The 68,459-nt window shown below is 33.4% G+C and overlaps 8 protein-coding genes across 12 annotated transcripts; 4 read left to right on the top strand and 4 right to left on the bottom strand.

Moving 5' to 3' along the window:
• Positions 1 to 9,565: 9,565 nt before the first annotated feature.
• Positions 9,566 to 11,776, bottom strand: LOC135144554 (BEN domain-containing protein 5-like). The gene is made up of 10 exons (XM_064076575.1): positions 11,735 to 11,776; positions 11,630 to 11,675; positions 11,500 to 11,569; positions 11,270 to 11,451; positions 10,714 to 10,829; positions 10,448 to 10,652; positions 10,292 to 10,392; positions 10,025 to 10,235; positions 9,804 to 9,956; positions 9,566 to 9,745 (listed from the first exon to the last, which is right to left on the bottom strand). Exons 1-10 carry the CDS (start codon positions 11,774 to 11,776, stop codon positions 9,627 to 9,629), a joined length of 1,245 nt encoding a protein of 414 aa, XP_063932645.1. The 3' UTR covers positions 9,566 to 9,626.
• Positions 11,777 to 16,423: 4,647 nt separating this feature from the next.
• LOC135144676 (probable ATP-dependent RNA helicase DDX43) lies at positions 16,424 to 26,602 on the top strand. Its single transcript, XM_064076732.1, has 5 exons — positions 16,424 to 17,239; positions 19,138 to 19,637; positions 25,450 to 25,846; positions 25,904 to 26,145; positions 26,227 to 26,602. The coding sequence occupies exons 1-5, from the start codon at positions 16,688 to 16,690 to the stop codon at positions 26,498 to 26,500; spliced, it is 1,965 nt and encodes a 654-aa protein (XP_063932802.1). The 5' UTR covers positions 16,424 to 16,687; the 3' UTR covers positions 26,501 to 26,602.
• On the top strand, positions 26,596 to 27,455 carry LOC135144552 (uncharacterized). The gene is made up of 4 exons (XM_064076574.1): positions 26,596 to 26,806; positions 26,854 to 27,049; positions 27,095 to 27,257; positions 27,303 to 27,455. Exons 1-4 carry the CDS (start codon positions 26,596 to 26,598, stop codon positions 27,453 to 27,455), a joined length of 723 nt encoding a protein of 240 aa, XP_063932644.1.
• Positions 27,456 to 33,787: 6,332 nt separating this feature from the next.
• LOC135144624 (transcription factor Adf-1-like) lies at positions 33,788 to 35,466 on the bottom strand. Its single transcript, XM_064076663.1, has 2 exons — positions 34,988 to 35,466; positions 33,788 to 34,929 (listed from the first exon to the last, which is right to left on the bottom strand). Exons 1-2 carry the CDS (start codon positions 35,118 to 35,120, stop codon positions 34,013 to 34,015), a joined length of 1,050 nt encoding a protein of 349 aa, XP_063932733.1. The 5' UTR covers positions 35,121 to 35,466; the 3' UTR covers positions 33,788 to 34,012.
• A 4,557-nt stretch (positions 35,467 to 40,023) lies between these two features.
• LOC135144822 (CCA tRNA nucleotidyltransferase 1, mitochondrial-like) lies at positions 40,024 to 41,584 on the top strand. Its single transcript, XM_064076912.1, has one exon. The coding sequence runs from the start codon at positions 40,184 to 40,186 to the stop codon at positions 41,570 to 41,572; it is 1,389 nt and encodes a 462-aa protein (XP_063932982.1). The 5' UTR covers positions 40,024 to 40,183; the 3' UTR covers positions 41,573 to 41,584.
• LOC135144821 (transcriptional regulator ATRX homolog) lies at positions 41,574 to 60,433 on the bottom strand. Of its 5 annotated transcripts, none has more exons than XM_064076909.1 (22): positions 60,226 to 60,433; positions 59,077 to 60,156; positions 58,752 to 59,022; positions 58,525 to 58,698; positions 58,398 to 58,472; positions 58,133 to 58,333; positions 57,950 to 58,083; positions 57,848 to 57,886; positions 53,168 to 53,308; positions 52,679 to 53,108; positions 52,310 to 52,631; positions 51,692 to 52,254; positions 51,462 to 51,621; positions 43,518 to 43,689; positions 43,248 to 43,466; positions 42,893 to 43,064; positions 42,720 to 42,841; positions 42,444 to 42,655; positions 42,357 to 42,395; positions 42,110 to 42,261; positions 41,936 to 42,060; positions 41,574 to 41,883 (listed from the first exon to the last, which is right to left on the bottom strand). In XM_064076909.1, exons 2-22 carry the CDS (start codon positions 60,087 to 60,089, stop codon positions 41,778 to 41,780), a joined length of 4,842 nt encoding a protein of 1,613 aa, XP_063932979.1. In that variant the 5' UTR covers positions 60,090 to 60,156; positions 60,226 to 60,433; the 3' UTR covers positions 41,574 to 41,777. The 5 variants fall into 5 exon arrangements, with proteins under 5 accessions (XP_063932979.1, XP_063932978.1, XP_063932977.1 ...); XM_064076908.1 differs by having other exon boundaries at positions 58,133 to 58,339; positions 59,077 to 60,104; positions 60,156 to 60,432; XM_064076907.1 differs by having other exon boundaries at positions 58,133 to 58,339; positions 60,226 to 60,432.
• An 842-nt stretch (positions 60,434 to 61,275) lies between these two features.
• On the bottom strand, positions 61,276 to 67,560 carry LOC135144735 (mediator of RNA polymerase II transcription subunit 16-like). The gene is made up of 3 exons (XM_064076797.1): positions 66,599 to 67,560; positions 61,499 to 61,707; positions 61,276 to 61,447 (listed from the first exon to the last, which is right to left on the bottom strand). Exons 1-3 carry the CDS (start codon positions 66,776 to 66,778, stop codon positions 61,411 to 61,413), a joined length of 426 nt encoding a protein of 141 aa, XP_063932867.1. The 5' UTR covers positions 66,779 to 67,560; the 3' UTR covers positions 61,276 to 61,410.
• LOC135144781 (transcriptional regulator ATRX homolog) lies at positions 62,335 to 66,598 on the top strand. Its single transcript, XM_064076858.1, has 6 exons — positions 62,335 to 62,354; positions 64,293 to 64,722; positions 64,770 to 65,091; positions 65,147 to 65,709; positions 65,780 to 65,938; positions 66,463 to 66,598. Exons 1-5 carry the CDS (start codon positions 62,335 to 62,337, stop codon positions 65,915 to 65,917), a joined length of 1,473 nt encoding a protein of 490 aa, XP_063932928.1. The 3' UTR covers positions 65,918 to 65,938; positions 66,463 to 66,598.
• Positions 67,561 to 68,459: the final 899 nt, after the last annotated feature.

The raw sequence follows: 68,459 nt of genomic DNA, 5'->3' as shown, positions 1-68,459 counted from the left end.
GGTGAATTACCACAGTATCCACAGACTCTAGCTCAACTTAGACATGAAGTCCAGGTTGCCTGGGAATCCCTGCCTCAGGAGGATATCAATGATTTACTTAGAAGTATGCCACGGCGAGTTGCAGAATGTGTAAATGCAAGGGGTGGACCGACACATTATTAATTTTTTACAGTTGTTCGTCGAATTTTAAACTGCAAATGTTATGGTGCACTTCTTTTGTTAAGACAATGACACCCACAAACTTTAGTTAAAATAAAAACACTACTTCTTGGTGTTGCGATTTTTTCGGCGAGTAGTATATATCATTTCTTCGATTTTTTTTGCAAAAATAACAAACAAAAAGAATGCTCTCCTTAAACTCAAGACAAGAGAGGGTGGGTGGGTGGGCGTTTGCAGTACCTGCTAAGATAAAACTGATTTTGGCAAATGACATAACCCTCTATTTTCTTAGGGGTTATGTCAATTGCCAAAATTAGTTTTATCTCAGAAGGTATTAGCCCCACTCACCCACCCTCTCTTTTCTTATGGGGTATGTGACTTGCGAAAATCAGTTTTATCGTAGCAGGTACTATTACGTTAAAGGTTTTCGGTAAAAAATAATATGTACACAATAATTAAAACCGAAAAACGTTCGATTTATTTATTCTTTTCTGTGTTTTATAAATTTTAGACGACGAATCTGTAATAACAAGACTGTGCAAAAGTTTAATACTTCCCTATATTTTATATTGTATTAATAATAATTAATATAAGTTGCATCTGAGACAAAATAAAAAAAAATACGATTGATTTTACGAATTTTATTTTTTTATGATAACTCCTGTGGTGTTCTGAATTTAAAATTTAAATATCACACTGAGCCAAAAAAAAACAACGCTACGAAACCGCATTTAAAAAATTCAAAAAATAAGAAAAATTCTTTCCATAACGTTGGCAACCATTCATTTATTATGCATAGGTAGATTTTTAAAGGTCCTTTAGCCGTTTCTTGCGCAGCAGTGCTGATTGAAACATGCATTTTGGTTATGTAGAATATTATTTTGTAATTTCATTAAAGAGCAATTATTTAAATAAAAATGAATCGTATTTGTGGCGGCACAATGACACGTCGGTAAGCGGTGAAAGATAAGCGGCCTCGTGGTCTAGTGGTCAGGATACCGGCCCGGCTAGCGGGGGGCGTGTGGTTCGATTCTCACCGAGGCAGCAACATTTTTCTTCGCTTACCTACAGTATTTGATGCCACAGTCCCCCTTCAACGAAAGTAAACAGTGCACTGTTTCTTTCACTGTTTGTAAATTCACAGTTCGTGTTGAAATTTTTAATTGTTCAAGATTCTAGTACAATGTAACGCCACTGATGCAGATGGTCATATAAAATACGTGGCGGAAATTCACTTATTCAGGCTCAACTTACTGAATTAACGATGTATTGAAACATTCTGTTTGTTTTTACAAAGTTATTACATTCTCCACTTCTCATTCGAGATTTAAAATAGTCTTGGGACTTAAAATCAGTCAAATTAATATCATCATAGATTCGAAGTGAGAGGTGTATTCTATGTTCATTTTGTTCTACCTATATTAATGTGTAATTTTCTTACGTTCGAATTATTTTCTTACATCCTGAATTTGAACATTTATTCTCGAATTATTATTTTGATTTTGACCGTATTTAATGTGCCATGATGTGATTGCATATAGGTACGTTTTGTTTTATGTGATGTGGAATTTACTGGGTCCATGATGTAAACTTGATGTAGGTACTAATTTTTATTTAATCATCGACTTGAATTAAGGCAAAATTGTTAATAGAGTGTGGCATTTTCTCGGTTTTCAGTTTTTCTCTTCGATTTTACGATTTTTCAATTTCTGACTTTTATAAACTCTTTATTTGTCGATATTTCAATTAATTGATTTTTTAGGTTTTTTGGCTTTTCAATTTTTCTGTTTTTTCAGGTTTCGATTTTTCACCTTCACTTTTTTGATTTTTCTATTTCTCAATTTTTCAATTTTTTAATTTCTCAGTTTTTGGACATTTCAGTTATGGGATTTTTCAGTTTACTTATTATTCAATTTTTCGATCTTACGATTTTGCAGGTTTTTGATTTTTCAATTTTTCGATTTTTTTAAGGTTTCGATATTTCGACTTCACTTTTTGATTTTTCGATTTCTCAATTTTTCAATTCTTTAGGTTCTCAGTTTTTGGAGATTCCAATTTTGGGATTTTTCAGTTTTTTGATAGTTCAGTTTTGGGATTTTTCAATATTTCTGTTCTTCGATTTTTCCATTTTTGACTTCTGGATTTTTCGTTGTGTCGACGTTCTACTTTTTAGATTTTTAAATTTTAGATTTCTCAATTTTTTGGTATTTTAATTTTTCAATATTTAAAATTTTAGATTTTTCGATTTCTCGATTTTTCATTTGAGTTCTTCGATATTTCCGTTTTTCATGTTTTCGAATTTTTCAAATTTTCGATTTTTCAATTAATCGATGTTTTGATTTTCACATTTCTTGACTTTCGGTGGTTTCGATATTCCTGTTCTTCAATTAATTTTTCGATTTTTCATTTTTTAGTTTTTTTAAGGTTTCGACTTCACTTTTTGGATTTTTCGATTGCTCAATTTTTCGACTTTTCAGGTTCTCAGTTTTTGGATATTTCAGTTTTCGGACTTTTCAGGTTTTCCATTTTTCAGTTTTTCGTTCATTTTTCAGTTTTTCGATACCTCAGTTTTGGGATTTTTCAATATTTCGATTCATCGACCTTTCGATTTTTGACTCCTGGATTTTTCGATGTGTCGATTACTTTACTTTTTCGATTTTTTCAATTATTCGATTTTTAAATTTTAGATTTTTTAATTTTTAAAATTTTAAATTTTTCGATTTCTCGATTTATCAGTTCAGTTCTTCGATATTTGAATTTTTCAAGTTTTCGAATTTTTCAAATGTTTCGATTTCTTAATCTTTCGATTTTTCGACTTCCCGGTTTTAGATTTTGTTTTTCAATTGTCATTTTGTCAAGCTTTCGATTTTTTATTTTTTCAAATTTGACTTTCATAAACTCTCAATTTTTGATTTTTCAATTTCTTCACCTTCGATTTTCCTGTTCTTCAATTCTTTCATTTTCTGATTTTTCAGATTTTTGATTTTTCAATTTTTCGGTTTTTTAGTTTCTATTTTTCGACTTCACTTTTTTGATTTTTCGATTTTTCAGTTATTAGATATTTAAGTTTTAGGATTTTTCAATATTTCAATTCTTCGGCTTTTCTGTTTTTGACTTATGGATTTTTCGATGTATCTACCTTTTTACTTTTTCAATTTTTCAATTTTTGGATTTTTAAATTTTAGATTTTTCAATCTTTTGATATTTTAATTTTTCAATATTTCTTAATCTTTCGATTTTTCGACTTCCTGCTTTTAGATGTTCTGTTTTTCAATTTTTCGATTTGTTAATTTTTCATTCCGATTATCGAAATTTGATTGTTCAGGTTTTCGATTTATCAGTTTTTCAATTTTTTATTTTGACCTATTTCGGTTTCTCATTTTTTTCCAGTTTTCCATTTTTTCGTTTTTTGATTTTTCCGCTTTTCCAATTTTTCAACTTTTAACTTTTTGTGTGTCGATTTCTCGTTCTTTTGATCTTTCAATCTCTCAATTTTTCAATTTTTCCAATTTTTAAGTTTTTTGATTTCTCGATTTATCGAGATTTGGATTGTTCGATATTTTGATTGTCAATTTCTCAATTTATAAATTGTTCAATTTTTAACTTTTCGATTTTTCGATTTTGGCCTATTTTGGTTTTTGAATTGTTCGACTTTTCGACTCCACGATTTCTTGGTCTTTTGATTTTTCGATTTCTCGGTTTTTCGATTTTCCTGTTTTTCCATGTTTCGATTTTTCAGTTATTCCGTTTTTAAACTTTCGATTTTTGAATTTTACATTTTTTCGATTTTCTGATGTCTCATTTTTCGATTTTCAGTTCTTCGATATTTCGATTTTTCAATGTTTAGGTTTTACGCTTTATTAAGATTTCGATTTTTCGATTATTAGATTTCTTAATTTTTCGAATTTTTTGAGTATTTTAATTTTTCATTTTTTACTTCCCGAGCGTAAGCAAAGGAAGTATTGTAATCGAGTCCGTCGGCCGGCTCTCTACTTGTACGTTTTCTCGATCTTTCATGACCCCTAGAAGACGAAGAAATAGGTCTCCCATTTCCGTCTGTCTGTCCGTCTGTCCGTCTGTCCGTCTGTCCGTCCGTCTGTCCGTCCGTCTGTCCGTCCGTCTGTCCGTCTGCCGTCCCGGATTTTTATTAGACAGATAATCTCCGAAAGTACTCGACCGATTGTTGTGAAATTTTGTACTTATATTAAGAATATCATGTAGATGGTAAAACGCTAACCAAAATTTGTCTAATCATCCCCACCACTAATGCGATGACGTCACTTCAAAATTGTACATAGTAAATGGGTTTTCAATTGTATAAAATAACATAGTCCTACACATGTAGTTTACAACTCTGAATCGACTTTTCACCCGAAACGTCCAGATTTTTGGAAAAAAAATCAAAATTATAAAACAATATTTTGAAATTTAATTTTTAATCTGCTAACCAGAATGCTTTGAAATGTTGCAGATGTTTTAAGGCTATAAAGAGCATCATAAATCTTTAGTCAAAAAATATTTGCTTATCCCCTCCAAAAACTTGATGACGTCAGCTCAAAAGTTTGTGGAATAAATCATATCTAAAATGTACAAAATATGATGAGTCTGTACTTGTGATCTATCACTCCAATCATATTTTTTGGATTTGCATATACAGGGTGACTCAAAAAAATTAATGAATGCGTAAATATATTTTATTGATTTAATCAGGAACTACAAAACCGAATGCTCTGAAATCTTGCAGATGTTTTAAGGCTATAAAGAGCATCATAAATCTTGAGTCAAAAAATATTTGCTTATCCCCTCCAAAAACTTGATGACGTCAGCTCAAAAGTTTGTGGAATAAATCATATCTAAAATGTACAAAATATGATGAGTCTGTACTTGTGATCTATCACTCCATTCATATTTTTTGGATTTGCATATACAGGGTGACTCAAAAAAATTAATGAATGCGTAAATATATTTTATTGATTTAATCAGGAACTACAAAACCGAATGCTCTGAAATCTTGCAGATGTTTTAAGGTCATAAAGAGCATAATAAATGTTTAGTCAAAATATATTTGCTTATCCCCTCCAAAAACTTGATGACGTCAGCTCGAAAGTTTGCCGAATAAATCATATCTAAAATGTACAAAATATGATGAGCCTGTACTTGTCATTTATCACTCCATTCATATTTTTTGGATTTGCATATACAGAGTGACTCAAAAAAATTAATGAATGCGTAAATATATTTTATTGATTTAATCAGGAACTACAAAACGGAATACTCTGACATCTTGCAGATGCTTTAAGGTTATAAAGAGCATAATAAATGTTTAGTCAAAATATATTTGCTTATCCCCTCCAAAAACTTGATGACGTCAGCTCGAAAGTTTGCCGAATAAATCATATATAAAATGTACAAAATATGATCAGTCTGTACTTGTGATCTATCACTCCATTCATATTTTTTGGATTTGCATATACATGGTGATTCAAGAAAATAAATGAAAGCGTAAATTTATTTTACTGATTTACTCAGGAACTACAAAACCGAATGCTTCGAAATCTTGAAGATATTTTAAAATTATCATAACCATGGTAAATTTTTGATCAAAAATTATTTGGTCGTCCCCCCTAAAACATTTATGATGTCACCACAAAATTTTGCTGAATAAATCCTATCTAAAATGTACAAAATATGGTGAGTCTCTTCTTGTGATTTATCATTCCATTCAAATTTTTTCGATTTGCATATACAGGGTGACTCAAAAAAATTAATGAATGCGTAAATATATTTTATTGATTTAATCAGGAACTACAAAACCGAATGCTCTGAAATCTTGCAGATGTTTTAAGGCTATAAAGAGCATCATAAATCTTGAGTCAAAAAATATTTGCTTATCCCCTCCAAAAACTTGATGACGTCAGCTCAAAAGTTTGTGGAATAAATCATATCTAAAATGTACAAAATATGATGAGTCTGTACTTGTGATTTATCATTCCATTCATATTTTTGGATTTGCATATGCAGGGTGATTCAAAAAAATTAATGAAGGCGTGAATTTATTTTATCGATTTAATCAGGAATTACAAAACCGAATGCTTTGAAATCTTGGGAATATTTTAAAGTTATTATAAGCATGGTAAACTTTTGTTCAAAATGTATTTGTTCATCCCTCCTAAAAAAATGATGACGTCACCCTTAAATTTTGCTGAATAAATCCTATCTAAAATGCAAAAAATATGATGAGTTTGTACTTGTGATTTATCATTCCATTCATATTTTTTAGATTTTCTTAAGAGGTGGTTCAAAAAAATTAATGAAGTCAATTTATTTTATTGATTAAATTAAAGGCAACACTTATTATTAGTATTACACCCCAACCAACCCAATTTGGTAGACACAAAATTTGTTAAAGGAAAAACTCGGTTGAAACATAAGGGTAGCACGCTTATTTACATCGACTTTAACATTACAGACCTGCATTTGTTTTATGCGGTCACTTGGTTCCGCGAATGCGAAATAGACATGTTTATAATCAACCAATTGTGAATTTCACCGTCAAGAATTAAAATAAAACGCAATGTTTTATATAATAAGCGGAAGTCGAAGCAATAAAACCGATGGTCGTTTTGTTTACAGTTTTTCTGTTTGACTCTCACGTATGCTGTTACGCTTGTCATCTTAAATTAAGAATGTTTATACATAAACGATTTTCAGTTGCCCCTCATATTACTAGACAGCGGATTTCTGTCGGGCTAATGTCACGATTATAGGGGGGGACGTGCTGGATTCCATAAATATAATTAACGATTTATTAATCAAACGGCTAAGTAAATGAGAACGGGAATTAACAGCAGAGTGCAACGAAACAACGTTATCCTAATCTCAAATAAACGAAGTGCAGTCCGCAACGGCAATGAATTCGCATCCCGTGCGAGCCGTACCGAGTTTGGCCTTGCCTAGCCCGACAGAAATTCGCTCTCTAGATATTACACACCGGCGCCGTATACGTGAGTAAATTGTTTCGTTATTTTTGTTGATTATAAGAAATCAATATTCAAAACGACCCAATTCATTTTCCCGAAAATTTGGGAACACAATAATTTTATTCTTAGTATTACAATACATCTATCCCAACTGATATACGTGTCCTTGCAAAAATGTTGATGACGTCATCACAATTTTTTTTTAAATTCCCACTACAAAAATGTAATGAGAAAAAAAAACATAATAGGCATGCAGTCGTCAAGTTTCCGACAGCGAGGGAAGTACTGTCTAAACTCTTTAGACCAATTTTTTTTCTCACTGTTAATATCATATAATGTATCGAAAACAACCACAAAAATTGTCACAAAAAACATTTAAAAATTCATACAAAATAGAACACAGTGTTTCCAAAACATTTTCCCGAAACAAATCCATTGGGTTATCACGATTTCAACAATATTCTTAGTTTAAGACGTTTCGCTAGTATAAAACACAAATAAAGAATTAATTCTTAGTTAAACAAAATATGTAAAATCATCTAAATATGTACAAAAAATATTCACTTAGTCGTTATAAAACCGACCAAACAACTATTTCCCGCAGAAATTATAGTCCAAACCAATCATATGGCTTCTGAACGCTTAGAGTCGACATTGACCTGAGCGCGCTCTGGTCTGTAGATCAAACAAGTTCTCAGGCGACGAGTTGTAGTGAAATAAGTTTTTTTATTGGTATCGACTATTTAAATTTGGCGCTTGCCTTTGGCGGTTGAGGACTCCAATGTCAATAAGGGTGGTTTTGCAAAATCAGGCTGTATGTCGCATCTATATTAATCTATGCTAGGAGCATAGGACAGGTAGACGAAAGATAAAACGTATTTAATACATTTGTACAGATTTACATAAATTATGAATAAGTTTAGGTTGATCACGTGATTTTGTGGAAACGGTTGTTCCTACACTCTAATCCATTCCTTTTCAAATAATGAGTATGTAATTGTAATGCATTCAAAAAATGTAATGAGTAATTGTAACGAATTACGTTTTTGGGTAATTCAGTCATTTTTAGAATGACTTTTTGCAATTACTTTTAACCAAAATACTCAAAAATATTTTTCTCTACGATCGTTTACCTGTCCTGCCGAAATCATACCAAAGAGAAGATTAACCCAGTAAGGAGTTAAAATCTAAAACGAGTTTAGGACAGTATTTGTTAAGAAACCAGGTAAGCATAATATAAAGTATGACAAAAGATAATTGCAAACGCCGTCAATTACTTTATGAGGGGTCTTTAGTTCTTTGGACCGTTACCTGCAATAAAACCATTACGAACCCTTCACATCGAACGTCCATATATAAATCATGGTAGAGTTAATTTTTATTGGGATTTTTCTAGGAAATATGTATTTGCAAAGATTTAAGAAGTTTCATGTGTCCTTAAATTTTAAGATTAAATTCCTTGGAAGCGGTCCGTTTAACAATCTACCTGTTCACGTATTGAAACAAATACGATCCTGAAAAGGTAAGGGTGGCGAGTAATCCTGATTGACAGTTTTATACTGTGCACTTTCCAAAGTAGTCGGAAATTTTACAGCTGCAATTCCCATAATTGGGGTCATTTGCAAATATCTTTCGTCGTATAACACATACAAACTTCTGCCCAAGTTTTTGCCAAAAGTATACGTCCGATTGTAATAAGCTTCACACCGTTCAAATGAGAGTAAAAAACCCTACCCAGATTACGTTTCCGTTTTTTAAATTTTGTTGTCAAAAAAAAACTACAACGCGTTAAAATTGTGATGAGTGGGATTATCTGGTTTTCGCTATTTATGGATCAATTTTAAATTTTCAGAAAGGTACAATAGTAGAAATTGTATTAAAAAATCCATTGCGCTTTGCAGAAATAAAATATGTTAATAAATAATTGGCTAAACAAGGGCAGAATATTTCAAATTTGTGGTCAAACAAACTTTAGCCATTTTTCTAGTCCACTCAAATCCACAACAGGTAACCGATAGAACCCGTCCTTTTAAACCCCTCATAATTCGCCAATAAAATTTTATGAGAGTGTCCACCCTTTAAGGTTTTCGAAATTTAATCTGTAAGTCACAAAGCCAAGTAAGAGGCAATTTAAAGACAGATTTTTAAGTTTACATTATCTTATAGCCCCCTTCTAAGTATTTAGGAATATCCGTTTTGAAATCTCTCACCTATACAAATTTTTGCTTAACAGTTGTTGCAGTTGGCATCGAAATTATGCATAAAAAAATCAGCTTTTCAATTTTTGGTAAAATATGAACGTCATATGACAGTTCAGAAAACTTATACATATACTTGTTAAAACGACTCTATTACATTTTTTGTAACTATCGCTCAAAAGTAAAGTTTACGCATGCACAAATTTAACGCATAGAAAAAACTTGTCATATCAACAAAAAATCTTTAATTTAAAACACAGTTCCAACAATCAACTTTAATTACAGAAGTCTAATCTGATAATAACGGATCCTCATCTTTAATTTCCTTAACTGAACCGTTGGTGATTGGTTCTGTTTTAATTCTAATAGTCCCTAATGATGGTTCATCAGTATCTTCTGCCATGCTTTCTAAAGTCACAATTTTTGAAAATCTGACAATGTTTAATAATAATCATATAGTTGTTACCTTTGGCTTCATTAGGTTTTTTGGTTTTATTTTTTCGAGGGCCCCTTCTCAAGTCTTGTATTTTCTCATTTAAAATTTTCTTCATACTTTTTACTACAAACTCCTCCTGTACTTTACCAACCCCTTTCTCCTGCAATCTGTACCTTAGGATATCTGAAAGTTTAAGAATTCTTTTTAGAGCACTGTAATAAATAAACATATTAAAATATTCATATTCCTACCTTTCATTGCAAGTAATTTTTTTGCATCCAATGCTGGTCTTCCAGCTTCTCGCGTTCTGTTGGCTGATCCTCCAAATAACGAAGATCTTTTTAAAACATCTTCACCAAAAAGTGCAACAGCTAGTTCTTTAATAAATATTGTATCTTTTTTCTTTCTGTATATATTGTCAAACATTATTTGTGGTAACCATATTCCCTTCCCTACATGTACCTAAAACATAAGAATTAACAATTCAATGATATTGTTTAAATAAAATATTAACAAACATTGCCCCCTCTTCTTTCAGCGATTGCCGCCTTACGATCTGTGTGTTCACCGTGCGTTTTACCATTCATAGCGTTAATATTTGTTAAAACTTCATCCAAAGCTAAAATTTATAACTTAACAAATATTTAAATTAATTATAGAAATATTTGATTTACCTTGAAATTTTCCTATTACTTTAAGTTGCAGTTCGGTATTAAGTCGACATAGTTCTTTATTTTCAATTTCTAGTTCTTTGATTTTCTTTTCTTTTTCCTCAACTATTCTTTTCATTAAAGTAAACGTGTGATATGCACTATCTAAACTCATAATGTTTTCGTCGGCATTTCTGTTATGACGTTCTGTTTCTTTTAATTTTAAGTTCTACGTAAAAATCGAAAACTTCTTACTTTTAGATATTATTTCAAACGTAATTATTTGATACCTGATTATGACTATCGCTGTGATCGTTTGTGTTGCACTTGTTTTCAACAACTAAACATCTACTGACAAGTCGCAACCGTTTCGACATAGCTAGTTTTGTTGCCTCTTCAGGGGATGCTAAAATGTGACAGGTCTGAGAAAGCATAATTAAATAATTAAATTAAAATTTAAAAATGTACAATCCATAATGTCGCATCGCCCGTCGAAGTGAAATTCCAATCACAAAAGGACACAGATCATAGAAAAAATATTGAATGTATTAATTACCGCATCGTTACCATGATACATTTGGATAATATTTATTCTTTTGATGCAAAAGAAGAAACCGTAATTTTACAAGAAACGGAGTTTTTTTAAACTACAATATTACTTGGAAATTTAAAATATTTTGTGTAAATCGGAAACAAGCTTTTAAAATATGAAACAAATTAATTTAAGTTATAAAATAGAAAACAATATTCAAGAGAGTAAAGTTTCTTTGATGATATTTGTTAAAACCTGATCCGCGAATGTTCTGACATTTTATTATAACACATTCATCAAACCATTTTACTTACCAGCAACACTTAACACATGTGCTTTATAATAACAACCATCCTTATGTTTCACTTCATATGTTTTAGAACTCTCATAAATTCCATCATCATCATAATCATCATCAGATTTTTGTATTTCATCTAAATGAACAATATCTGTAGATCCGTCCTCTACAAATTTAACGCAAGCAAACATTTTTACGCTAAAATAAAAAAATAAATAAATAAAACAATACACATTGTGTAGGTACACATTATAGATAAACCCTTGCATCAAATGAGCGAGGTTGTAGGTTAGAAGGCATTGTAACGCCTTCACAACTAACGACAAATTTTTAAAATATCATTATCAATGAATTAATATGAGAACAAATAATATACCTTTATTCACAAAAGAGCAACAAACGACGAAAAACCCGTGCAAAAGCTAGCACTTTACTAATCACAGCGATTACGAAATGGGAAATGGCGACGGGACAAGGTTACTTTATGGTTTATTCCATTCATGGAAATTTCCATATCAACCATTAGAGCAGAGGTTACCGCATATCAGTGGCGTAGATAATGGTGCTCTTTAAGAACAATTACATTTCACCGAGATAAATAACATTTAGATATAAATTTAGAAAAAAGATTCGATTAAAATTAAAAATTAGGAAACTGTATGTACAGGTGTTCTAGAAGTTAAATGGAATTTCTCGCTTTAAGCTGCATATAGTGAAATTGTCAAACAGAGTTTAGCAGAACTGATTATGTTTTTTTTAACATTTTTTTTATTTTTTTATTTTGTGATTTAACTCATATGGTTTAAGCCTTTAAAAACATTTTCTGAATAACAGCATTTCTGTTTATCTGTTTTACTCACGTAAGTTTATCTTAGAATTTTACTGGAAATTTCTCTTCTCGTTTCTTTTCTCATTTCGCGACATTCTTGCAATACCAGAAACATAGTTTCTCTAAATGGAAATTTTTTTATTTTCCACTATTTATTGGTCGATTACAAACAGTAGTAGTGTGTATTAAAATAAGAAAAATCTCAATTGTTCGGCGTCAGCTTATTACTACATGAGTCTAAAAGAAGGAAGTATTGTAATCGAGTCCGTTGACCCCTAGAGTACGAAGAAATAGGTCTCCCGTTTCCATCTGTCTGTCCGTCTATCTGCCGTCCAGATTTTTTTATTGTTTTTTTTTTTCAATATTGTAAAGTACTTAAGCAAATTGTTGCAATTTTTTTTGCAACAGTTAAAAATATACTCGACCCATTAGTAAAAAGAGGTGTTATTTCTGGAAATTCCGGTATCGAGGTACAACACTTATTTGAGAGAATTTTGCATAGATTGAAGAAATTTTATTTTTTCAGAGCATTAAAACATTATAGTGCAGTAAGTAAACAGAGAGGTCGTAACTTAAAATTTTTTTATCAGACAAATTTGTATAAAATACACCACTGAAAAAATACAAATGTAATCTATTACACATCTTTATCGAAGTAAATTATACTCATTTTGTATCACTTTTTGTGTTCATTTACCATGCCAAATTTCAAATTTCTACCTTTTCAAATAGATGAAGTATTTTCGCGAGCGTATGTTAAGGAAGTATAGTATTAATCGAGTCCATCGGACGAATAGCTACTTTTATATTTTCTCGACGTTCCATTACCCCAAGAGTACGAAAAATGTAGTCTCCCGCTCCGTCTGTTTGTCTGTCTGTCTGGAGTCTGTATGTATTTTTATTGGACACGTAATCTCCGAAACTGGTGAACCGATTGTTGTCAAATTTTGTATGTATGTTAAAAATATCATGTATTGTATATGGTTAAACGCTAACTATAATTTTGCTAATCATCCCCACCAACAATTTGATGACGTCATTTCAAAGAATTCTAAGTTTATTTGATTTAACTGTTATAAATACAACAAAATATTCCTATAAGTGTAGTGTACGAATCCGCTTTGAGTTTTCCCTAACCGTCTAAATTTTTTCAAAAACAACACACGGTAGAATAACAGTTTATCATTAGCGTAAAGGATCCCGGTCGTGGTCTAGTGTTTATGAGCCAGAAATGCGGACCAAACGTCGCGCGTTCGATTCCAAACTTGGCCTTTCGTTTTTTTTTTTCCTTCTATGTTTGTGACGTCATAACAGATTTTTTATTGATGAAATTATCCCACTTTCTCTAAACGGTGAGAATAAGCCTCCCGTTATTTAAAAATGTAAAACCTTTTCGGTGGAGTCAACTGTCTTTTTTAAAAATGTAAAGCCTTGTCTGGGGCCCCAAATGTCTTTTTTTAAGAATGTGAAACTTTCTCGGGGGTCCCAACTACCTTTTTTAAAAATGTAAAAGGTTCTCGAGGGTCTCAACTGTCTTTTTTAAACATGTAAAATCTTCTCGGGGGTCCCAACTCTCTTTTTTAATGTGAAACCTTCTCGGCGGTCCCAAATGTCTTTTTTAAGAATATGAAACCTTCTCGGGTGTCCCCATTTAAAAATGTGAAAGCTTCTCCCGAGTCCCAAATGTCTTTTTTAAAAACGCAAAACCTTCTCGGGGGTCCCAAATGTATTTTTTAAGAATGTGAAACCTTCTCAGGGATCCCAATTGTTTTTTTTAATAATGTAAAACCTTCTCGGGAGTCCCAAATGTCGTTTTTAAAAATGTAATACCTTTTCAGGGGCGCCAACTGTCTTTTTTAAAAATGTAAGACCTTCTCGGGGGTCCCAAACGTCTTTTTTAAAATTGTAAAACCTTCTCGGGGGCGCCCAATGTCTTTTTTAAGAATATGAAACCTTTTGGGGGGTCCCAAATGTTTTTTTTTAAGAATGTGAAACCTTCTCGGGGCTCCTAACGGTCTTTTTTAAAACTGTAAAACCTTCTCAGTGGCGCCAAATGTCTTTTTTAAGAATATGAAACCTTCTCGGGGGTCCCAACTGTCTTTTTTAAAATTGTAAAACCTTCTCGGGGGCGTCTAATGTCTTTTTTAAGAATATGAAACCATCTCGGGGATTATTGTGTTTTTTAAAAATGTAAAACCTTCTCGGGGGTCCCAAATGTTTTTTTTAAGAATGTCAAACCGCCTCGGAGGTCCCAACTGTGTTTTTTAAAAACGTAAAAGCTTTTCGGGGGTCCCAAATGTCTTTTTTAAAAATGTAAAACCTTCTCGGGGGTCCCAAATGTTTTTTTTAATCCCAACTGTGTTTTTTTTGCGAAGGTAAAACTTTCTTTTTTCTCTATTACACTGTGACTAATACCTTCTCTATTGTTTTTACGTTTTTAGGTTATCACAAAAAAGTAAAATTCCGCAAAATCAAATTTTATAATTTTTCAAAGAAGCAATATTTGTTGAACGGTTTCTTCAGAAGCGAAGGAAGTTCTGTCGAAATAACTTTTTTTTGAAGAACTGGACAAACCAAGTTGCTTATATGTACTGTATTTAACAAGCTAGAAAATACATTATATTCAATTCAAAAAAATTGACGTCATTTCCTAAAAAAGTAAATGTGATTAATGCTGGTCGTGTACATCTATGTTATAGGTTTATTTGTGTGTTAACCGTTCTAAATTTCAGACTTCCACTTTTTCAAATAAATGAGATATTGACAAATGTCGAAATTCAAGGTTCGTTTGTATAAAAAAAAATATACGTCTGCTGGAGATGGAATAATCACTACATGAAATTTTAACTGCATTTGGGTTATAAAACGTTAACCAAAACTTGTACTCTTATCCCTTTCAAAATTAGATGACGTCATGTCAATTTCATTGAAGAGAGATAATCAGATAATAGTTATTTATATTATGATATGATATAAGTGTTAAAAGTGAAATTTTAATTTGTGGCTGTGGAAATTTTGGGAACCAACCACACAAACAAAATAAAATCACTTTTCCGACGATCGTTTATTAATGTGAAAATTACGAACAAATTTGGTGTTCAAAATTATTGATCAATAATGAGACTCATTATTCAACGATTAAAATGTCAGTGTATTGTTCGTTGCATACCAATCTAATAAAGTTTGTTATTTCAATTTCAAAGTTTTTTAAAATTAGCGCGATATTTAAAAGTTGAATCAACAGGGTTTTTTTTAATCAAAAATGTATTGTGAAACAAATTTAAATAAAATAAACTCGACAGAAATGTCAAAGGTATTGTTGGTTGCATAACAAATGTTAAAAACATGATTCAAATTGCTGTTTTCGAAAATTACAATCGTCGAAAAAATATTGTAATCATCGCCATAGATATTGGCGATTAACCATCTCGCCTATTTTTGCTCGATCGTTAATCGCTGTCATTACCCAACTAGTTGATTAAATAACTATTATGTGTCTCATATACCATATGTATTTTAATAAAATGATTGTAGGATTCTTTTTTACGTTCGAGTGTAAGCTAAGGAAATATAGTAACCCAGTCCATTGGACGAATTGCTACTTTCATATTTTCTCGGCGTTTCATGACCCCGAGAGTATGAAAAAAGTGATCTCTCGTTTCCGTCTATCTGTCTGTCTGGCGTCTGTATCAATTTTTATTAGAGACGTAATCCGAAATCACCGGATCGATTTAGTTAAACATCCCCACCAACAATTTGATGATGTCATTTCAAAGAATTCTATTTTAAAATGATTTACATGTTCTACAACAATATAGTTGTATAGTTGTGGTTTACGAACCCGCTTTGAGTTTTTTCCCTAAACATCAAAATTTTCGCAAAAGAAAACACACTACACCCGACCAATTTTTTGAAACGGTTTTCGATTGTTTAAAAAATAACACATGGTAAGTATTCTAATAAATTTAAATAATATTTTGAGGGTAACCTAAGAAAGTATGTATTATATTCCACACACATTTGAAAAAAAAAAAAAATTGTGTAACAATATTTTGTAATTTAATTTTAAAACTGCAAAGCGAAATACTTTGAAATCTTCCAGACGTTTTAAAGTTATCGTAAGTGTGGTAAATTTTTAATAAAAATATATCTGTTTATCGTTTTATGAGTGAATCATAATTTTAAATCTCCAACAATAACGTCATCCCTGTGCACAGACTACCCCCTCCCTGTGTTTCATCCACAGGGTTTTTTCCCCCACCTCCTAACGAGCCGTTCTGGCAACGCCGTACGCATTTATTATGCGCATGCGCATAATTGCCTCTGTTCTGCAGGTTTGCAAATTTTGGCAACCGTGTTATTATTAACCTGTTCGTGTTCCAAGTTACTAGACTCGACAAAAGTCACCGGTTTGATTGACTTTTTGTTTTGCGGGTTCTTTAAACAAAATACATCAAAACCTCTATTTTAATCCGTGCATTCTACTTATCACGTTTGATTTTCTGTTGCGTACCGCCATACCGGGTATATTTCCCAAAAATTAGCGATAATTCGTTAAAGCAGTGTCGTGTAGCGTTTCTTTTGTAAGAAAAAAACCGCATCAGAATGTCTGACGATTGGAACGATAACGCTAGATTTGTTATTCCACAAGTCCAAACACAAGTTTTCACCAACAGCAACGACTATGGACGTTCGAATTGGCGCGACAGACCCCAACGTAAGTACCAAGACAAGAGTAATCCAAGAGAAGACAGAAGAAATGGTTACAGAGGTGGCGGTAATCGGTTTGATGGTAACCGTTTTGATGGTAACCGGGCCCCCAGAAGGCCCAACGACGACGCCACCATCATTAAAGTACCCTCAAAATTTGTCGGTCGAATCATTGGCAGGGGAGGATCAAAAATTAGCGATCTTCAGTTTGAGTCAGGGGCCAGAATTAACGTAACTAAAGACGTGGAAGGCGACGAGACGCTTATCAGACTCATTGGAGACGATGAAGCCGTTTCTAAGGCCGAAAGTTTAATACGAGAGTTGACCATTGAAAGAGATAACTTCGAAAATCGAAGTGTACCTCTTGAGCAAAAGCCCCCTTTAGAAGAACCTACGTTTGTGGAACCCCCAAAACAAATTAATTGGAGAGCTGTCTTCGAGGAGTCCGTAAGTTCTTACATTTCTTAGTTGCATAGAATGATAAAAAATTTTGAAAGTTAGGTTTTTAATGTGTTTTTATATGGAGGTAGTTATTTAAAAAGTTGGGTCAATAAATTAGCAAGGAGGGAAAAAAAATACATGAAGTAATTTTAATTGAGTGAACAAAATCGTAATCAGAGTTATTTATTTATAGTTATATATATAGTAGTATTTGCACTAGTCTAAAATATGGTATTTTTAAAAATTATCAACAAAAGTGATCAAGATTTTTACAAACGCACTAAAATTAGTAGATGCATTTTCTTAATTCTGTTTAATGTAACTTGCTGGCGTTAACTTTTTTTTGGCAAATTCAGATTTCTTATCCATTAAAAATCTTTTTTCATAAATGCATGTAACGTCACATGATTATTTTTTTAATATGATGGTACAACTTTTAGGTGAAATTTAAATTTATCCTTTAAAGTCACGTCATCACATCTCATACCTATTTTATATTAGATTGTGTTAAAATGATTTAGGCAATATGTTGAACAACAACATTATTGAAAAAAGTTTTCGGTAAATAAATATTTTTAAATTTAAAAAGGTTATGGTATAACAAATTTTCCACGGATGGTATTTTGAACAAAATGGTTTTTGCGAGTCCTTTCCTTATCTAAGTAACGCCCACTCGATACTTGTTTACAATTTTCAACTTCCAAAATCTTCACCAGCTGTTCAAGTGGTGATAACATTATCATTCGGTATTCGTTTTTGAACCCTTCTGGAAATTACCAGGTAAACCAACCAACCCAAAACCGATTTATGGAAACCCAACGGTCCCACATCGGGGATTAGGCCGCAATAAACTGAAAGAATTCTTAGAAAGTTAATTTTAATTTCACTAAAATTTTATTGCCTGTGCATTTAAGACGGTAATTACCGTCTTAAGTAGGCCCTAACTAATCCTGTACTATTGGCAGGTAGAATCCCCGTACAGTACTTTTAAAATTTTAGCGCGACTTTAATATTTGAAACTCATATTTTGTTTTCTATATTACTTTTTCCTTGAGGAGCTAGCTGTTTTTGACTCACCCTGCATATGTTCATAATGATTAATAAAGATCAGTTTGGAGTCAAACAGTATTCCTAAATCAAAACCAAAAATTTTTAAACAAAAAGTCTTCATGACATTTCATTCAGTTTCTTTAGTTATTTCTATTTGATTACCTATTTTGTAAACAGGACACATCGATATTTTCTACAACGAGAGAAATATCCCTGATTTTGACAATATATTAAAAATTTTGCTGTTTTGTCCAACCTCTCATCAGGTTATAAAATTGTAATTAGTACAAAAATAACGTTCTGAATATACTGAAAAGTAAAGTAGGGTCCGCTAAATAGCGAACATTAACTTTCTGTGTATTGGAAGCCACCAATAAACCGCTTAGGATTATGGTAATGATGATAATTTACAGCCCTGACCTCCTGTCCGAGTGCTTGCCTGAAAGAAACAAAGCTTCTGTGAATCAGACGAGATTAGAAATTTTAGCTTAAAGCGTCCGATGTCTGATTCGCAAAACCTTTGATGCTTTGGGACAAGCAATCCAAAAGCAGGCAAGCGTTATAAATCATCACCATTATAATCCTGGCAGTTTATTGGGGGCTTCTAATAAGCATTCTTGGAAACAGAGAGTCAACATCTGGCGGATTCTACTTTAAATTGATTCTATGATAGTTTTAGAATAGTTTTATGTTGGGTGGCACTTGAATTACGTACAGTATAAAGCTGAAAATTTCGCACTAGTTCAATTAAGGTGCTATAAATTCAGAAAGATCTCTAATATAAGTCAAATTGTCAAGACACTCACGTATATTATTAATGACTGTTTTATTTGAATGATTACATATATTTACAGGATGCGCATGAAGCGGCTCAGTGGGCGTCTTTACCCCCAATTAAAAAGGAGTTCTACAATGAACACCCCGAAGTGACAGCTATGTCAGATGAACAAGTGGCAACATTCCGCGAGGAAAATAACAACATCGTTGTCGAAAGGACTTTCAAATCGGCCACAAGCAAGCCAGTGCCAAAACCGGTGGTAACGTTCGATCAAGCGTTTTATCAGTACCCCGAGATATTGAAAGAAATAGAAAAGGCAGGGTTTACTACACCTTCGCCAATTCAGAGTCAAGCTTGGCCGGTTTTATTGAGTGGTGAAGATCTTATTGGCATTGCACAGACTGGCACTGGCAAAACATTGGCATTTCTGTTACCAGCTTTGGTACATATCGATGGACAGTGTATTACGAAGGTTGAGCGTAGAGGACCTGCTGTATTGGTGATGGCACCAACGAGGGAGTTGGCGTTACAGATTGACAAGGAAGTGAAGAAATACGAATATAAGGGAATTACAGCGTAAGTTTTTTCTCTATTATTTTTTTGTCAGTTAATAACTCGGTAAAAGTAGACTTTAACTGTAAGCAGCTTGCCTTCTTCCAGATGATTGTTCTGTTTATCTAAAGAATACAAAATTTTCATCAATTCATCTAGTACAAATTTAATTTTTTCTTACAGAGTCTTTTAATTCTAATCGTATTTTTTTTTTTTGTTATATTATTTGCCATAAGATTATTTTTCCATTTAAAAGACGAAAAACGAGAAAACGGGTGGGTGGGTGGAGCTAAGTTTAATTTTTTCTTACGGAGTCTTTTATAAGCAAGCAACAGTTCCTCTCGCCCACCCCCTCTTCATTCCAATGAATACTCTTAATATTACCAAAATCAATCTTAGCTTAGCAAATACTAGCCCCGCCCACCCGCCCTCTCTTTTCAGAAAAAAAAGCACTGATCGGCTTTTTTTTTTAACTATTTGCTATAATATTTATTGTTTATTTCGAAGACAAAAAAAAGAGAAAACTGGTGGGAGGCGGGGCTAAGTTTAACTTTTTCGTAGAGTCTTTTATTAGCAATCAATAGCTCCGCTCATCCACCCCCTCTTCATTCCAGTGATTACTCTTATTATTGTTCAGCCATTTACCAAAATCAGTCTTATCTTAACAAATACTAGCCCCGCCCATGTTCTTTTGTAGAATGGCAGTGGGAACTAATAAAATGTAGGCTGGAAAAAAAGCTCTAATCGTAATTTTTGTTATTATACTATTTGCCATCAGATTTATTTTTTTATTTTAGAAGACGAAAATGAGAAAACGGGTGTGTAGGTGGAGCTAAGTTTAACTTTTTCTTACGTACTCTCGTATAAGCAAGAAATAGCCCCGCCCATCCACCCCCTCTTCATTCCAGTGATTACTCTTAATATTGTTCAGCCATTTAGCAAAATCCATCTTATCTTAACAAGTACTAGCCCCGCCCATCCACCCTCTCTTTTCTTAGAGTGTAGGAGTATATAATTTGCCACAGTGAGTCTTATCTTAGCAAGTACTAGCTCCGCCCACCCCCGCTGTTCTCATTCTAACAATTTTATTCCTGTTGAGTAGAAGGTCCACCATTCATTCTGACGAGATAAAATGAATCACTGAAATGGAGGCGGAGTAGGTGGGCGGTGTTAATTGTATGTTCTTTTGTAGAGTGGCAATGGGAACTAATAGAACGTAGGCTGTTAAAAAAAGCGCTGATCGTGTTTTTTTTTTTTTTTGCTGTATTACTTGCCATAAGATTTATTTTTTCTTTTAGAAGACGAAAAATGAGAAAACGAGTGGGTGCGTAGGGCTAAGTTTAACTTTTTCTGACGGAATCTTATAAGCAACCAATAGCTCCGCCTACCACCCCCTCTTCATTCTAGTGATTCCTCTTAATATTGTTCAGCCATTTTCATCAATGTTATCTTAACAAATACAAGCCCCGCCCACCCGCCCTGTCTTTTCTTAGAGTGTAGGTAATTTGCCACAGTCAGTCTTATCTTAGCAACTACTTGCTCCGCCCACACCCGCTGCTCTCATTCTAACGATTTCATTTCTGCTCAGTATAAATAAAATTCATCTCTGAAATGTAGGCGGGGTTAATTATATGTTCTTTTGTAGAGTGGCAGTGGGAACTAATAGAATGTAGGCCGCAAAAAAAAGAAAAAAAACTCTGATCGTAATTTTTGTTATTACACTATTTGCCATAAGATTTATTTTTTATTTTAGAAGATGAAAAATGAGAAAACGGGTGTGTAGGTGGGGCTAAGTTTAACTTTTTCTGACGTAGTCTCGTATAAGCCAGAAATAGCCCCGCCCATCTACCCCCTCTTCATTCCAGTGATTACCCTTATTATTGTTGAGCCAATTACCAAAATCAATCTTATCTTAACAAATATTAGCCCCGCCCACCCACCCTCTCTTTTCTTAGAGTGCATATAATTTGCCACAGTCAGTCTTATCTTAGCAAGTACTAGCTCCGCCCACCCCCGCTGTTCTCATTCGAACGATTTTATTCCTGTTCAGTATAAGGTCCACCTTTCATTTTAGCGAGATAAAATGAATCACTGAAATGGAGGCGTAGTAGGTGGGCGGTGTTAATTGTATGTTCTTTTGTAGAGTGGCAATGGGAACTAATAGAACGTAGGTTGTTAAAAAAAGCGCTGATCGTATTTTTTTTTTTTTGCTATATTACTTGCCATAAGATTTATTTTTTCTTTTAGAAGACGAAAAATGAGAAAACGGGTGGGTGGGTGGGGCTAAGTTTAACTTTTTCTGACGGAATCTTATAAGCAAACAATACCTCCGCCTACCGCCCCCTTTTCATTCCAGTGATTACTCTTAATATTGTTCAGCCATTTAGCAAAATTAATCTTATCTTAACAAATACTAGCCCCGCCCACCCACCCTCTCTTTTCTTAGAGTGTATATAATTTGCCACGGTCAGTCTTATCTTAGCAAGTACTAGCTCCGCCCACCCCCGCTATTCTGATTCTAACAATCTTATTCCTGTTGAGTATAAGGTCCACCTTTCATTTTGGCGAGATAAACTAAATCTCTGAAATGTAGGCGGGGTTAATTATATGTTCTTTTGTAGAGTGGCAGTGGGAACTAATAGAATGTAAGCTGCAAAAAAAAAAAGAAAAAAAAGCTAATCGTAATTTTTGTTATTGTACTATTTGCTATCAGATTTATTTTTTATTTTAGAAGACTAAAAATAAGAAAACGGGTGGGTAGGTGGGGCTAAGTTTGACTTTTTCTTACGGAGTCTTTTATAAGCAAGCAATACCTCCGCCCATCCACCCCCTCTTCATTCCAGTGATTACTCTTATTATTGTTGAGCCAATTACCAAAATCAATCTTATCTTAACGAATACTAGCCCCGCCCACCCACCCTCTCTTTTCTTAGAGTGTATATAATTTGCCACGGTCAGTCTTATCTTAGCAAGTACTAGCTCCGCCCACCCCCGCTATTCTGATTCTAACGATCTTATTCCCGTTGAGTATAAGGTCCACCTTTCATTTTGGCGAGATAAACTAAATCTCTGAAATGTAGGCGGGGTTAATTTGTAGAGTGGCAGTGGGAACTAATAGAATGTAAGCTGCAAAAAAAAAAAGAAAAAAGCTCTAATCGTAATTTTTGTTATTGTACTATTTGCTATCAGATTTATTTGTTATTTTAGAAGACTAAAAATAAGAAAACGGGTGGGTAGGTGGGGCTAAGTTTGACTTTTTCTTACGGAGTCTTTTATAAGCAAGCAATACCTCCGCCCATCCACCTCCTCTTCATTCCAGTGATTACTCTTATTACACTGGTCAACAAAATTCAATTTTTTCTCTCTAACTTTGACATAATTGTAATGTTTTCGTTTAATTTGTCTCTGTGTTTGTAACAAAGGGCATAAACCTTACAACTTAGCTCAATTAAAAATAAAAATGCATATTTGATGTTAAAAACAAAAAAGCAGGTAAAACAATTTAATTTTTGTATATTTAACGGCAAAAAGTGATGTATTAACAAAAGAACAACCATAATTATGAAAAAAACAACGATTGTAGTTTAAAAAACGAAAAAAACAAAAGAAACAGCTAAGACCGACGTTTTTTCGGTTGCCTCCTATAGATTTCATTGGAGATCTCTCGCTTGATGGTCCCGCAGTATTCTGCGAGCATTTAGGTGTTCCATCGATCTTGGTAACGTTTTTGTATCCACAAAATGCCCAGATGGAAGCGTTCTCTATGTCCGTCACTCACGTCGTCATAATTTTTGGGGAAAAAATCAAGATGCGAATACATAAAATGCACTTTTAAGAATATGTTAATTTTAAATTTTTTATATGATGATAACATGTTTTCTACTTACTAAACGTAGTTTTCTTATTGTTTCCCAAGAAGTTTGTAGCAATTTGATCACAAAAAAATACACCTTATAGAAAGTTTCCTATTACTTAATAGTACGATTTTTGTATTTTTCAAAGGATAATATTGAAGATTACTTTTAAATGAGAGCTAAGTTTGGGTTTAGCCGTTTATAGTATGATTTAAAATTGTTAATTAAATAATAATTGGCTGCTATAATAAAAGTTAGAGCTTAGCTGTTGACCAGTGTTATTGTTCAGCCAATTACCAAAATCAATCTTATTTTAACAAATACTAGCCCCGCCCACCCACCCTCTCTTTTCTTAGAGTGCATATAATTTGCCACAGTCAGTCTTATCTTAGCAAGTACTAGCTCCGCCCACCCTCGCTGTTCTGATTCTAACGATTTTATTCCTGTTGAGTATAAGGTCCGCCTTTCATTTTGGCGAGATAAAATTACCAAAATCAATCTTACCTTAACAAATACTAGCCCCGCCCACCCACCCTCTCTTTTCTTACAATGTGTGTAATTTGCAAGAGTCAGTCCTATCTTGGCAAGTTCTAGCTTCTCCCACTCCCTCTGTTCTCATTCTAACGATTTCATTTCTGTTCAGTATAAGGTCCACCTTTCAATCTGAGAATCTTTGAAATGTGGGCGGGGTTAATTATATGTTCTTTTTGTAGAGTGGCAATGAGAACTAATAGAACGTAGCCTGCTAAAAAAAAGAAAAAAAAGCGCTAATCGTATTTTTTTTTTTTTTGTTATATTATTTGCCATAAGAATTATTTTTTCTTTTAGAAGACGAAAAATGAGAAAACGGGTGGGTGGGTGCGGCTAAGTTTAACTTTTTCTTACGGCGCCTTTTATAAGCAAGCAATAGCTCCTCCCATCCACCCCCTCTTCATTCCAGAGATTACTCTTAATATTGTTCAGCCATTTAGCAAAATCAATCTTATTTTAACAAATACTACTCCCGCCCACCCACCCTCTCTTTTCTTAGAGTGTATGTAATTTGCCACAGTCTTGTCTTATTTTAACAAATACTAGCTCCGCCCACCCCCGGTGTTCTCATTCTAACGATTTTATTCCTGTTCGGTATAAGGTCTACCTTTCATTCTGGTTAGATAAATCACTGAAATGGAGGCGGGGTAGGTGGGCGGGGTTAATTATATGTTCTTTTGTATAGTGACAATGGGAACTAATTGAACGTAGGCTGTTTATTTTTTTTTATAAGCTAAATAACAAAATTAGAAATATACAGGGTTAGTATAAAGTCCCGGAACGGTCGAATAACTTTGTTATTATGACAGACAGGGCTGCCTACTTTTTTTATGGAACATTTTACAGTATTAGGTATTTTTTTGTGATTTTTTTTTTTTTCTATTTTTTATATCAGTAGAAATAAACATGTTGAGAATTTCTGAAATTAGTTTTTATTCTGCATCAGAAAATGTCAAAAAAAAGGGAAAAATGTTGTAATCAAGTCGCCTTGTTTAACTATAAATCCACACAAAATTTCCAAAAAAAAAAAGCTTTTCAAATAACGAAGTTATTCAATCGTTCCGGGACTTTATACTAACCCTGTTTAACAACAAACAAGGTCACCGTGAACAAGAGTGAATCAAAGACAAATTGTCAAAAATCAATGTCTGTCTTTGATCATATTTTTTATTACTCTGTGGGTAATTATTTGTCTTCTTTCATAATTATAATTATTTTCTACGTTATGTTAATAACAGTTATGCTATAGTTTGAATGAATTCATGCTTAAAACTGTCAGATTTTATGCAATTTTTAGAACAATGCAACTTAAATAATCTTAAAAACCTACATCGTCCCATATCACTTAAGTAGGTATTTGCAATAACACCTCCACAACTAACTACTTCTAGATTTTCTAATTGTTAATATAATTCTGTTTTGTTACAAATGTTTTGTTTTTCTTTTAACAGGGTTTGCGTGTATGGCGGTGGAAATCGCAGAGAACAAATCAAAGTAGTCACCGACGGTGTCGACATCGTAATTGCTACCCCCGGTCGATTAAACGACCTCGTTGAAGCAGGTCACTTAAACGTCAAGTATGTGACATACGTGGTTTTGGATGAGGCAGACCGCATGCTGGATATGGGTTTTGAACCACAGATACGCAAAGTGATGTACAGTATACGTCCCACCAGACAGACTGTGATGACGAGTGCCACTTGGCCAATGGGTGTGCGCCGCTTGGCACAGTCTTACATGGTGGATCCTATTCAGGTCTATGTCGGCACGCTAGATTTAGCTGCTACTCACACAGTCACGCAGATCATTGAAATAATGCCCGACGATGACGAGGCAAAATTCTCTGCGGTAAATAAAGAACGCTAAAATGTTTTAGTATATTTTTTTATTGTTTTGTTTTTGTAGTTCATGGAATTCGCTCACAATTTGGATCCGACAGAGAAGGTTATAGTATTCTGTGGCAAAAAATCTCGTGCGGATGAATTATCGTCAGAATTGGTACTGCAAGGAATTCAGTGCCAAACAATTCATGGTGATCGCGAACAGAGTGATCGAGAGCAGGCTCTAATTGATATAGCAGATGGGACAGTACAAATACTTATAGCTACAGATGTCGCTTCTCGTGGGTTGGATATAGACGATATTACGTATGTACTTAAATGATCTGTTATAAAACCTAGCTATAATATAGTAGTAGTGAGCATCAGTTCATAATTTATTCATTTCAGATACGTCATTAACTACGACTTCCCGCGAAACATTGAAGAGTACGTGCATCGAGTCGGTCGAACCGGTAGGGCAGGAAAATCTGGAAAGTCCATAAGTTACGTAACCAGAGGCGATTGGGCCCAAGCTAAAGATCTGATCGCTATTTTGGAGGAAGCACAACAGTATGTTCCCGAAGAAGTATACAAGATGGCCGAACGCTACACCGTGTGGAAAGAGAAGAAGGATTCTTCGCGGCCAGCTGTCCGTGGAAGAGGTGGGGGAAGGAGATGGTAGATCATTCCATTTAACAAAGAATCTCAGTATTCCAGTATTTTTGATGACATTAGCTGATTAGATTTTTTTTTATTTGACACATTAAAGTTTTCATTATGTCAATCGTTGAGCTTTCATTTTTTGTGTTTTTTTCTCAATATGGTGCAGTGAAGGGATTCTATACAAACTTATTAAAACCCGAACGAGCAAATAGACACTGCCACGACTCATCGGCGCCGATTCCTTCTGTGTTGCCGTCCGAAGAAAGCAAATTTAGCTTGTGTCTGATATTAATTTCAGGGCTACTATTTTTTCTTCTATTTTTGGGTATCTCATTCAGGGTACAAATTCGTAAGTTAGTGATTACGTTCTAGGAGCGATAAAAGGCTTAATTGGATTGTTCTGCTGGGACAAAATTGGGATGTATGGGTTGAATTTGTTGATTGAGCTGCCGCGGCCATTGTCTCGGTATCAGGAAAAAAGCTTAGAACATCGACCTGTGGTGTATGACATCGGCGGCTGGCCCATTCATCCTGATTCTCTACAAAGGACTGTTAGAGTCTTACCAAAGTAAAAATTTTCATTTATTCACAAGAATACAAACGCTTGCTTCAGGAGAACTGAATTCTGCTTGAACTTAGTATTTTTCTTGGCGTATCCTTTGGCAGCATGTGTTTACGTATGCGCATTTTGTTGTTGCATACGAAATTTGAGCAAATCCAAAGAAAATGCTTGTTTTAAACACGTCGACGTTGTTCGACTAACGCAAGGAAAAAATGTATGAATCACTTTCATTGAGCTTATTATAATTTTCCGCTTTTAGCAACAAGTTAAAACAAACGGAGCTGCAAATGTGGGTGTTTATAAAGAAGACTATAAAGAAGAGCAAGACACAAAGTATGTTATAGAGACAATGAAGAAAAGTAAAGAATCGATTCACGAATACCGCAACAGCATGTGTGAATGTGATGAATAAAATTTTGTATACTTTCAGTACTGTGGGTCTGTTTGTTACCTTTAAAACGGTGGTTTCATGCTGACAAAGTTTTGAGTTTAGTTCAAGGGTAAGGAATTAAAAAAAAATGCATACATCCATCATCACTCATATTACTCAATTATGCTAAACATTTAACGACTAACTACATTTTCGGAATCCTTGAAGAGTGTTTCTGGATAATATACACCAATGTTGTTAAAATAACCATAATTATTGTGTCTCGTGAAATATTCTCCAAAATTTTAATCAAAATCCATATTTTCGATGGAAATTTTTGACATTTCATGTTTACTTGCATACAAACAGCTCCGTAATTTGGATTACTGACACTGTCAGCCAAATTAAGTCTTGCGACACCATGAAATTTCATGTTTTCTCGACGTTTCATAACCCTTATTAGAGTATGAAAAAGTAGGTCCTTCGCTTTCGTCTGTTGTCTGTTTAAAACACGGTGTTTAAAATTACTGGGCTGTTGCTAGTGAAATTCATGTGTTTTAGAAATCCCGTGTGCAAACCAAAACTTCTTTGGTTTTAATAACGTCATTGGTGTTTTATTTTTGAAAAAATCTCGGGCCTGATGTATTTTGTTGTTGAAAGCGTTTGAAAGAATCCTCATGTCTTTTTTTAAAAATGTGAAGGAATCTTAGGGCTCTTTGTATTCTAAAAGAATTTAAAAAAATCTCGTGACCTGTGGTGTTTTGTTTTTGGTTTGTATTTTACTTTTAGAATGTTAAACAATCTTCGAACTTCCTTTTGTGTTTTGTTTTTGAATGAGTCTGAAATAATGTTGTTGACGACTCCTATTCTTCTTTTTCTATTAAATTAAAGACGATGTTGTAACAAAAAAAAAAAAAACATTCCCAGAATGATAAAGATGACCACGAGAAACAATATCGACGACCGCTAACTCTGAAATAATGAATGAAATCCCATTATTAAAAAACAATTTATCACAAAATTAAGAAAATTGGTTGAAAGTTATTTCGACAGAACTTCCCTAGCCCCTAAAGTACAGTCGAACAAAGACAACTTCGAAAAATTATTGTCAACTTTCACTTTGAGATTTTTTTTTTTTTTCATCTTTATAGTCAGTTTTTCCATATATTTTTTTGATAACGTCATTAACATTTTAGCAAGGGCACATATTTATATCAATTTAGTATTAATAGACTCCTTAGAGTTTTGACACCCTTAGAATTTTCACAATCTTTGAAATTTAGAAAAGACTTTGAACTTTCACACTATTTGGAATATTTTCACAAATTCAGTTAAATGTTTAGAATTTCTAGAATCGAGTAAATTTTTGAAATTTTCAGAAGTTCCAGATTTTCTAAATGTTATAAAAATATCAGTCTTCTGATATGCCAGAATTCAATCATTTTTCGCAGTTTTCATGATTTCTAGGTCTTCCAGATTTTTCACACTTTCTAGATATTTCCAGATGTTGTAAAATTAATAGACCCCAAGAGTCTTTAAATCTTTGAAATTTCTGGAATCTTTAGAATCTCTGAGATGTATAAGATAATAATTAGGGTGTTCAAGACCCCTAAAATATGTACTTGTGGGATTGACAAAAATTAAAGGAAGGATTCTTCAGATATTTACGATTTTTAGATTTGTTTTGTTTAGAGTTTTTGGATTTTTTTTAATTTTTGTCATGCGTTTTTTACAAATTATAGAATCTTTGAAATATTTGGAACAGAATTTTAAAAACCTTTTTAACGTTTGAATCCTTGGGAGTATTTATAATTTTTATAATTTCTAGGAACATTAATACTTCCAAGATCTTTACAATTTTTAAGATTTTGTTGGATGTTTCTTCTATTTAGAACCTAAAACTTTAGTTTATTTGCTATCTTTGGTGCTTTACAATTCGCAAATTCTAGTGTATGAAAAATTTAAGATTTTTAGAATGTGTCGAGTGTTTCGAAGTTTTGAAAGGTTTGAAACCTTTTAAATATTTCAAACAATTGGAAATTTTGAAATTTAACATTTTTACTTTCCGAGCGTAAGCAAAGGAAGTATTGTAATCGAGTCCGTCAGCTGACTCTCTACTTTTACGTTTTCTCGATCTTGCATGACCCTTAGAGGACGAAGAAATAGGTCTCCCGTTTCCGTCTGTCTGCCGTCCTTGGATTTTTATTAACCAGTAATCTCCGAAACTACTGGACCGATTGTTGCGAAATTTTATACTTATATTAAGAATATCATGTAGATTGTAAAACGCTAACCAAAATTTGTCTAATCATCCCCACCACTATTACGATGACGTCATTTCAAAATTGTACATAGTAAATGGGCTTTAAATTGTATGAAATAACATAGTCCTACACATGTAGTTTATGACTCCGAATTGAGTTTTTACCCGAACCGTCCAGATTTTTGGAAAAAAAATGAAAATTGAAGCAACATTTTGCCATTTAATTTTGAAAAAAATTGATGACGTCAGCTCAAAAGTTTGCCGAATAAATCCTATCTAAAATGTACAAAATATGATGTACCTGTACTTGTGATTTATCATTCCATTCATATTTTTTGGATTTGTATATACAGGTGACTCAAAAAATTAATGAATGCGTAAATTTTGTTTATTTAATCACAAACTACAAAACCGAATGCTTTGAAATCTTGGAGATGTTTTAAAGTTATCTTAGGCATGGTAAATTTTTAGTCAAAATGTATTTGCTCTCCTCTCCTCTAAAAAATTGATGACGTCACCTCAAAATTTTGCTGAATAAATCCTATCTTAATGTGCAAAATATGATGAGTCTGTAGGTGATTCCATTCATATTTTTTGGATTTGCATATACAGGGTCACTCAAAAAAATTAATGAATGCGTGAATTTAATTTATTGCTTTAATTAATCAAGAATTGCCAACTGAATACTTTGAAATCTTGCAGACGTTTTAATGTCATTGTAAGCATGGTAAATTGTTAATCAAAATAAATTTGTTTATTTCCCCAAAAAAATTGATGACGTTATCTCAAAATTTTGGCGAATACATTCTACCCAAAATGTGCAAAATATGATGAGTTTTTACTTGTAATTCATCATAGCATTTATATTTTTTAATGATCAAATTAAGAACGAGTCATCCCATTTTCTCGAAAATGTGAAAATACAAACATATTTGTTTTACAAGAATTATAATAATGATATTCAGAACATTTTGTCGATTGAAGCTTACTAGTTGATTGTTTTGATCCTCTGTTATGAGGGGACGAACTCATTCAAATCAAACTAATTTCTACGTGACATTCTTCCAATGTATAAACATAAACACTTGTTTTTCTTATCGAGTATAACTTAAGGACGTACAGTAATGGAATCCATTGGACAATTTGTTACTTTCAAATTTTCTCGATATTTCATAGGGGGAGGCTAGAGGATGCTCCAGCCTAGATCTAGACAAGTTATAATTAACCAAATGTGAATTACACCATCCAAAAACCGAAAAAATGTAGTGTTTTATTCAATAAACGGAAGTCAGAGCAATAAAAAAGTCTGGACCGTCGGCATTGTTGTCCAGTTATTCCAATTCGTAGAAAACATGTTTTAGTTTAGTTTGTGTTTCACCGTCACGTCTACAGATTGATAAGTGTTATGGCTATTTGTTTTAAATTACAAGTACTATACAGGGTGTTCCTTTTATCTGATCACGCCTGACAATTTTTGCATAGGCAACATATTATACACCTCAGAGACGACTTTTTTTAATAAGCAGTCATAGCAATCACAAAAAAAATGACAAAGATGTCAATGCCAAATAATGACAAAATTGGAACTCAATTTATTTTAAAATGCCCCGCTACAAAAATGTAATACGAAAAAAGACATAAGTCGTCACGTTTCCGACGGCGAGGGAAGTACTGTCTAAACTCTTTAGACCAATTTTTTTATTTTCTTTTAATTTTTGGGAATTTTCGTAATTTGCAAAATTTTCAAAACTTCCAGTATGTTCAGATTTTCCAAATTAGCCCAATTTTTCAGATTTTCTGAAGTACACAAAATGACCAGAATTTGAAAGTCAACCTTTTCCAATATTTTCGAGATTTCTAGGTCTACCACACTTTTAAATTTTTTCAGATTTTCTAAAATTTATAGATCTCAGAAGTGTAAATCTTTGGAATTTTCAGAATCTCTTGAATCTTTACTCTCTAAGATTTATAAAATAATAATTAAGGTGTTCAAGGCCTTCAGTGCTTTTAGGATTTATAAAAATTAAAGATTTTTGTTTTCTTTAAAGTTTTTGGAATTTTTAAAATATTTGGTATTTTACGAGTTTACGCGATTTTTACAAGTTTTAGAATCTTTGGCTTCTTGGAATTTCTCTAGAACCTTTAGAATCTTTCAAGGATTCGAAACAGAATTTTAGCTTTTGACCACTTAGAGTCCTTAAGAGTCTTTCGACCTTTTAAAGCCTTTCCAATACATGGAAATTTTGAACACTTTGGGAATTACTACGAGTTTGATAAAGCCTAAAATTTCTGCAATTTCTAGGATCAAGGTTCTTTAAAATTTTTAAGATTTTGTTCGATCTTTTTTATATTTGGAGCATTAGAACTTTGTCTTTACAATTCTTTTTGAATCTTTCAAACCACTGGAAACTTTGGAATCTCTAGAATCTAGGATTTCTATAATCTTTAGAGATTACAAATTTTCATTATTTTTAGATACTTCAGTATCTCTAGAATTTTAAAGATTTTTAGATCTTTCGGATTTTTATCATCTTTTTAATTTTTAAATGTCTGGAATCTGTGGAATCCGGAATATTTGGAATCCCTGAAATCCCGTTAGAATTTTTAAATTGCCGGCTTCTCTAGCTTTTTTATTTTTTTTAAATTCCTGAAATCCTTGTATAGTCCTTAGGGTTTTTGGCATACTTGAAACCCTTAAAACCTTTGAAAGGGTTAGAATATTTGGGACTTGCACAACATTTGGAATCTTTTCACAAATTCGGTCAGAATTTTAGAATGTCTGTAATTTCTAGAAATGACCATATTTTACATCGTCGTTAATGCAGTGATAAATCACAGTATAGACTTACATATTTTACACATTTTCGGCAGGATTTATTCGGCAAAATTTTGAGATGACGTCATTAATTTTTTGGAAGGGGCTAAACGAATACATTTTGCTTAAGGATTTACCATGATTACGATAGCCTTAAAATATTTACAAAATCTAGTTTTGATTTTTTTTTCCAAAAATTCTGGATGTCTAGGGTGATAATTCGACACGGATTCACACACCACAAGTGCAGGCATATCTTATTTTGTGAAATTAAAAAAAACTTTATTTTAAATGTTGGAGATGACGCCATCCCAAATGGATACAGACCCCAGACAGACAGACGGAAGGGGGAGACCACTTTTTTCGTACTCTAGAGATCATGACACGTCGAGAAAATATGAAAGTGGCAATTTGGCCGATGGACTCGATTACAATACTTCCTTAGCTTACGCTCGGGAAGTAATATAAAGAAGTAGAAAGTTCACAGAGAAAATCTTATTGACAAATTATGTTCACAGGCTTTTTGTATGCCAATTTACATTCTTTTGTTAAACTGAGCTCTATTATAAACAACTATAATTAAAATTAGCCCATCCGGTAACTATATCAATGAGAATTAATTGAAATTTCACTAATATATCGTTTCAGGTTTTACTATTGTTATTAACCTAGGTTTTGCAGGTCATTTTAACATTAATAATTTTATTAAGTAGTTAAAGACAAAAAATAAAAACATATCAATCAAATAAATCTTGACATGTGTATGATGATGAATCTCCGATAAGGAAGTTGTTTTTAAAATTTTAGAGATATTAGATGCATTATCTGCGGTAATAATGTGATAATAATGATTGTGACTGATGGGTTTCGTCAACATTATCAGGACCAAGGAGGTTTAAATATATTTAGTAAATGTAAACCCTTTGTTGAATAAATGTGCTATTTAGGGTAATAAAATTGGCCACATTAAAGATTTAAAAAAAGATAGATGTGAGAATTTAGGTAACACAACTACTTAATTTAAAAAAGTTAAGTTATATCTTTAGAAGCTACTTTTCAATATTTATGACCTTGCATTTAAGACATTTCTTTCTTGAAACAAATGTGACTGTTTATTACTTAAATGATTCACTGAAAATTGACCCCTGTTTAGTTCAACATGAATTTAGATTCAAATTTGGAGCCAACTTCATCCCCGTTCATGCAATCGCGCTGGTTTGATTTAAGAACTCCCCATGAAAAAACTTACGAATGTGAGAAATAATAAGTGTCACTAAATAATAATAATAAAAAAAAAACATTTTCAAATTTTATTACACGCCTTCTGGTATTATTAACGTACTCGTATCACACAAAATTTGAATTCTAGAAAAATAATATAACTATTATGTAAAAAATAAACATCTACAATCTACTTGAACAATTACTTTGCAAAAAATAGCATTTATACTTATTTAATTGAAAAAAATAAATAATGCAACTCTGCAATTCTCTAGTCAATTTGGAATCCCACAAAACTCTTCATTTGGTTAACACTTTCATAATCTCTATCATTGCAATATTTTTGTCTTTTTCAGTCTTTTTAGCAAGCATAGCAGCAACCAACTCCCCAAACATGGATTCAGGACTTTTCTGCATCACATCTTCAATTTTCTCCCTTTTTTCCAAAGAAGTATCACTATTAGCATCACTAGCAGATCTTTTTCTGCCTGAACTACTTGTACCAGAATCGTAGCAACTATCCCGTACCTCGTCGCACCCTAAATCTTCACTCTTCACAGAAACATTAAGGTCATTTGAAGATGAATCGTGAATAGAATTGTCATCATAAATGTCATTCGACGAATTATATCTAAATTGGTAGCTTGGCTCCGGCAAGGGGTTCAGCGATCTGTAACTAATCTCAGGATCAAAATTTTTCCGCCTGTATTGAATCACTTTGTCTAGGAACGACATGTCATCTAAAAATTCCCACTTTCCATCTCCTTCTTGATATTTATTTTTTTGTCGGATGTATTTCTCTCTGAGTCCTTTCCATCGCATCATACACACATTAACGTCTTTATTCATAGCTTGAGCGATACCTTTCCACAACTGGAACTTCACCTGTTTGCTAGGATAACCATTGCTCTTCCGATTCCAAATCGGACTGGCTTTTTTCACCAACGTGATCAATGTTTTATCAAAATCACTATAATTTTCCGCTACCTGCGCGAAAAATGAGTCATCGGATAAATTTAATTTACAATCTTCTAGCGTTTTTGAAGACTCGCTGTCGTAATTCAGAGACTGCTTCCGAAGGATGATGTGTGGATCGAGAAATGATAAAGTTTCCAAGTGTTGCCAAGGCATATATTTTTCCCCAAACATGGACTGCTTTTCCCTTTCTCTGACATATTTTTCTCTTAAACTTTTAAACGTATCCTTCGCCGACGCCGCTGCAAATAGCCAGAATTAATTATTTAATTATGGTAATTAATTAATTAATTTTCTAACCTGGACAACCCATGACTTCGCCGATACGCTGCCATGCTTCATTTTTGAGGTTCTGCTCCCTAAAGGTGGCACAGTTTCGATCCCACACTTGAGGAAACTGCTTGATAACTCCAATAAATTTTGCTTGGTCCATAGCCTTCTAATTTTGAGGTTAAGTAACGTAATTGCACAAAACGTAAGAGAATACAGATTGTCGCAGAAATTCCGCGGTTTTTGGGGTTTGATTTCGTGAATTTGAGTCTCACATCGTGCTTGCGGCGTTGACAACGCGTTACTGATTGCAATTTTGTCGATACAGCTACGCCAAGTTAATTAGATTCCATTAAATTAAGGAATGGTTGGACCTGCCTTCTCTCTCTGGTTCAAGACGGGCGTATTTTTGCGTCCTTGTCGCACAGATAATTAGTAATTTATCTCCTCCCATTCGTTTACTTTATTGTAATTAACTTTATTAACTTTGTTTTGTGGACCTTGAAATCAATGGGAAAAACGATGTAATTTTTAAATAGTTTATGGGAAATGGCAGCTGGCTTCTTTATTAAATCATTTTTGCTAAATATTGATATCACAAAATACGTTATTTTTTCCGTTTAAACTATTTTCGTTAAACGTAATAAACACTTTTGACCTTGCCTAAATGAAGTGGCGCATACTTTAACGTTTAAAAAAGTGATAATACTTGGTTGTTTGATTCATGTCTAAATTTGATAACATCTTTACAGCGAATAGGTTTCTATTGTATCTAAATATCGGCCGAATAAAAACAAAGAAAAATGAACTAAGACCGAAGTTTTGCTGGTTGCTGGGTGTTCGGTGATGCCAGTTTTTTTTTAATTTAATAACTATTTGTCTTTTTATACTTTGATAAATTTCATAAAATTTGTAATCACTGTGCTGCGATTTTAAGTTGCTGTTAATTTTATGTCGATGTAACTTTGTATTTCCTTTTAAAATGAATTGAAAATTTCGGGAAAAAAATGTATCCACAGCTAGTAGGTGAAATAATAAGTTCTTCATATGAGCGTTTCAGCCGTTTTAAAAAATTATGAAAGAAAAAAGAATCTGGGTAGAACACTCGATTTTGAAATCAATAAATAATTTCAAAGATCGCGCCGTTCACTCGCAGGCTAGCCGATTGGAGGTTTCCTCAGGTCACATGAACTCTTCCGTGCCACCAGCAACAAATGGTGTACCCTAGCAACCGATCGTTACAACAGATTGGCTAACCTGAACACAGTGTCATTTCCCGCTTTATTTATCAAAAGTTTTCGTAGAAAATTTCGGGAAAAACCGCACCACTGGAAAAGAAAACATTATAGTGACCGTGTTTAGCTCCTAACCTCACCGGCAAAAGTTAGTGATCTGCGTTTAATCCATGAATTTTTGCGAACAAAGTGGTGAAATTACCGCATCAGTTACGGTCGTGCATTGGTAAGCTATTTAAGATTTTTTGGTCGATTTTCCATCGTAAAATCTCATCTCAAAGCGTAAAAACTGGCGTACAAGTTTTAATTGGGCAATTAACGTTTTTTCTGTGTAAGTGCAACCGTGTCCTTGCTGTTTCCGCCGCTTTCCACCAAAACGCGCCAAGGAATCGCAATCATAATATTTTTTTTGGACGATAGCCCGCGGTCAAACCGTTGTTCGGTTAAATACAAAAGTTTTGCCACCATTTTTTCTTCCTTTCTCGTTTCGCATGAACGACCGCGGCAACGTCAATACGTCCATGTCTTCGTCTCTTTCGGGTGGGTGTGGTAGAAGGAGACGGAGATATCGACGGGGTTTCTGGAATCGTCGCACTTGCGCAAACGACTTAAAACTTTTCTCAGAAAGTTTTCAAGGCTGTTCCATCCTTCAGCGGCCATTGTTGGAATCTGTCGAAGACGCTTGGGTTTTGTGATCGAGTGCTGAGTGTCGCGAGTGAGTTTGCTGCCAACAGGCCGCCGCCGAGGCCTGCAGAAGCCGCCGGCCGCCGCCTCCAACCTGTTGCTTCGCCCCGATGGCGCCTGGCCGCGTGCGGCGCACTCCTGAACTCTATTCCCTTGTTCTCGAAGTGTAAACAACCTCTACTGCACTGATTTCCAATTTTTGTTTGTGAACTAACGCATTCGGGAGGTTAATAGCTGTTAACCTCTTTGTTACCCCACAATTTAGTTATCGGCTGCTTTAGTCACTTTATCGGTATTTTTTCTTAACCTTTTGTTTTTCAGGAGAACGATTTTGATCCGTTCTTGATGAGTTTGGGTCTAGTGGCACGGTATTCTCGACTTCGTGACTAGATCCACACTCATTAAGGAAGTTTCATCCCGCTACCAACGCAACAAGTTTCGTTCGAAGACATGAAGACATGAAAACGCTGTGTTGGCGATTGTGGGTTTAGTCCACGTTTAATTCATCCGTGACTAGATCCATACTCGTCTATAAAGGTTTTCAGTGCCACCAGGAGCTCCACTAACTCGACGTTTAATACTCTAAAATGATGCTTAAACATGTTCGGAAGTCTTTTGTCCGTTTGTAAACTTTCCGTTCAACTGTGGGCTTGTGCTGTATTTGAATGAAATTTATCGAATAAAAGTTGGGTCTGCGTATCAATGAATTATATTTTGTTTGAGAAATTTTGAAAGTTTAAGAAGTGACCAGTTGGTAATTTTTTAGACGCTGCAGCATTTTTCATTTTGGTTGGTATTGCTGATGCAAAGGCGATTTGATTTACTCCATTTTGACACATCAGTTGTGAGTGTAATCGATTTTGAAAAATACCACAAACGAGTTAATTTTTGCTTGATGCTACAGAATATCTTATATGGTGTCCAGTACAGTAGATAACATCCGGAATTTGATTATCCGGGTGCCTATCTGGTGAAAGGTGATATTGTAGTGTTGGTATGTCAGACTTGCAAAACCAGTGGCGGAGCTACTTTTAGATTTATAGGGTGGGTTATCAGTTGAGATCTTAAAATTTTATTCAAAAACTCCGGTCAGGATAGGTCAACCATAATTTTTTTAGCTTTCAGTTTTTTCTTGATTAAACTTTTAAATTTATATGGCATTTAATTAAAAATCATTCGTATCTACTAAACTGATTTCATAAATTTATAAATTTCAAATTCAAGTTTTATTCTCGGTAAAATTTCTTTGTTTTTTGACGTGCTAAATTCAACAAAAAATTCCATCACGACTGATTCATGACTGGCCATAAGAGCCATACATTTTCAACAATCTTGCTAAGAATTTTTTACTGAACTGAATGAATTTTTATTTTATTGGTCACACACAGGACAATGTCATAAATATACTATTATATGGGAACTTTTTGAATTTTCTTATTGAGGATACAAATTTCCTTCCAAAAAGTAAATTCGTTCAAACCATAGCGTTACTGAAGCCATTTGATTTATGCTTAAGTGATTTTAAGTCCCCGTTAAAATACCATTTTATCCCACAGAATTTTGCCTTGGCAATTTTATCGCTATAAATTACAGAATAGTTCTAGAAAGTATAAATATGACGTTTATTTTGACATCAAAATGTTTTCAATTTTTTACTTTCCTAGCGTAAGTAAACAAAGCATTGTAATCGAGTTCGTCGACCGACTCTTTTCTTTTACATTTTCTCGACCTTTCATGACCCCTACAGTACGAAGAAATAGGTCTCCCGTTTCCGTTTGTCTGTCTGGGCCGATTGTTGTCAAATTTTGTATTTATATTAAGAATATGTAAATGGTAGAACGCTAACCAAAATTTGTCTAATCATCCCCACCAATAATGTGATGACGTCACTTCAACATTGTACACAGTAAATGGGTTTCAAATTGTATAAAATAACATAGTGCTACACATGTAGTTTATGAAATTTTTGGAAAAAATAAATGAGGGAAGAGTCTGGAGTTTGTGAATTTGAAACGAACAGAAAGGTCGGTAGAAAGCGGTGAAAACAGTTGTGTCTAAAGGGTTCTTGGAAGGTATTCGAAATTTGGGAAAGGATAAGTATTACTGACAAGGGTGAACAAAAGATAGGTTTTACGATTTACGACATGCAGGTGGACGGAGAGAAAGTTTCGGGGTAATACTGGTTGGAAGTACTTAAATACAGATTATATACAAATATACAATTTTGTGGGACTTGTCAGCCTCCACATCATAAAACATTTTGTGATTTCATTTTGAATCTGCTAAACCGAATGCGTTGAAATCTTGCAGATATTTTAAGGTTACGATACGCATGATACATTTTTCATCAAAATATTTTTGCTTATCCTCTCCAAAAAATTGATGACGTCAGCTCAAAATGTTGCCGAAAAAATCCCATCTAAAACGTACAAAATATGATGAGTCTGTACTTGTGATTTATCATTCCATTAATATTGTTTGGATTTGCGTATACAGGTGACTCAAAAAATATCATTGTATTTGAGGAGCGAGAGAAGTTCTGTCGAAACAACTTTCGACCAATTTTTTTTATTTATACGTTCTAACATTCTGCAGGTTTTGGAAGGAAATGTCTATCTCGTAAAAATTCTTTTTTTGTCATTTATCCTCATTCATCATACAAATCCTCATCTTGCATACAAATGTTTAGTAATTATTGTTCACCAAGCTGTTGGTAACAAGAACAGCAATTTTTGTTACCTTTTTCAGATAATAATTAATTTATTATATGTAGATATATGATTTTTAGTTTGAAAAAAAAACACAATAAGGAGAGGACAAACTTGTAACTTGTAATTCTATTAAATAAATTAGTCGAAACAAAAAAACCGGTTTTATTTCAAGGAAAAACAAACCGGAGCATTAAAATTTTTTTTACTTGTCTAACCCGGACCATGGCCGACTAGTATAAAGATTATGGCCTGTCCAAGAAGTACCATACGTGTTGCCACCTATTAATAATTACACTTAATAATTCTGACAAATTTTAATTTGATTTGACATTATGAGACTTCAAAACGTGTAATGGTGGTTTGTTTCGGTATGAATGCGTTTGTGCCTTTCAAAAAATGTCAATAATTTTGTCGTTTTTGAATTATTAATAGATGGCAGCACGTATGGTACCCATTGGACAGGCCGTAATCTTTACTAGTCGGCCATGCCCGGACTTGCTGTTGGTGACGCCACTGGTGAAGGCAACGACAGTTGTTGACATGTGACTTAACCTCAATTAACAACAAGGGGGCTGTGATGGTGTAACAATCGAATTATGTTTCTGCGTTACAGCGTAGACAGAGTTGTTAGATCTGTAAAACAGTGTTATAGTACGAAAACCAAGTTAGCGACCCTCACAAACACCGAACGAGTGAAATTCTTACGTCAAATGGCGTTACCAAAAAGCCGTGAAGATCCAGTTATTCTGAAACTAGACACTCCTGATTTCCACTCTCTTTTCACCGATGAGTTGAAATCGCTAGCTTCACTTTTTAAAGAATATGGTTACGAAGTACGAATTGCTGGAGGTGCGGTGCGAGACTTGCTGTCGGGTGTGAAACCGACAGATTTGGATTTTGCCACTACAGCGACTCCCGCTCAAATGAAGGAAATGTTTACGGCTGAAAGTGTGCGAATGATTAATGCGAACGGTGAAAAACACGGGACGATAACACCGCGAATTAACGATAAAGAAAATTTCGAGGTTACTACATTGAGGATAGATGTAGTTACAGATGGGCGGCATGCAGAAGTGCAGTTTACGACTGATTGGTTGTTGGATGCGTTACGAAGAGACTTGACTATAAATTCCATGTTTTTGGGGTTGGATGGGTCAGTGTACGATTACTTTTATGGATATGATGACTTGCAAGCGCGAAGAGTGAAGTTTGTGGGTGATCCTGTGACAAGAATACAAGAGGATTACTTGAGGATACTTCGATATTTCCGATTTTATGGTAAAATTTCAAAAGAACCTGATCAACATGATGAAGAAACTTTGAAAGCAATTAGGGACAATAAAGAGGGTTTAAAGAATGTATCAGGTGAACGTATTTGGATGGAGTTGAAAAAAACTCTCGAAGGAAAGTTTGCTGGCGAGTTGCTGCTGAAAATAATTGAATGCGGTTTAGGTCCACTGATTGGCCTACCGGAAAATCCTAATGTCCATGAATTGAAACTCGTTTTGGAAAGAAGTCGTGGGTTGAAACTTAACCCAATCACACTCCTCTCTGCAACATTGTATAATCAGGATGACGCTGCGGCCTTAAATGCGAGACTGAAGTTGTCAGTCTTTGAACGAGATTTGGCAGTTTTTATCGTTGAACATCGCCCCCCAAAACCCAATATCAAACCCCTGATGCCTTATCAGCAACTAGTTCTTAAAATCAACAACAAGTTTGGATATCAGTATGTGGTGGAAGTTTTAAAATATAATAACTCATCTTACTTAGAAGAGTTTCAAAAGTGGACAATTCCCAAGTTTCCTGTGACTGGCAACATGCTTAAAGGAAAAGGGGTGGAAAGCGGGCGCAAAATGGGTTTGGTTATAGCTGAACTGAGGAATTACTGGGCGGACCATGAATACAAATTGACACCAGATGAAATCCTTAAACAATTACCAAATGTATTAGATGTATTGGCTGAAAAACGGAAAAATAAATAAATAATATAGAAATTTGGCTTTATTTTTTAGAAATTGATAATTTAAAAATTAACACAATCACTTATACTACTGACTGTGAGAAAGGTATGTACAAAAATCGTTTTCCAAATTCAGATCAACAAAAAATTTAACTTACTCAATTACTAGTAGTACAAGGACGAAGTTCTTACAAATAATGTATAAATAAAACCTATAGTTTCTAAAATCAATCATTTAAGTCTATAACGTCACCTGTATTTATACCACTGGGTGCAGGGTGGGTACGACTTGTGCCAGGCATTTGAGTCTGATTCATAAACTGATTCACCCACCTTAAACAGAGATTTTAAATCTGCAGTAGAAAAATTAAAAAAACGTGTTTACCCTGTATAGTTTACAGATCGCTGTTGCAGTGCTCTTAGCATTTGCTGTTGGTAGAACTGGTCTTTGACTCTTTGAGTTTGTAGCGCTTGTAATAACTGAATTTCTTGTTGGACTCGTTTATACAACTACAACATCATTAATAAAAACAGGAAGAAAATAACTAGCATTACATACAGATAGATCGCCTCTTGCCACTTGCTCCTGCATTTGAGCGTGGAGAGTTGGCAACATTGCCCTTATTTGTACTTCTGTCCAGCTTGGATTTTCCCGTCGTACTATACTGGTAAGCGCCAATTCCATATTACTTACCCTCACATAATTCGAACCTATAAATCCCAGAAATCCACAATTAGAATTAAACATTATTCACAGTTGCATCTACTAGTAAAATATATTTATATAAATAGTTGCGACTAATTACCCAGGAATGCCTCAATGTCTAACAGACCTGCCGAATTGACTACAGAGAAAAATAAATTGTGTTCAATATAATCATTAAAATTATTACCATAATTTGTCCTTTGCTTCTTTTCGTTTTCAAATTCTTCCCATGCGGCTTTACGTTCTTCTTCGTTCAAACACTCCTCTGCTTTGTTTTCAAGAAGCGACTGATGTTCGTGATATTTGTATATCCTGTCTTCAAATTTCTGGAGAAGTTCTCCCAGGAGAACATCTTTTGGTACTAACGGAATGGGACGTTCACCCGGATTTGGTTCAAATCTGATAAATACATTACAAATTTAAGTTTATTTAACTTATCATTCGTCCATTTCTCAACACTTACTTGTACAATTCCGCGAGATCATTTTGGTTGTAGTGGCGGTCAATTTGTTGTTCGTCAATAACACGTTTGGAAATGGCTTGCTTTGTAACCTGACGCTCGTAAATTTTCATTTCCATTGTACCCTATAAGAAAAATGTTAAAAATGTGTTTTAAGGTGGAAGCAAAATTTTTACCAAGGTGACAAATCTGTAAATGTAAGATGGTTTCTCTTGTCCAAAGCGATATACTCGATATATGCTCTGGATATCGTGAGATGGATTCCATGAAACATCAAAGATAATAACTCTGTTAGCTGCGACGAGATTAATTCCTAGACCACCCGCCTTTGTAGAGATCAAAAATAACCTGCAATGCGTTTTTTATTAAACTCATCTTTTAATGTACAATTTTAAAGTAATCTAACTTGCGGCTTGAGAATCTGTCTTCAACATACATTCAACTAGTGTGACACACGATTTATAAATAATAAAGACTATATCATAGTAATAAATCACTGTAATTTCATTACATTTCCAATTTGTCTCATACCTTGCCCGAGTATTGGATGGTTCGTTAAATGTTTTGCACCATGTGTTTCGACTATCACATGAAGACGATCCATCTAAACGAAAATAATCCAGTCCAAGGCACCATGAGCCAGTGTAACCTCCAACGGACTCGGTGTCCCCATTCTGTGTTGCATCGTGGATTTTTTCCAGAAAATACTCAATAACATTTAGAGAATATAGCGACTGAGAAAATACGAGCCTACAATTTAGGGGATAATTATTGCGGGAGTTTCTATGTTGCGCTACGTACACTTTATCGCCGATTTGTTCGCATTCTTTTAAAATTTCAAATAACATGAACAATTTTGAACTGTGGATTATAACATCGAGTTGATCGCCATCACAGTATTCTTGCCACCATTCTTTATCTTGTGGATCTTCAACTGTTATCACATCTTCGACTTCTTCGCCGTTCTCTTTGGCTAAATTTGTAAAGGTATATGTTTAGTGAGGTTGTAAAAATATACTCCTTTAACATTTAAAACTATTGAAGTTCAATTAATTTTTTTGTAGTGTAAAACAATTTTCCATTTTATGGAGAAAAAGTATAGCATAGATAATTTTCCGAAATTTTGCTTCAAGATAATTATAATATTTAACTTGATAAATTCGCAGCAAAACCCCTTGACCGTCTTGGCACTTTTTAATGCCTGAGCAAAAATTATGCAATAAAATGCTGTCGTATTATCGATTCACGGTCTTTATATAGTAAAGCAGGCTTTGATATTTTTTCTTTAAGTTGGATAAACTGATTTGATGATTTAGTTTTGTCTGTCAGTAGTCTGATTGACATTTGCTTTGAGCTGGATTGCCACTTTTCTACTTCATTTATTAGATCATAATTATTAGACGCAATTTTTTATTTAAGCAAACAAATGTTTTAATTTTGTCAGCATAGATAATTTGTGACTGTGACAGATTCACAGATCTTTGTTACATTATTTAAAAAGAAAGGGCCTAAAATAGTTTCGAAAAGACAGGCCCGATCTTTCTTTCGAAGAAGTAACTATGAGGGTCTCGAACATATTTTCTGTAATGTAAAAATACGCTGTAAAATATTTTTTAATTTTTTTTCTCATAGGTGGGAACATCGACTGTGGCGAAAATTTTATCAACAGGGGACCAAAATTTAAAAACATCACTATCTGGCAAGCGAAAACCAACGGATTTATTTACAAATTATATGTTTCGGAAAGACCTGCAACGACAAATTTGGCAACTTAATGAAAAAAACGAATATTTCACTGTAGATACTCTTTTGGCATATTCTGGGGAACAGTTGGAATTTAAAGGGGGGCGAACCACATTATACAAAATTCTTAAGTCAATGGGTTATAAACACAGGGAAGTAAATGGTCGCAAAATTCTATGTGAACAAAAACATGTCGTTGCGGCCAAAATTACTTTTTTGAAAACATATTTACAGTTTCTAAATTCTTGTGAAAATTTGACTTTCGTGTGTTTGGATGAAACATGGATCTATCAAAATTGTTCGTCCATTCGTTGTTGGGTGCACGATACTGATCTAAAAAGCAATCCCACCAAAATTAAAAGTGAAGGATCAAATCAAGGTTTACTATTCTCCACGCGGGTTGTTCAACGGGGTTCTTGGATGGTTGTAACAATTTTTTAAATTGAAAAAATAACGATAGAGACTATCATAAAACGATGGACGGGACAATTTTTCAAAATTGGGTGGTTAATCAGCTCATTCCTGCTGTGGCAAAGTTGAACCAAAAATGTGTGGTGGTTTTAGACAATGCACCGTATCATTCGGTTCAGCTGGATAATCACCCACTTTTTCTAGTAAAAAATGTGAAATGCAGGAATGGCTCTTTAAACATAGTGTTGAATTTGACAAAAAATTTTCGAAGAAACAGTTGTGGGATTTAATTAAACCCATCAGAAACAATAGAAAAACAAGATATTTGGTAGACGAGACATTAAGAGAAAGTGGCCATGAAGTTCTTAGATTACCTCCGTACCATTGTCAACATAATCCAATTGAAATGGCGTGGGGATTTTGTAAGAACTATTACAAAAAGCATATAAATTCTCAACCTTCATTAAAAAATAGGGTGGAGAATTTATGGCTTGAGGCGCTTTCTAAATGTACTCCAAGCATGTGGCAAAATTTTTGTAAACATTGTGAAAAACTTATTTTGGCAGATGGGGAAAAATATGGGAAACCTTTCGTACGAATCTATACCTCCTTTCATTATTTCGCTAGGTGAATCTGATTCAGAATCTGAATTTGAAAATGACGGTGATGATACAGATTTTCATAGCGAAATAATGGAAATGGAGTGAATTGTAGTTTGTCGGGGGGTGATATTTTTACGCATCTTTCGTTCTAAATTTACCAAGGTAGTATGTGAAAAACTATCTCACGTACAACAAAATATGTATAATTTTAGTTACATCATCTACGTTGTTACTTTGCACCAAATTTTAAGCATTTTCATTTTTTTTTTGTAACTCTTCATGGACCTGGAGATAATAAGCGTTTAGAAGTACTTAGTAAAAGCAAATAAAGAGCACTTACGTAAGCATTAGTAATAGCTATATAGATAAATCATTCAATTTAAGGCCGGAAAAATGCTTCACAAGAGCTAAACCCATTAAAGCACTAGAGCAAGGTTGTGGTCTTTTACAAACCCTTTTAGTAATCTTAGAAAAGTGAAAAAAGAAGTTGGAAGGTATGGAAATAGGCTGTTCACAAAGGTCTAAATTTCCATTTCTAAGAATAGTGGGCGAGCAGAACGAACTGATGATTGAGAATTAAAGATGAGATGCTAAATGTGACATGCGACAATAGTCGTATGTAGAACCCCCATTCATATAAAAACAATGTTTAAGTGAAATTTTAGTGTTTGTTCCTTACATATGAAATAAACACTTACAAAAAGCTGAATAACTGTTTTAACAGCGCAAAGTTTTATGCTTTCTAAGAAATGGATACCGTTAACTTGGTCATTGCTACTGAAAACTGAAAGTATCGGCAACAATGTTTATATTTCTGGCATATTTTTTAACCTTTAATTTAATAAAACCAAAGACTTCAAATATATATAGACTGGCTGTCACCCTAAATTCTATTGTATTTCGTGAAGCAGTTCTGTCAACAGAAATCGCCGCCATTGCTGTTACTTTTCTGTCACTAATAACACCGCAACAACCCATACCCATAACCTATTTCTTTTTTATGTATCAGTTTCAGTTGTGACGTGGATGTGATCACAGTTTCTTTGGTTCTTTTGATCGTGTTTCCGTGCATTTAAGATTCAGCAATTATAGTGTTGTTGAAGTTTATTAGTTTGTGTGTGTATAGTGTGCAAACTCACTATTCATATGAAGTCGATTGTATACGATTTTAAACTTCCCGCGGTTTCGGTCACATCCAAAATGGCGACCGGTTAGCTTCAGCTTTTTCGTTTTATCGCCGGTCTATATATATTTGAAGTCTGAATAAAACATATCCTAACGAAAAAAGTTCAGGGAATTTTTATTTTTCTGCATCGAATACCAACAAACTCACTAGATTTTCATGGCCAACCCTACTACAGGTATAGTTATTTTCCTACCGAAATTGCAAAGACTTCAAATATATATAGACTGGCTGTCACCCCAAATTCTATTGTATTTCGTGAAGCAGTTCTGTCAACAGAAATCGCCGCCATTGTTGTTACCTCTCTGTCACTAATAACACCGCAACAACCCACACCCATAACCTATTTCTTTCTTATGTATCACTTTCAGTTGTGACGTGGATGTGATCGCAGTTTCTTTGGTTCTTTTGATCGTGTTCCCGTGCATTTAAGATTCAGCAATTATAGTATTGTTGAACTTTATTAGTTTGTGTGTGTACGGTGTGCAAACTCACTATTCATATGAAGTCGAGTGTATACGATTTTAAACTTCCCGCGGTTTCGGTCACATCCAAAATGGCGACCGGTTAACTTCAGCTTTTTCGTTCTATCGCCGGTCTATATATATATTTGAAGTCTTTGCGAAATTGGCTATTTCCAGAGTCTACCAGCTATTGTTCCTAATAATTCCTGATAGTATATTTTTTCTTTTTATTATTATTTCACAATTATTTTAGATTCAATAAGGAAATCTGTAATTAATTTATTATTTTGTTGCAATAATTATTATATAATCAACCTTTTAAAATGATTCTGTTCTTTTCTATTCACGAATCCTTGTTGTAAAAAAAAGGTCAATCTTATGCTAAATGGTTCACTGAAGTGAATTTATAAGTACATACATGATAGCTGATAGCGACCAACGTTTCTGGATCTTGGAATTATGGCTTTCTACATTTTTGTAATTTGTAGATGTCTGATAACAGAAAATAAAATAACACTGAATATATAGAGCATAACGCTATAATACAAGAAAATATTATACGTAACTTTCATGGACTAAATAGAATTAACACAGAAAAAATTATTTTGCTATAAAATTCTAAGACTTCTTACCAATCACTACAAGCCGTTCTTGTATGTAAGTGTTTTTAAGGTTTAGATGAATATATCTATTGTGGTTATAATGAACTAGCTTAAACATACATTTACTTATTTGTTTTCTGACTTATTTATAACCACCAGTTAAGGCTAATAAACTTTTCACTAACTAGAGGTAAAATAATTTAAGAATAGCACACTCATAAACACGCGTAGAAGACGAGAACAAACGATTACACTTTCAAACATACAATAAAATAAAATTTTGTTGTGCCAACAAAATCGGCTCCTTATGTTAATGGTAATGTTTGCGCCAAATTCTTTCTTTTTTGCTTTGGCTTTGGTAAAATAGAAGGTAGTAGAAGCGCAGGGAAAAGGAAAACATTACGGCTAAAAAATTTTCGAGAGTAATATAAGAAAAACACTGCCTCCTTATTTCGAGCTGGCGTCAATAGGTTCAAATAGCGCTAATGATCGCTAATAACCGTCGCTAGGAGAGTCAACTCCAGAAGAACAAGAAGGGTTTATTTTATAAAAATCAGTTCTTTACAGAATTTTATATTATTTTTATTATTTTACTAGCAACCAGGCCCGGCTTCGCACGCAATATTTAGTCTTTTTACGCAATTTACATAAGACCTTCATATATTATACACCAAAACCTTCTTCATGAATCACTCTATTTATTGGTGAAAACCGCATGAAAATCCATACATTAGTTTTTGAGATTATTGCATTCAGACAGACAGACAGACAGACAGTTTTAATTTATGATTATGACCAGGTTGGTCAAAATAGTCTGGCTGAAGCTCGGAGAAACAGAATCATTTCCTGGTACACGAACACCAGATCGGAGTGTTTTCGCCCAAGTTTACAGAAGCTTTTGGATCAAAATTATTAGGTGCTGCATGGAATTCAGATGCGAATCCTCTTGAAAGAGATGAACTGATATTGGACATAGTAAATGAAGATCCAAATTTAAGTATTCGTGATTTTGGTACCATAACGTGGGCTGCATGGAACTTCTTACTTCACGAAAACTTAATCGATATCAATACATTGGGGTCAAAGCTTTACGTTAAAAGGGTTATGAGCGCAGAATGAACTTCTGTTGATGGTTCGTGCACAGACATTAGGAAGATGAAAATTTTATTGACAATATCTTTTATCTTTTTTATTGATGGATTAATTTTTTCTTCTTTTTTTTTGACACGACCTAGACACAGTAAACATCTTTTTCCCGCAGATGTATGGGCTGGAATTTACAGACAGTGTTCAATCTTTCATTTGGCCCAGAAAGCACTTTGATATTTACAAAATTCAATATTGAAATGAATAAATTTAATTGGACGATTTTAATACCATATAACATTTAAAATAAAACAAAAAATAAATAAATAAATAAAAAATTGGTCGAAGGTTATTTCGACAGAACTTCCTTCATTCCAGTGGGGTTAATAACACCCCCTCAGCCCCTGTGCCGTGAAGGCGCAAATTCCAAGGGGGCGCGGTCTGCACAAGTGCCGACAATATGAAATATATTTTATAGCAGGTAATTAACAGGAAACAATGTATTTTTAATTCCTAGTATGTCTTTGTGTAACTTCCACTGTTTATGTTTATACTCCGAAAGAATTTGACCATTCATATCGTATCAGCGACATCATTAAAGTATGCATATGTGTTAAAAAAAACTGAAATTTGATGGATTTTGTCTTCTCAATACAGAAAAGAGGACCAATTAATTAAGTACACTCGGCTTTTCTCCAGAAAATATAAGTAATAGCGGGAATAGTAGAAAAAACAAAACAAAAAACCACCCTGGCGCCATTGAACGTACGCTATTTGTGCGTTACGTGTCTGAAAGCAGATACGGCGATTCATGAACCGTTGTAACTTTGTACCAATAATGCTTATGTTCGTAGAAAAAATTGCCATGCGATTTCGATTTTTTTGCGAAAATTAGGATGGCTCGGAGAAAATCTGAAAACCTTTATAAAGAACAAGTACCAAAGTATGTTATTTTATAAAATATAAATCCTACTTATAATGAAAAATTGAGAGGATGTCCTCACGTTTTTGGCGGAGATGATTACAAAAGTTTTGGTTTGCATTTCACCAACTATATGATATTCCCAATATAAATACAAAATTTGACAACAATCAGTTCAGTAGTTTCGGAGATTATCCGCCTAACAAAGATCGTCACGGACAAACGACAGACAGACAGACAGAAACCGGAGATCAATGTCTTCGTACTTTAGGGGTAATGAAAAGTCGAGAAAACATAAAAGTAGGGAGAGATTCTCAGACAATTTACCTATAATTAGCCAGAAGACTATGGCGATAACATTACGTAACACCGTAACAATTTTAAAAAAATCACTATGGAAATAATATTTAAAAACAAATTTACAAGTACAGCAAACGAATAGCACATGTATTTTTCTAAAATATTTAAAAATGTACTGTTTTAGGGATGCTAAAATTGTTATTTCGGGCACTATTGTTCGTTTTAACAATGATGGTTTTCAACTAAGCTGTTAAAATTCAACTATCAAATAACTGTTGCTAATTTCAGTTTAGTTTTATTAAACATATTAATAAACCTTGAAAATGTTCGTCTGTTGAAATTAAGAACAATAATAATTTTAAAATGTTGAAAATAGCATATTTAACAATTAATATTGTAAATCATATATATAATTATTTAATAAATTAAGAATATAAAGAATAATTGTTGGATTGAGATTCTGCTTTGTCAACAAAATAGCGCGCAATATTAGATGATTCACCATGTTATTCTCAAATTATTTTGCCTCTAATTATATCCGAGACCCACACAGTAGGTGTCTATTTTTTTTTTAAATCTCATTATAAGTAAGTTACGTTGATCATATCAAGAATGATAGTACCATAATTTAACATTTTGTTCGTTTTTCATCCAGAGATTTTAATTTTCAGGTTTCAGTTAAACATTTAGTGGTAAATCGCTACGAAAATCACGTTATACATTTTTGAGGCAGTCTTTAGAAAGTTGGAAATGCTATATGGAAATAATTATGTCGCACTTTTTTCTATTATGACTTGCATTCAAAGTATGGGAATACTTTGATAATGGCCCAGGAAAATAGGAAAAAAACCTCAATGGGAAATGTTACGGTATAAAAGAAATGAGTGTACAAAATTTGGACTACGGTATACCACTCATTAAACGTTCACTGAATAACACATCTATTAAATGAAAGTATATTTGAACAAAAATAAAATTGATTTAATTCTTTACAAAGGTATTACGAAATTACAAATTAATAAGAATTAGACAATTCATGATAAACGAACAAAACATTTCTCATTACTAAACTCCGATTTTCTCTAGATGCACTCCGTTCTTCTAAAATTTTCCTTTTTATTTTAGGTTGCTCTTTCTTAACAAATGAATTTTGTATAACGGCTAGACAATTTTCTGGTAATAACTGCTTGTAGACAATTAACACACTATAAATTTTGTCTAATTCTTGCCAAAATATAGCCCGCAACATTATACAAACAATTCTGGGTAGTATTCCAGCCAATAGGAAGAGAAACAATCGAGAGTGATGATGTTTATGTATATGTTTACGTTAAGATTAATAAATAAGTTCAGACGACTTTACCACATTTATTATATAAAACTTTGCAATCGTAATTTAATAATAAAAACATAAAAACCAAATATTGCTCACCTAAAGCCGCAGCAGCTCTTGTTAGGCGCTTACGAGGACCTGTCTCCTTTTTTCCTTCGTTCTCACTATCCGAGCCAGAGTTCGATGACGAAGACGTAGAGTCTTCGTCTTCATCGTTTATAAAATCTTTTAAAGAACCTTCTGATTCCTCGGAATCGTCCTAATAAAAAGTAATTTTCAGTTCAATGTGAGGATTCTTAGAAAGTTTTTGTACAATTTGTTTCTCTTACCATTCTTTCCTTGGCCAACTTCATCTCAATACTCTTATCTAGAAGCACTCGTGGATGAGCACATATCCTCTGCAAGGCTTGAAAATCTACAAATAAAAATGACGTCCGATTTGACCCGTCGATGTTTCTTTTAGCAAAATGATTCATGTAATGTTGATATAACTTAATCTGAGTTTCAGAGAGTTTTAAGAATATAACGTATTCAAACTTAGGAGGCAAATATGGTTCCAAAACAGAGTAGTCTCTTCTTTGTACTACACCGTCCAGCATTTTGTGAAGAACGTGAGATCTTTTTCTCATAATTTGTAAGTCTTGAGGCGTCGAATCTGTGTACTGACCATTAGTAATCGGATTTACGAAACGATTTAGGTACTCCTTGTATGTTCCCAGGAGATTTGGCTTAATAAACTGCACCATGCAAAAATACTCTTTGAGATTATTCTGTAAAGGGGTGCCTGTTAATACAATTCTTCTTAACGTTTTTATACGATTCATAGCGATGCTCAGATTGGTTTTTTCGTTCTTTAAGAGGTGACCCTCGTCGCAGATCACCAAATCAGGACCTACATATAATTCGGTACGTCTGAATTGTGCAACCAAAATTTATTCTAAACTTACCTGGATCAACCAGCGCTTCCTGAAACGCACTTCTCATCTTCTTGCTCAACCGTTTGTTGTCTGGATTGCTCAAGTTCCTAAACATATCATATCCTATAATCAATACTCCCCCACAATTGTGCCACGTTTTGATTTGATACTGTCGTTCATAATTTTGTTTGAACGATACCAGCTCAAATATTTCAAAATCGTCATTGTCGGGCAACCACTGTTTGAATTCGTTCACCCAATTTAATACGGTATTTAAAGGGCTAACAACTAAAACTTTCTTCACTTTTGTCTCTTCATTGTTGATTAACAAAGTATGAGCTAATGTAATGACCTACAATTAAATTCATTAGATAAATACTGCGCCATTTGCAATTTTACCTGTAAAGTTTTTCCTAAACCCATGCAATGGGCCAAAATGCATCCGGAGCCCGTAGTGGATTTTGCACGTTCCAGCGACTCAAAACATGCATCCCACATAAACTGTACACCGCTGGCTTGATGCGGCTTCAGTTTAGTTACCAATTGATCATCAACTTTCAACAATTCTACGTTGTTCTTTTCGTCAAAATCTAACACTACTTTGTCAACTGTGGCGTTTTTCTGGGAGTTGCCTTCATACACTAGGTTGTACTTTTTCTGTTTTTCGGCGATGCGAGCTTTTCGTTCTTTCTCTTCGGCTTCAGCTTGTTTTGTGGTTTCAGCAAGGGAATCTCTTCCCCAAATGTTTCTGATTTGCTTTCTTGTTGATTTTTCTTCGTCGTCTTCGCTGCTGTCGCGGACGCGCTTCACTCGTTTACGGGATTTTGGTCTATATTACGAAAAACGAGTAATTATGATATAAAGAAAACGGATTTTGTGGTTTCTTACTTTTCAGGTTCTTTCTCCTTTTCTTCTTTCTCTGATTCTGATGAACTACTAGATTCTGGTTGAAAGTCGTCGGCGCTGTCTTTTTTGTTGTCAGAATCAGAATCGGATAGAATCGCTTTTTTCTTACGTCTCTTTTTAAGACTAAAAATTGGAAATGTGAAAATATTTTTTTGTAATAAGAGTAGTTTATTATGTTAGTATAAAAACACAAAAAGCGATTTTGTTCACGACTATTAAAAAAAAAAATAGTGCAAAAAGAAATTTTTGTATTAGCACGTTTCTAAATTAGAAATGCATACTAAAATTTAAAGAATACTTAGTCATACGATAGGTAAGCAAAATTCTAATTTTTAGTTAAATATTAGGCAAAAAGTTTAAATGTAAAGCAAGTTACAGAATAATATTAAAACAAATTCGTCTATCCACATCGAGACCTTGAGAATATGGAGAAGAAGCAACGCGGAAATAAAGCGATAACACGTCATTTTTACTGCCATTCATTTTTCTATATGGTTTTCCAACATATTCATACAGTCGTTTCCAAAAAATTTTGGGCAAGATGAAATGAAAAATATCAGTTTCAGATTAAGTAATAATAATAAGATAACACCGTTAAATTTGTACGCAAATTTTTAAACAGCTGTACATCTGGACATTTTTTTTTCCAGATGAGATTATAAAATTTTTGTTGATGCACAGTAATTATATTTTTTGTAAATGTATATGTTGGAAGTTATAGTATTATAATGTTTCCTGTTGCTTAAATTGGGAAATAACAGAATTTTCTTCACATATAATAAAACAAGTTCAGTGTCTTAGATAAAATATAAAATCTGATTTTGCAAATATTTTTTTATGATTTACATAGATTTCTTTAGTGATATGATTTATAACGTTGGTCAAAGTTTCTTATACCTGTGAAGCTGATGAATATATTATTTCGCAGATTTAAATGGAATTTATTTAGCAAACTTTTGCAATGAAGCCGTCATATTTTAGTGTGGATGACAAGATAAAGTTTGTTAATCGTTTTACCACTTACACGGTAGTTAGTTTTAGAGATTTATCTAATAAAATCAACAGATTACAGACAGACGCACACGGGGGCCTACTTTTCCATACTTTAGAAGTTGTGAAACGTCGAGAAAACATAAAATTAGCAATTCGTCAAGTGGACACTATTACTCAGTGTCGGATTGGAAACATGAGAAAATTTACAAAGTGGGGCACTGTGGTATTGTACACAGATGTTGTTTGGGTATTATTACTACTATTATTATTTTCAGTTTTGCCGGCGACATTGGCATTTTGAAAAAATTATGTGTTTCGAATTTTGATGATACGAAAATGAAGCTGGTAAAAAAATTGTGGAAGGTTATTTTGACACAATTTCCCTCGCCCTTGAAGTATAGTCCGACAAATTTCGCTTCTTTAAAAAATTATTAATTATTAAATGTAGACATTTTCAATTTCGCAGTATATGTTTAACTTGGACTGTTTATGTTTAACTTCAACCGAATTCGATTATTAACGCGTTCAGATTACAAGCATCAGCTATTAACAAAAAATGAAATTTGGTTGATTTTGTGTCCTCAACGAAGAGGAAAGGATTAATTCATACTCGGTCTTTTTCCCAAAAATCCTCATTAATTTGAAGAAATTCGGCAAAAATGTAAGATGACGGATAAAATTTGATTAACGATTATCATGTTTCAAATAATTTTAAAATATTTGCATGATTTCACAGCATTCGGTTTTTGCAACTTCAAAGTTAAATTGTAAAATATTGTTATACAATGTTGATTTTTTTTTTTTTTTCAAAAAATCTAAGGGTAGAAACTCAACACGTATTCAAAAATCACATACGCAGGAATGTCATTTTATAAAATTTAAAAAATATTTGTGCAGCAGAATTCTAAGATGACGTCATAATTTTTTGGAAGGCCTTAAACGAACAAATACAATTTTGAATTTGTTCCCAGAAATCTCGATGTTAAGGCTAAAAACTCTAAATTTCTCATAATTTAAGAAACATTTGTTCTGCAAAATTATAAAATAAAACGTCATCAATTTTTAGGAGGCCATAAATGAAAAAAATTTTGATTAACGATTTACCATGCTTACGATAATCTTAAAAAGCTTGCAAGCTTTTAAAGCATTCGGATTTACAGTTTCAAAGTTAAATTGTCAAATGTTATACAATTTTGATTTTTTCCCCAAAAATCTGGATCTCTAGGGTGAAAATTCTAAACGGATTCATAAATCACACATATAGGAGTATGGAATCCTACAAAATTAAATATAGTTATATATCATACCGCTGGAATTATGGTCAAAATCTTTAGAAATCCATAACTTTTTAAAAAATAATCTTAAAAATGGGGTGAAATGTTAATAAAATGCATTAAAAAAACTTCACGACAAAAATTGACTTTTTTATCTTATAAAAAAAGCAAAAAAATCTTCAACGTCAAAATTTATCTGTCAGCTTAAAAGTACCTTAAAATAGATGAAAAAATAGCTTAAATATATGAAAAAAAGTGGGATGAAACGTACCATTTTACTTTCTACTGGTGTCAATTTAGAAATTTCATCCAAAACGTTCGAAAATCCAATCCGAGTCCTTCAGATGAGAATTGGATTTGAAATAACATACAACATGTCTGTCTGTCTGTCCGTCCGTCTTTATATTACACAGATAATCTCCAAGAGTACTGGGCCGATTGTTGTCAAATTTTGTATGTATATTAGGAATATCATGTAGACCAAAATTTGTTTAATTATCCCCACCAATAATGTGATGACGTCACTTCAAAATTGTACATTGTAAATTGGTTTTAAATGGTATAAAATAACATAGTGTTGAGTTTTTACCCGAAATGTCCAGATTTTTAGAAAAAAAATCAAAATTATAAGACATTTTGCAATTTAATCTTGAATTTGCAAAACCGAATCCTTTGAAATCTTGGAGATATTTTAAACTTATCATAAGCATGGTAAATTTTTGATCAAAATGTATTTGCTCATCCCCCCTAAAAAAATGATGACGCCATCCCAAAATTTTGCTGGAAAAAATCCGATCTTAAATGTGCAAAGTATGAGTCTATACTTGTGATTTATCACTGCATTAATATTTTTTAGATTTGCTTATACGGGGTGTCTGAAAAAAATTAATGACTGGAGTCAATTTATTTTACTGATTAAATCAAGAATTGCAAAACTGAATACTTTGAAATCTTGCAGGCATTTTGAAGTTATTGCAAGCATGGTAATTTTTTAATCAAAATGTATCTGTTTATCAACCCCAAAAAATTGATTAGGTACGTCATCTCAAAATTTTGTCGAATAAATTCTTTCGAAAATGTGCAAAATATGATCATCTTTAACTTTTCATTGCATTCATATTTTTTAAATTTGCTTATACAGGGTGACTCAAAAAAATTAATGAATCAGTCAGTTTATTATTGATTAAATTAAGAACGAGCCACCCCATTTTCTCGAAAATATGAGAATACGCTCGTCTCTCTAACAATAAAATAAGGTAACAATTATAATAACATTCAGAATATTTTGTTCAATTGAGGCTTATGAATAATTTTATGCATTTGATGACTTTCGCGCATCCACCAGGATGCGGAGGTCGAACTTCCCGCACACGTGCTTTTTGCTTTCCGTTCCCATGTTAACATTAAAATAGCCCCGAAACGTTAAATTGTTAAGTGTTTACGGTGCCATCAACGTCGTTGTTTATAAATAACTCGCAGTTAACCTTTTCGGTTTAAAAGTTTACAATAATAGAACAGACAACTGTTATTATTTATAAGAATAACGTGTACTGCATTAGCCGATAAGCAAGGCGGAGCGACCAGACATAAACAATTCATCCAAATATAAAAATAAACGTGTGTTACATCATTGAATGTTGAACAAAAATGTGGTCTACGGTTATTTATACACAATTTCCGTCGCCCTTGAAATACACTCGAACAAATACATAGTTTAACTTTACCTAGATAATGCCAACGTGGTTGGCGAAATGCGTCGACAAATATTTTGTTTTCGGGGTTGTGGAAATATACGTTCTATTAAATACAAAATGCTCGGAAAATTATAAAATTTAATTTTGCAAATTTTATTTTTATTTCCTGAGCGTAAGCGAAAGAAGTATTGTAATAGAGTCTATCTCACCATGTTGTGTTTATTAAATAATAATAATAATTATAATGCATATCATTACTTGGTCTTAGTACCCGTAATGATAGAAGTCTTGCCTGAATGCCGGTCATTTCCGGGTCAGTGGTGGGTCTTAATAACCCACAAAGTATAAAAACACTTAATATGTGGGAGAATGAAATAACTGGCACGTACGCCTATGCAGTAGGGTTTTCTAGTCTGCTCGCACGTGCGCACAACCGATAGACCCATCGTAAATGGTGTTTGGTGTTTGATTTTGTCTGTACCATTGGAAGTATACGACATGCTCCCTCCGTTCTTATTCTAACCTCCTCGGATGCAACATAAATATTTACTGCCGATTGTTATTAATGACGTTTTTGTAATGGTCGAAAGATATAAAAATATAAATAAAAAAAGTTAAAACTAAATCAGAAAAATAAAGACACAGCAAAAATATGTCATAAAAGCACCAAAGGACCCAAGAAACATAAACACACAATTTACCTTTTCTTTTTATCCTTAGGTAGCTTTGGTTCATCATCACTGCGTAACGATTATTACCAATTATTTATATGACTAACTAAATTTGTAAACATTTTAACCTACCTGGTTCCTTCTTCCTGCATTTTTTCTTTTTTCTTTTTAACTTTCTCTGCTTCTGCCTCAGAATCACTACTTGACAGCTTTGTTGTAAGAAGTTTATCTTTTTTCCACGCTTTTTTTGCCTTACTTTTTTCTCGCTGCAAACGAGTATTAACACGCTATTTTAAAATTTAGAGACCACCTTACATTTTCTTTTTCTTCTTCACTATTTAAAGCGGCGTCTTTTTCATCTGCTTCTTTTTCTGACTGATCCTCATTTTTATCACTTGTAGAATTTTTAGCATCATCACATTTATTGTCTTTGTCCTTATCCTTATCATTTTCTTCATCACCTTTTTTTTCAGGGGTTGCCAGTTCTTCACTAGTTTCATTAGATGTTAATGGAAGCTGCTCCTTAAAAAAATATGTTACATGTATTTTCCTTTTGTTATTTATTTTGTTATAAAAGTACCTCTGCCGTTTCTTTATCACCTTCTTCATTAGGTACATTCTCACTATTTGGTTTAACTATTTCTTTATCAGAATCCTAAACATCAAAAATTAGAATAAAATAATATCAGCTCTTACAGAGTACATACCTTTTCTGGCACATCCTGTTTTTCCTTTTCATTCTCTTTTTCTTTATTAGATGTGTCAGGTGTCTCTTTTTCTTTGTCACTTTCTTTACTTGCATCTAACGGAGTCTCTTTATCAGATGCCGCGGTCGCATTTTCTTCTTCTTTGTCATCTTCTTTATCTGAATTTAATAGGTTCTAAAATATAAACTTTACGTAAAAAAAAAATAAATAAAAACAGAATGTCCTACCAAAGCATCTTCTGCCATATCTTCCACAAGTTTAGACTGTGCCAAATTAGAACTTATATCAGGCTCAGGCGCAGGACTTGCGCCTTTATCATTACCTGCTTCAAGGTTTGCTACATTATCATCTGAGTCACTTTTATCTGTGTCTTCTTTATGAACAGGTTTTGAAATGTGTTTGCGTTTTGGTCTTTTCTCACTTTTACTATCATTACCTGATGAATGTGCAGAATGTGATCTTCGCCTCTTTTTCTTTAAAGCGGTTAAATCACGCATTCTGCAAAAAAAAAAAATAAATAAAACTGTTGTCTTGAAAATCTACAACTATTACTTATTTATCTGCAGCAAGTCCAATTTTTCTAAATAATATTCCTTTAATTTTTCACATGGTACCCTGACAATTTTAACATAACAATTAAAATTGAACTTTGGATCTTTCTTCCAATCTGCCACTGAGGTGTTCTGCGTCGTGACGTTCTTATCTTTCTTTTGTTTATCTTTTTTATGACGGGATGATGCCACTGAACTAATATCTGAAGAGTTGTCTGATGTATCTGATAATGTGACTTTCTCTAATTCAGTTGCTTTTTTGGTATTGCCATTTTTAATACGATGGGATTTTGAAAGAAGTACCTCATCTTCACTCGAGTCTGAGTCAGAACTACTATGTACTTGCAACGATATTTTGTTTTTCTTAATTGTTTCTTCAGCTGCTTTTCTTCTTATTCCCCTAGGACTTCTAGTGCTTTGCACGTTTGCGGCGCTTCGTGAGTGGGTACTAGAAATGTGAGAATTTGCAGAAGCACGAATACCACTTTTAGACACCGTAGTTTTAGTTTTTGTTGTTTTATGTGTCGCTCGTTCATCTTCTGAGCTCGACGAAATAACAACAGTTTCTGCTAGTTCAATATTCTTTGTATGTTTTCTTGAATCTTGTTTTATCAGTGTTCTTGGTTCCACTAGCTTTTTTATATCAACCAACTTAATGAGAGGCTTTGGATTTTGTACCTCTGTGCTGTTAATCTCTTCATTTTCAGATTTTATGTCTTTGTTTGTGGTAACACCAGAATTTAAGGTATCGCTGTCTTCTGACGAATTTGCACCAACATTTGTGTTACTATCAGCCGACTTCTCTTGCTTTTCATGTTTATCAAAAAATTCTTTAACGGATGTGGCATGCTCAAATAAATTTTCAACTTGTGCTTTAGTTCGTTCTAAAATATCCTTTAAATGTTCATCTAACAAATTCTTATCTAAGTCGTCCTTAATCTTAGATGTTTCTACAATAATTGAAGTAACTTGTGCAAATTTTTCTAGAACATCGAACAAAAACTCCTTCGACATTATTTCGTAATAAATCTGCAACACCTTGACCGTGATCACACCAATTAATAATTAAACAGCGTTTACCCTAAAAATTCATACGAATATAAGTGTTGAACCTGTTTCCCGCCTCAACAATGGGCAATAACCAACTCACTGATCTTCTGTCCAGCACAATTTCAGTAACCATTTACAGAACCACTTAATTTTTACAAAGTTACAATTTTATATCGTAAGTGCATGTCATAATTCTCTGACACGGGCTAGTTGAAATTAAACAACAATAAACTCACGGGCTCTGCCATCTTGTTGGAAACGTCAACAACACAAGTCAAACAAATTTGATTTTTTGCATTGTCGCCAACATAAAGCATTATAAAATACTACACGGCAACTACGGTTAGTAAAGTCACTAGATCTACTATTACTTTTAGAAAGTACGGCAAACTGCCTGTGGTCGGAATTCGACAGAGAGGAACCTAACCTATGTGTTAAACAAAGATAGCGCGAGGCTAGTAATTTTCGCTATCTGTCAACGAAAGGTTGATGTGTTTACGATTTGAGGTTACGACAGACTGTACTAGAATTATTGAGTTAACGGACCGGAAAGAACACTATTCCAGTCCCAAAGTAACTACAGCCCTATTCAACGAGAAAGTGTCACCGGTAACCAGCAAACAGTCGTGGAAGACGTGTTACCACCAAGGCAATTGACGGCCAAATGACAGTAACAGGATCGCCATACTGGAAGCAAAAAATACCTGCTGTCGAAAAGACGGAGCATAACAAGGACACAGATATATTTCTATTTCATAAAAGTTACTAATTGCCACACATTTCAAGATCGAGTCACATTAACGGTTAGGTGGCTACAGCGCCGTCGACGGGTGTGAACTGTACGATTCTGATTAAAAAATCCCGAAAGGGTTACACACCCCCATTCGCTAGTGCAAAAAAATTGTATGAAATATACTCTTGTATTTTCCTACGTTACTGTTTTTTACTTCATATAGGTTATAAAAAAAATCGCAAAGTCAAATTTTTTAATTTATCAAAGAAGCGGGATTTGTTAGACTGTATTTCAAGGGCGAGGGAAGTTCTGTCGAAATGACCTTCGACCAGTTGTGTTAAATAAAAAAGACACTAATGACTGCTGGTTTACTTTCATTATTTACTACTGATTATAGTGTAAAAATAAAACCAAAACTATTTTTATACGTCTTATAGTCTTCATTCATACAAAATTATCTTTCATTATATACATGTCAGTAATATGGGCCCTGTAACAACGAATTCACTTCACAGCGTTTTAATAGATCCTCCATAAAAATTCCAACTTGATTTATGTGTATACTTGCATTCTCCACAAACCTCCACATCTACAATAAAATAACTGTAATATTAATTTACAAAATTCGATATAAAATTACTGGCAAGATCGAAGCCATCTTTGGTCCCATGCTCTTATAGCCGCCGTTCTCGTAACAGGGATAGTTCCAGCGGATCCTCCACACCTTACACATTGTTTAATCGCTCTAGGTGTCCGCCCTAAGTACAAGTGCCTAATAGAATCAACAGTCTGCGTGGTCCCTGAGTCGGTTGAAGCCATAAGACATTCTGGGTCATTGTTAAATTCTAGCTGAAAATAGATAAAAATAAAAATACAATATATCTATAAACGATTCTGGTGGTTCTGGAATATTTTTTTGTTATTTATTTTGCCTGGTTTAGCGTTATTAGGTCAATTCTAATGTGTCAATAGTAAAACTACGACACTTATTGAAGTTTACAGTTTTCCAGGCATTCGTAATTATAAAAAAATGTGATAAGTAGTTACTTCGCAGACAAAACTTGGTGACAAAATGGCTTCTCAATAATAGTCTATACTTAATTTGTGATAATATTGAAGCTTTAAGTCACTACATTTAGACTGAGGCAAAAAATCGAAAACTGCAGATAAAATTTACCCCAAAATATAGAAATACATAATTCTGTAGCTGTGAAATTTAAATTACTCAGTTTTTAAGAGGAATTATTGGTTATAATAGGAAATTAATAAGAAATAATACAAGAATTCAAATAACTCTTCATATACAAATTCATAAAGATAACGTAACAAGACTTCATTGAAAAAGCAAATGGCCCAACTTTTGGATACACAGTAAAATTCTTCACAGCTTAATAAATACAAACATGTTGGACCTTAATTAAAGAGGTCCATAGGAACCATAGATTGCCTTTTAATGACATAAAAAGCTGTATAAAGATGGATATTTACAGGATTTTGTGAGTTTTGTCATAAACAAGTTTTGTTTAGTTATAATTTCATTGTTTTCGTACGATTTGCAATTATGCTGAAGCGCCTGCGTTCGTTGATGGAAATTAGGCTGCTAATCGATACGGGTGTATTTGGTGTATTGTAAACACAAATCAACAAGTATTGAATTTTTAAAATCTCTATGACATCGTTAGATTACCACCTTCGTACATTCTGCTGAATCCTTTTGGATGCATAACCTAAATTTTCCTTTTATTTTAGAAAATATTACGTTAATAAATTTCATGTTAGTAAGATTTATTTGAATAAAGTTTCCCAAGGATTTTGTCCATGCTGTACTACTTTAATATATAGATATTTATTTTATTCGGAGTTTAAGTGATACTTTTTGTGCCAAGTATGAAAGTCTCAGTCAATGAACCTTAAATTTTGAACAAATTAAGTTGTAACTCAAAATTTACAAAAAGTGGATTTAACGGGTTTTGATTCTAGACGACTCCTTTTTTAATGGAAGTAAAACTAGATTTGAACAAAAATAAAATCGGTTTCATTATATTTAAATTTATATTACAAAATTACAAACCAAAAAAAATGAACTAACTATCAGAGAATAAAGTAGATATCTCTTATACCTAAACTTCGACTTTCTCTACATGCACCCCGTTCTTCTAAAATTTTCCTTCTTATTTTGCGTTGTTTTTTTTAAGATGTATTCGAACCCGAAACAAAGAAAATAGTTTTAAAATTTTTAATTTAATATTATGACAAACTAGCAATTTAAAACGTGCAATTTGGTGATCAAGTTTCATTTCGTGTAAATACAGAGTTTTTAAATCAACATGTTGTTCAGGAATTACCTATTTTCAAAAATTTTTCCATAGTTAAAAACAAATTAAATACAACTTCTGTTGGATATGTTAATGAGTTAACTTTAAATTCTCTTAAACAAACGAATTTCGTATAAGGCCTAGAAAATGTTTTGGTAATAATTGCTTGGAGACAATTGACACACTTTAAATTTTGTCTAATTCTTGCCAAAATATAGCAAGGAACATTATTCAAACAATTTTGTGTCACAAAACAAAATGCTTGGTCGTAACTTTTCCAGCTCCTAGAAAGAGAAACTGCCCAGAAGAAACGGCATTATTTGAAGCTGGTAAATCTCTTATTCCTAATCAATTTTGATTATTTGATACTGTATAACTTCCCCTACTAACTGTAGATACTGAATTACACACAAATTGTTAAGAAGTGACCTAAACTGAAGTGCATTTGGTATTTCTTGTTTCAGTCTTATTTGACTAAAAATGTTTAGGTACGTATTATATTACCATATAGAAAAATGGCAGTAATATGACGTGTTATCGCGTGATAAATAAATAAAAATTGTCTAGTATTCTCTACGGAGATTATTTCCGCGTTGCTTCTCTCCATCTTCTCAAGGTCTCGATGTGGATAGACGAATTTGTTTTAATATTATTCTGCAACTTTCTTTACATTTAAACTTGTTGCCTAATATTTATCTAAAAGTTGGAATTTTGCTTACCTATCCTATGACTAAGTATTCTTTTTATATTTTAATATGCATTTCTAATTTACAAACGTGCTTATACAAAGATTTCATTTTGCAAACATTTTTTTTTAAATAGTCGTGAACAAAATTGCTTTTTGTATTTTTATACTAACACAATAAAGTACTTTTAATACAAAAAAAAAAAAAAATGTTTTCACATTTCCAATTTTTAGTCTTAAAAAGAGACGTAAGAAAAAAACGATTCGATCCGATTCTGATTCTGACAACAAAAAAGACAGCGCCGACGAATTTCAACCAGAATCTAGTAGTTCATCAGAATCAGAGAAAGAAGAATAGGAGAAAGAACCTGAAAAGTAAGAAACCACAAAATCCGTTTTCTTTATATTATAAATACTCGTTTTTCGTAATATAGACCAAAATCCCGTAAACGAGTGAAGCGCGTCCGCGACAGCAGCGAAGACGACGAAGAAAAATCAACAAGAAAGCAAATCAGAAACATTTGGGGAAGAGACTCCCTTGCTGAAACCACAAAACAAGCTGAAGCCGAAGAGAAAGAACGAAAAGCTCGCATCGCCGAAAAACAGAAAAAGTACAATCTAGTGTATGAAGGCAACTCCCAGAAAAACGCCACAGTTGACAAAGTAGTGTTAGATTTTGACGAAAAGAACAACGTAGAATTGTTGAAAGTTGATGATCAATTGGTAACTAAACTGAAGCCGCATCAAGCCAGCGGTGTACAGTTTATGTGGGATGCATGTTTTGAGTCGCTGGAACGTGCAAAATCCACTACGGGCTCCGGATGCATTTTGGCCCATTGCATGGGTTTAGGAAAAACTTTACAGGTAAAATTGCAAATGGCGCTGTATTTATCTAATGAATTTAATTGTAGGTCATTACATTAGCTCATACTTTGTTAATCAACAATGAAGAGACAAAAGTGAAGAAAGTTTTAGTTGTTAGCCCTTTAAATACCGTATTAAATTGGGTTAACGAATTCAAACAGTGGTTGCCCGACAATGACGACTTTGAAATATTTGAGCTGGTATCGTTCAAACAAAATTATGAACGACTGTATCAAATCAAAACGTGGCACAATTGTGGGGGAGTATTGATTATAGGATATGATATGTTTAGGAACTTGAGCAATCCAGACAACAAACGGTTGAACAAGAAGATGAGAAGTGCGTTTCAGGAAGCGTTGGTTGATCCAGGTAAGTTTAGAATAAAATTTGGTTACACAATTGAGACGTACCGAATTATATGTAGGTCCTGATTTGGTGATCTGCGACGAGGGTCATCTCTTAAAGAACGAAAAAACAAATCTGAGCATCGCTGTGAATCGTATAAAAACGTTAAGAAGAATTGTATTAACAGGCACCCCTTTACAAAATAATCTCAAAGAGTATTTTTGCATGGTGCAGTTTATTAAGCCAAATCTCGTGGGAACATACAAGGAGTACGTAAATTGTTTCGTAAATCCGATTACTAATGGTCAGTATACAGATTCGACGCCTCAAGACTTACAAATTATGAGAAAAAGATCTCACGTTCTTCACAAAATGCTGGACGGTGTAGTACAAAGAAGAGACGACTCTGTTTTGGAACCATATTTGCCTCCTAAGTTTGAATACGTTATATTCTTAAAACTCTCTGAAACTCAGATTAAGTTATATCAACATTACATGAATCATTTTGCTAAAAGAAACATCGACGGGTCAAATCGGACGTCATTTTTATTTGTAGATTTTCAAGCCTTACAGAGGATATGTGCTTATCCACGAGTGCTTCTAGATAAGAGTATTGAGATGAAGTTGGCCAAGGAAAGAAGGGTCAGAGAAACAAATTGTACAAAAACTTTCTAAGAATCCTCACATTGAACTGAAAATTACTTTTTATTAGGACGATTCCGAGGAATCAGAAGGTTCTTTAAAAGATTTTATAAACGATGAAGACGAAGACTCTACGTCTTCGTCATCAAACTCTGGCTCGGATAGTGAGAACGAAGGAAAAAGGAGACAAATCCTCGTAAGCGCCTAATAAGAGCTGCTGCGGCTTTAGGTGAGCAATTTTTGGTTTTTATGTTGTTTTTATTATTTAACACTGAATTACGATTGCAGATTTTTATATAATAAATGTAGTAAAGTCTTCTGGACTTATTTATTAATATGTATGCTACACAACATAACCTCAAAAACAACAATTTTAAATGGTGCTTTATCTTTAAAATCTTGAAAATATTTAGGTAAAACGGTTTTTTTAAACTTTAAGTCGTAGACTAAATCTTCTTGATCAAATATAATTTTAAATGTACAGCGGAAAGGATTTACAAAAGTAAGCACTTGACAAATTTTGAAGGTAAAACCAATGTTCCAATTTGGACGCCTCAAACTTTCGTTTCAAAGTGCAATAGTCTTCTTACATGAGCTAAAATTATATAAATGATATCCATCGTTTGCGCTGTTATTACAATTAATTAAACTGCAGTGCACTTTCAGAAAATATTTTCAATGTTTGACTTTTTACTTCAAAAAATTACGAATTATAAAAAATTACAGTCAAGTGGATTGCTGCAATTTTTTTAGGAAACTGGAAAACCCTTTGAGACGAACGTTCCTGATAAATTTGACAAGGCACTCTAGTAACGACTACCTTCAGGAGAAACAATTGTTTCAACAAATCGTACCTCTCACAGCAAATAAATATACAATAATAACAAACCTGTAGGGGTAGAATCTGCTGTACCAATTGAGGAGAGGCCAACACGGTCCGATTATTTGACGGCTGAAGAAGCTGAATTTGTACTTGGCTCGGCAGAAGACAACATTCATCTGTCAAATTAAAAGAAAATAAAACAATAGTACATAATTCTGTGATTTTATTTAAACAGGTGGTTCGCATTTACAAATATTTGACATCTTTAACAATTTCTTGCCCTGAACTTTGTTCCTTATCATCAGGATTAACAAATAGGAACACATTTGAGACGCAAGTTTTGCTCGGAGATACACTCGCTATGAAGAATTCGTGTGTGTCTTCTGGCTCGCTCTTTCTATTCGCATTTAACTTTGTGGAGGAATTAAAAGATTTGTTCGCACTTTCGATTAAGTCGTAGAAAAAGATTTCACGCGGCGTTAATGGAGTTGTTACGTTTTCGCCCGATTTTTCTACTTTATGTTCTTCCTTGGGTGTAAGATCCAGTTTTAGTGGCGTTTTTTGGAATATCGGTTTCAACTCGGTTTCTTCTTTTGTTTCGATATTTAACGATTTTTCACACTTGTCAATGTCCGAATTACTCTGAGGTTTCTTGTTGAGATCGGGCGTTAAAGATATTTTGTCGCCTTCGATGTAATTTACTTGAAATAAATTATTGTCTCTTTTAGGCGACCATTTCCACAAAATTACCAAAATGGATACTAGGATTAAAAAAACCACCAACGCCACTATCCAAAAATAGTACGGCCACTCTGGAGGCCACACAGCGATTGAATGAAGAGTATAATAATGGTACACTTTTACGAACATCAGTGGGCAATATATGAACCAATATAGTATGAATAAAAGCACACAATATAAGGGAAAACCGATGAACTTGAATGGTTGAGACAAAGACTTGTTTTCATCGTCAATGTAGGGTTGTGGTAGCAACTTTTGGCAGCACGTGGACATCTTGAAAGAATGTCGTCAACTAACTTAACCGTCGAAAATAAAACAAAGCGGAAACCGATATCGCATTTCCTATTTGATATGAAAACTACTATTTTAATTAAACAAAATATTTGAAGACGTTATACAATTTTGTTAAATAAAAAATTTACAATTTTGTAACTTGCGTATCAATTATTATTAATCTCAGTGTCCCACGGCTCATTTTTTACGGATCTCATATTTCTCACAGTCTCTTTTTTAACCCCCAATTTCTTTTTGCGAGAGTGTGTTTTTTAATTTTTTGTAAACATTATATTATTATTATCTATTAAAATTTATTTTAAGATTTCTTTCTTTAGATAATAAAGCTGGATCAGTAAAAAAGGGACGAATTAATGAAAATTTATTACGAGTATTCTCTGAATTTTGATGTCGAGAATTTAGTGGAAGCTATCTTTAAAACGACAATTTTCCTGTTAAATAGCTTCCACAATTACATATTATTCACCGATTCAAAACAAACCAAGCGTTATCACTATAATCATATACATGTAACATGTAATAATTTCGCCATTTTTTTAATTTGTCTCCTATTTAAGAAGATGACATGTGGAATAGTTCATTCCTATTAAGTAATTCATATTAAGAAGTGATCCTTTTTAAAGTGTGGTGTGCATACTTTTTTTAAAAAAAAGCTCTCTGAAATGAAGTTAGTACAGTTCAATGTAACGTTTTTATTAATATTTGTTTTAATACTATCAGTGGATGCTCGTCGATGTAGAACCCGCAGCAGAACCAGGATATGCGTCAATAGCGAGGTACACCTTAATATATTCATTTTTAATGAATAACATAATTTATTTGCAGTCGGATTCCAACGTTTTGGACTTATTGTTATGGGCATTGTTGGAATAATCAAGAAATAATAATACTC

This window comes from Zophobas morio, unplaced genomic scaffold, assembly GCF_036711695.1.
Source record: "Zophobas morio isolate AGI-343-1 ecotype UQ-CSIRO unplaced genomic scaffold, CSIRO_AGI_Zmor_V1 ptg000108l, whole genome shotgun sequence".
In the NCBI taxonomy this organism is placed as follows: Eukaryota; Metazoa; Arthropoda; class Insecta; order Coleoptera; family Tenebrionidae; genus Zophobas; species Zophobas morio.
The sequence above is the reverse complement of the archived record's forward strand: the minus strand, read 5'-3'. Positions and strand labels throughout refer to the sequence as shown.

Excerpts from the sequence above, each read along its gene's own strand:
- LOC135144624 (XM_064076663.1), bottom strand. The coding sequence starts at position 35,120 with ATGGACCAAGCAAAATTTATTGGAGTTATCAAGCAGTTTCCTCAAGTG. Across the intron at positions 34,930-34,987 it reads CGAAGTCATGGGTTGTCCAG|CGGCGTCGGCGAAGGATACG; the intron begins GTTAGAAAATTA and ends GGCTATTTGCAG.
- LOC135144554 (XM_064076575.1), bottom strand. The coding sequence starts at position 11,776 with ATGGTTGATATGGAAATTTCCATGAATGGAATAAACCATAAA. Across the intron at positions 10,830-11,269 it reads ACATGTGTTAAGTGTTGCTG|CATCCCCTGAAGAGGCAACA; the intron begins GTAAGTAAAATG and ends GTCACATTTTAG. Across the intron at positions 10,236-10,291 it reads CTGAAAGAAGAGGGGGCAAT|GTACATGTAGGGAAGGGAAT; the intron begins GTTTGTTAATAT and ends CTTATGTTTTAG.
- LOC135144781 (XM_064076858.1), top strand. The coding sequence starts at position 62,335 with ATGGATATTTACAGGATTTT. Across the intron at positions 62,355-64,292 it reads ATGGATATTTACAGGATTTT|ACCAAAATCCCGTAAACGAG; the intron begins GTGAGTTTTGTC and ends TTCGTAATATAG. Across the intron at positions 65,710-65,779 it reads AGTTGGCCAAGGAAAGAAGG|GACGATTCCGAGGAATCAGA; the intron begins GTCAGAGAAACA and ends ACTTTTTATTAG.
- LOC135144821 (XM_064076908.1), bottom strand. The coding sequence starts at position 60,089 with ATGTCGAAGGAGTTTTTGTTCGATGTTCTAGAAAAATTTGCACAAGTT. Across the intron at positions 52,632-52,678 it reads GTTTAGGAAAAACTTTACAG|GTCATTACATTAGCTCATAC; the intron begins GTAAAATTGCAA and ends ATTTAATTGTAG. Across the intron at positions 42,656-42,719 it reads GATCTCGCGGAATTGTACAA|ATTTGAACCAAATCCGGGTG; the intron begins GTAAGTGTTGAG and ends TGTATTTATCAG.
- LOC135144735 (XM_064076797.1), bottom strand. The coding sequence starts at position 66,778 with ATGCGAACCACCTGTTTAAATAAAATCACAGAATTATGTACTATTGTT. Across the intron at positions 61,708-66,598 it reads AGCAGATTCTACCCCTACAG|CTAGAATTTAACAATGACCC; the intron begins GTTTGTTATTAT and ends ATCTATTTTCAG. Across the intron at positions 61,448-61,498 it reads AGATGGCTTCGATCTTGCCA|ATGTGGAGGTTTGTGGAGAA; the intron begins GTAATTTTATAT and ends ATTTTATTGTAG.
- LOC135144676 (XM_064076732.1), top strand. The coding sequence starts at position 16,688 with ATGTCTGACGATTGGAACGATAACGCTAGATTTGTTATTCCACAAGTC. Across the intron at positions 25,847-25,903 it reads ACGAGGCAAAATTCTCTGCG|TTCATGGAATTCGCTCACAA; the intron begins GTAAATAAAGAA and ends TTGTTTTTGTAG. Across the intron at positions 26,146-26,226 it reads TTGGATATAGACGATATTAC|ATACGTCATTAACTACGACT; the intron begins GTATGTACTTAA and ends TATTCATTTCAG.
- LOC135144822 (XM_064076912.1), top strand. The coding sequence starts at position 40,184 with ATGTTTCTGCGTTACAGCGTAGACAGAGTTGTTAGATCTGTAAAACAG.
- LOC135144552 (XM_064076574.1), top strand. The coding sequence starts at position 26,596 with ATGTCAATCGTTGAGCTTTCATTTTTTGTGTTTTTTTCTCAATATGGT. Across the intron at positions 26,807-26,853 it reads ATTTTTTCTTCTATTTTTGG|GAGCGATAAAAGGCTTAATT; the intron begins GTATCTCATTCA and ends ATTACGTTCTAG. Across the intron at positions 27,258-27,302 it reads GACTAACGCAAGGAAAAAAT|CAACAAGTTAAAACAAACGG; the intron begins GTATGAATCACT and ends TTCCGCTTTTAG.